This window comes from Podarcis tiliguerta, assembly GCF_965153285.1.
Source record: "Podarcis tiliguerta genome assembly, chromosome: 11".
NCBI lineage: Eukaryota > Metazoa > Chordata > Lepidosauria > Squamata > Lacertidae > Podarcis > Podarcis tiliguerta.
In genome coordinates, this window is record NC_139544.1 from 33812837 (window position 1) to 33882003 (window position 69167).

Below are 69167 nucleotides of genomic sequence, written 5' to 3' on the forward strand. Positions count from 1 at the left end.
ATTCTCCCATTTAATAAGAATAATGATGTGCCTGATTTTCATCTTGTCTTTATTTGTTTGTTGTATTTAAATCCTACCTTTTTCTTCAAGGAGCTCAAGGGGGCGTACTTGGTCTCCTCAGCCCTCAATGAACCCCCAAAACAACCCAGCGAGGTTGGGCTGAGAGGCAGCGACGGGCCCAAGTTCACTCAGCAAGCTTCATGGCTAAGTGGGGGTTTGAATCCTGATCTTCCAGGTCCTACACACAGAATTGTAAGAAAAGGTCTTCAACCTTCTCGGTAGTGGCGCTCTCCCTGTGGAATTCCCTCCCTTCAGATGTCTAGAAGATAAAGAATTACACAACTTTAAGAAGACATCTGAAGGCAGCCTTGTATAGGGAGGTTTTTAAGACTTGATGTTTTTATTATGTCTTTAGATATGCTGTAAGCTGCCCGCAGGTGGCGCTGTGGGTAAAACCTCAGTGCCTAGGACTTGCTGATCGTCAGGTCGGCGGTTCGAATCCCCGCAGCAGGGTGAGCTCCCGTCGTTCGGTCCCAGCTCCTGCCCACCTAGCAGTTCGAAAGCACCCCTAAGTGCAAGTAGATAAACAGGTACTGCTTTATAGCAGGAAGGTAACGGCGTTTCCATGCGCTGTGCTGGTGCTGGCTCGCCAGAGCAGCTTCGTCACGCTGGCCACATGACCCGGAAGTATCTCTGGACAGCGCTGGCCCCCGGCCTCTTAAGCGAGATGAGCACGCAACCCCAGAGTCGGACACGACTGGCCCATACGGGCAGGGGTACCTTTATCTTTACCTTTACCTTTAAGCTGCTCAGGGTGGTTGGGGAAACCCAGCCAGATGGGCGGGGTATAAATATTATTATTATATTATATTATATTATATTATTACATTATATTATATTGTATTGTATTGTATTGTATTGTATTGTATTGTATTGTATTATATTATTATTACCATCTGAAATGCAAGTGTGAGCTTACAATACCTGCTTCGGCTCTGGATCAGGCTTGCAACAGGCCACCGCACAGTTAATACAAGGCTGCATTCAGTGTTGGAGACAGTGCCCAGCGTTTACATTGTTCAGACACAGAGTATTTTATTTTCTCTATGCAATGGTATTACTTGGGTACATGGCTGTCTGGAGAAACCCTAGTGTGAGTTGGCTATTTTACCTGGGGACACCCACAGCAATTTCTGTCATTGCTGCACGCATCACAAAGTTAATTTGCTCATCCGGCTTAGCTGCTGATCAAATGTCAAAGGATGAGCTTGTCCGAGGCATGTGGCTGAATGCACATCCTAGATCAACTGTCCTGCATGTAAGCAGATGCTACACAGGAAGTTCCCTCTGTATCCAGCACTGTGGCTTGGTTGCCCTTCCTGGACAGCCCCAAAGAGATGTTAATCTCTTCCAAGATTTGACCACACAGATCAGCATCCGTGTGGTCAAAGGGCCACCCAGGAAGGGACACCACTAAGTGCCCAAGAATCTCCAGGTAGGTGTGAGGAAAACACCAGCCTGAAATCAGCGTAGATGGTTGTAAATCTGATGGTCCCGTGGTCTGACTCAGGTTAAGACAACTTCCTATGTTCCTAACAGTTCCACACAGTGATCCTGGCTGAGCTCTGGTTCTTCTTTTCGTTCCCTCGGTCAGAAGATTGGGGCTGGCACAGCTTTGTTAATCATCTGTTTGGAACTGCTTATGCACATTGACTGCAAATTGCACAGCATTGACTGTGTACACAGCAAACAAACACCTATAACCATGGGACTACGAGTGGCCAGAATCAGCTGCTAAATCTTCTTTAGAAGCTTAGAAGATTCATTGAAGGGACAGCAACTCTCTCACAGTGGTATCAAAGAAAAAACACAACTTAAATGAACTCAAGCTTACTTTAATGCCACAATATGAAATCTGAATATGTGCGCGCTAAATGTTCCACATCTTTTACAAACACCTGACTCCACCTTCCTCAGTCTATGACGGCCTCTGTAACTGGGGTAGTATTAGACATCTGTCCTCAGCACACTAGGAAGAAAGACCTATGCGTTTCTCTGAAATTTGTGTTTTGGTAGCACATTTTCACATGCAACTACAGCTGAGAAACTTCCAGGTTTGTGCGAATAAGGTTGAGGTCCTACAAACCTAAGACTTATTTTGAGTAAAAATGCACAAGAATGTGCTGCACATGCTCCATGCTCAAAGCTAAATGTAACAAGGAAACAGCCATCCATATGTCACATGGGTCATTCAAAACATGATGTATGGGTTTTTCAACATAAAGGTCAAGCATCTTGACCAATTATAATATGCAGATGGCATGACATTTACTTGGACATTTTCATGGACTTCATCGAATGAAATAGGTTAAACATTTAATGTGTACTTCGAAGAAAAACATTGCATCACATCTATCTAGAGAGCTAAGCAAAAGACACTAATTGTGATACTGTTCTGCATCCCAAGATTAGTGTTTAAAGTTGTCTTCTATCAAAGATGAATAATTTTTAAAGGGACTAGCAAAGATAACAAAAAGAAGGGAGCATACTGACATTTCAAATAAACTTCACAGCAAATGTATTTGACATCAGCTGCTTTCTTGCCTTGCCAAGATGGATTTGAATTTCTTCTTACATTAATTAGGACATAACACATGGTGGAAAGTAAACCCAAACCAGTCAGCTCAAATGCTCAGATAGAATAAATGAAAGGCACAAAGAGCTTGTGTTGTATCCATGAAGTCAGCTCCTTAGCGCTAAGATGAGGAATCTCCTGGGCAGTGGGTCAGATCCTTGCCTCCCCACACCTGGAGGGCCAAATTCGGCAGGCGGACCATCATAGTGATGTCAGGTGATGCTGCATTTTTAAGCCCCGACTGTCAGGACATTTCAAAGCATACTGTGGGGCTGTTTGAAAGCCCTTTTGCAAACAGTTCCACATGGCTAATTAAACCTTAAAGGGCAGTCTGGGGCTGCTTGCAAAAGGGCTTTCAAATAGCCTGTGCTGCTCTTTGAACCTCTGCTTATTTGACTGTGTGTGCCAGTTTCCGACAGGGAAAGCACTGATCGCAAGCTTATGTCCTTGTGATAGTGGAGCAGCTTCACTGAGTACAACCCCTTCTCTTTATCAGTGAGTGTATTGATAGCTGATGTAGGTGCCTTTTTCTATTGGCGGGGGATGGGGTGTGACCCTCCACCTTCCTTTGGTCCTGTTTCTTTTTATTCTCTTTTAGACGTTACAGTCTTTTTGTCCTATGCCATGCCCCTCAGCAACCATATTCCAAATGTGTGCATTGGCCCAAAACAGTTGGCAACCCCTGACCATTAGGTCCAGTCGTGGCCGACTCTGGGGTTGCGGCGCTCATCTCGCTTTATTGGCCGAGGGAGCCGGCGTGCAGCTTCTGGGTCATGTGGCCAGCATGACTAAGCCGCTTCTGGCGAACCAGAGCAGCACACGGAAACGTCGTTTACTTTCCTGCCAAAGCAGTACCTATTTATCTACTTGCAGTTTGACGTGCTTTCGAACTGCTAGGTTGGCAGGAGCAGGGACCAAGCAACGGGAGCTCACCCTAGGCTCTGTGGTTTAACCCACAGCGCCACCCGCATCTCTGATTGTGTCAGTAGAGAGAAAGAAATGCAGACATTTGAGAAAATGTCAGAGAAAGTGATGACTGCTGCTGGTACTCTTGCATGTGTTTAGCATGTCCTGGACTGTCTTGTGATGTCAGCACAACTTCACTGGCACAGGAGACTAGCAGCTGATAGGATTATGTTTTGGTTCCAACTGCACTGATGTTAATTGATCAGCTTAAATCTATTTGGGCCTCGCTGCCTTGCAATTCACTCTGATGGTGCTTTATTTGCAGCAGTTTCAGAGCGTTCTACCAAACAGACAATAATCATCAGCCTCGCCACCACTACAGAGGCCATGATTTGTTTCAGTCATTTCCTCTATTTTATCTAAGCATTCCAGCATTTTCCCCAGGAAATTCTTTCCTATTCATTTTGAGTGTCTTTCAGGGAAGCCAGCAACATGAAAGTTCTGAAAAATGTTGTCTTATTTTGACATCATAATCAGATGTTTCCCCTTTCTTGCAAGCTACAGAAGAAGCAGTCCTACAGTCCTTGGTGCAAAATATGAGCTATTAAAGATGTGAGTGAGCACTAAGCTAAAATATGAAATTTTAATTCAGCCGAGGTGTGTGTATGCGATTGCGTTTTATTCCTGTCATCTCAAATCTAAAACAGGAGGCTTATTTTTAATTCTGGATAGGGTTAGGGTTAGGCATTGCCAAATGCATCATCAAAGGACAAGTGAACAAACAAAAAAGATGCACAAAATCTGCATGTGCTAATTTATACGTATAGATGCACATTTAGGGGCACTGATGGTGTTTTGTGGCTGTATTTTTCAACGTGTCATTGGCACATTAGGCTGTACCGTCCATGTATCATTCCCCTTTATTAGTTGTCCTGGGATGTTCCCCATTGCTACTACATTATTGCTATCTGCAGACGCACTCCTGTGTTATAGTGCAATAAAAGTGGGACAACCCCTAGCAGTCCCGGAAACACTCCAGAACTTTTGTGGTATGAATACTTACAAGATTTAAGCAGGAAGCTATAGGACATGTGCTGATTGAAAGAAAGCTGGATGTCTGTCCTGAAACATTTGCAGGAACAAACAATATTGAACGAGGGACCAATGTATTACTACTCCAATGCCATCATGAGCATGAACAATCATGAATGCACAAAATGAAGGACTCTGGAGGGGCCCCTTAGAATTACTATAATGTAAATACAGTCCCAATGTGATTAAGAGTCTCATGCTCTACCGACAGAGCTATCCACAGGATTGAAATCAGATGAATTTAAAATTTAAAGAAGAAACAATGTGCCCTGTGCTTACAGCAGTCTTATGAGTAGACAGAAATTAGATTAGTTCCAGCTCACAAATCTGGAATACAACCTGATGAAGTGAAATCTTAGCTGGCAGATATATGAAAAGGGGAAAAGTGGTAGCCGAATAGCAATGAGATGCAAAAATTACAGCTAGTAATACTTAGAACTGCAGTGTATATTAAATAGGCACAACCTTTGCAGCAGCAGATTGGCAATCATTGACTCTGCAATGCACATGTAGTAGTAAGGCAGACAACCATTCACAAGGGACAACCATTCAGAAATATCCTGTTATAGGTAAGCTGATTAGCAGTGAATGGTTAAGATTCTAAGAAGTAGCTCCTGCAATGTTACAAAAGCCAATGAGAGATGTGCTACAGAAAACTAATAGCAGAGCATTGAGTCCTATTGCAATAGAAATACATGAGTGCATCATGTTCCTGAAAATATTTTGCCTATTCAAGGTCTCAGATTGACAGGTGCAGATAGCCAATCAAGAACAAGATAGATAAATAAATCATGGCAACTGTCTGGGACTTCGTGTCTTCTGGATCTTCCTAGTGTTAAAAGATGTATTTTAGCATTAGAGTTCTACAAGGCTGCTGTAATGCAATAAAGGACTAGAGTGTATACCTTCTTCACATCATGGAACATCTGTTGCTAAACTGGCATTTCTTTCATATATATATATATATGAAGATATATAGTATACAATAATATACACGTAATTGTTGCCTAGTTCCAAACAGAAGGAGGAGGAAGTTTGTACATCAGAAAAATTGCTTCCTATTGCAGCATGAATAACCCAACTGGTAGCAAATTGGCTGTTTGCCACTCAAAATTCAACTGCTGCTGAACTGCGTCCCACTTGTTCTCTGTTCGAGAGCTGATGCTATCTAGCCATAACTCCAGCACAACTGTTTATAGGCTGCCATCTGTTCAGCTCTGGATCAAAAAGGACAGAACAAGGCAGACGTTTGTCGGACAGCTTTTATCTTCCATTATCTGGCAGCCAGTAAGTCATTTGGGTTCAAGGGTCCCGAGACACCTTTGCTGCATGCATCCAGCTCCATAGCCAACAAGGCAACTGTGCATTGACAATCACTTTTTCACCTACCCTGAATATGAGGGATGCTGAAACTTTCTCATGCTAAAGGCTATATGCTGCAGTGAGGAAGGAGCTGCGCTTGGAAGCAGTCAAGGTGTGGATAAGAGGAACCAGGAAGCTGGCTCGTATTAAGCCAGACTGTTTGGCTGGCAGGGCCAGCCCACCCATGAGGCAAAGTGAAGAGACTGCCTCAGATGCCAGGATCCAGAGAGGCAACAGATCCAGCCTCCAAGAAATGTGTTGCCCACTGCTGCCACTGCAGTGGCAACAACAGCTGTGGCACATTCCTTGAAGGTCAGACCTGCCACCTCCTTGGCAGCCCATTTCCAGCATCCCCCCTCTACAGCGGCCACTTGATGACTAGGAGGTGCTGCTGGTCTCCTCCCACCCTTATTCCCAGTGTAGATCTTCACTCACACCTTCTTCCCCAGCCGGTGGAGGCGCCATTTTGTGGTTTGCCTCAGGAGCCAAATTCACATGGCCCAGCCCTGATTTCTGGATCTCAGACATGGTTGTTTCACTGCATCCGCTACCAAATTCTATTGCCAGGCTTAGAACCTGGAATCTTCTGCCTGCAAAGCTCTGCCACTGACTTGCCACCTTCCCTGCATGGAATGGGTGCCCTAATCCTCTGTCTCCAGGCCGAGTAAACAAAAAAAGCTTAAAAAACACTGGGAGTTATCCTGATCCAGAAACAGCCAGTAGCAGATAGCATGGGGGAGGGGGGTTGCTCACCTGACCTCCAGCTGAACACATTTCTGCTGCTTCCCAAACTAAGCCTTTCCTAATGATTTGTTAATTAGTTTATTTCTTTTATGTTGTGGTTGTGATGTTCTCCTATGTAAGCCGCTTTGCGACTCATGTGAATGCAATGGGGCATAGAAATATATAGTAATGAATAAAAATGAATAAAATAATTGATGTATATTGTGCTCTAGGAAGCCTAGTTTGGTCAAAATTGAGTACACACTTCCATAGTTAACGCTAAATACATTCGTTCTGGTAAATGAGCCACCATAGCCACTAGAGGGCCATGAAAATTTGTGTCATGGGATTTTTAGACTCATCTACCCATGTACTAAGGGACGTGGGTGGCGCTGTGGGTTAAACCACAGAGCCTAGGACTTGCCGATCAGAAGGTCGGCGGTTCGAATCCCCATGACAGAGTGAGCTCCCGTTGCTCAGTCCCAGCTCCTGCCAACCTAGCAGTTCGAAAGCACGTCAAAGTGCAAGTAGATAAATAGGTTCTGCTCCAGCGAGAAGGTAAACGGCGTTTCTGTGCGCTGCTCTGGTTCACCAGAAGTGGCTTAGTCATGCTGGCCACATGACCTGGAAGCTGTACGCTGGCTCCCTCGGCCAATAAAGTGAGATGAGCGCCGCAACCCCAGAGTCAGCCACGACTGGCCCTAATGGTCAGGGTCCCTTTACCTTTACCTTTACCCATGTACTATCTGAAACCCAAGGGACACATTGGTTGCCAGAGGTGACATATATTGGCATTATTTTCAGCTCTCATACCGCACTAATAACCCTTAAGCCCTTAGTCTGCTGACCAACAAATGAGCCCAGAACCTGCTTCCCCCCTTTGTCTCTCCAGTCCCCCAGACTACTTGGATTGAGAACCGAGGGCTCTCTTTGGCAGGGCTGGACAGAAGATATTTCTTGACAAATCTGAAGAGGCACCTTAAAAATAATTCTTACAGGGAAATATATTGCCTTTCAATAAATATTCAGGAACAAGAATCAGAGCAGGCTGCATTCAAGTTGCTTAAGCTTAACCAACGGTTAGACCCTGGCTTGGGTAGGACCATGCACAAGCCTATATGTTTCTACTCAGAAGTAATTCTCACTGTGCTCAGTGGGGCTTACTTCCATCTAAGTGAGCATAGGGTTGCTTCCCTCCTAGTTAGTGCCCACATTTTCTTTACATAGCAATACATCTGCCTAGGAATGTAGATGGAGCCTGGGTGGAGTTATTTTTCAAAACTGAACCCGAGATGTACGTGAGCACTAAGACTGTTGATGTTGGCAGCTGAATACTTGTATGTTTGCAACGCGCAGCTGGAGATCTCTGCTGGTCCATTTCCAGCTATGAGAAGGTGTTTGATCGTGGTCTCAAAGAACAACCATACAGATAAATTATAAACTGAAAAGAAAAACTCTTCCTTGGGACTGAGTGTTTTCATCCCATCATTGTTACACACTAGAAGTCTAAGGCGTGAAAAATGTTTGCACCCTTTTTTTTTTTAAGGCAAAGATCCAACAAGCTCCTGAGGCTCTGCACATAAGTAATAAGCTAGCTATAGCAGAGGGTAGTATCCTCCTCCACTGCCTTATGTAGCAGTATTGGAGAAGCATTTGTGTCAGTACTTCCCACCCTACCCCAGATGGATCTCACTAGCTCTCACTAGGCTGGCTAGCTGGGTCTGATAAGAGTCCAACAGTAACTGGAAGTCCACAAGCTGGTCACCCTTGATATACGTGTTTGCAGTGGAGAACAATTGCTGCTCTTCAAACCCACACTGAGACCATGCATGCATGCGCACAGCACAGCTGTGTGGAAGCTACAGAGAACTGGCTCTAGTCAGTGAGGGACAGGCTGTGATCTCCTGTGTATGCCACCTTGAATTCCATGAGAAAAAGTGGCATTTAAAACTGGTGTTATTTAATTAATTAACCAGCAGGATTTATATGCTGCTTAATCATCAATTAATTTGTAATTACTATTTTTCATCCATGGGGCAAAGGCAGATAGTGCTGGTTGCATATCGCACTAGAAGTAACTCACCTGTCCCCTACGGGGGATTGAACATGCAGCCTTGGCATCATCAACACCATGCTCTATCCAACTGAACTATCCAGAGGGGACACATTTCCCAAAAGTGTGGATGAAAGAAGAAGATACTGATTTACATCGCATTTGCATTTGTTGATCTATATGGCCATCTGCTATAAACAGCAATGCATCATGGAAAAAGACTGACCAGGTGATCTGAACAGCTGTCCTGCCTGATGTCTCCCTCTATCATTCTGTAAAATAAATCTCCCAGTGTTAAAGTAGTTGAGAAAGAGGGATTGTGCTTCTCTATCCTTTTCTCTACACTCATTATCCTAAAGATCTTACGCAGCCCAGTTCTGTACATGTGGTGTGTTCATGAGGATCTTTCTATAGCAGTGGGTTAGATTTCAGGCCATTTCTATTAGTCCTTTATGGGACTAACTTAGGTCTGTTAATTTCAGCATGTCTACTCTGTGTAGAACTTAGCTGGACACAAGCCGATGATTCAAGGTGGACCCAGTTCAAGTGTCAACAAAAATGACACTAGTAAATCATGAGAAAAGGGGATCAAGTGCCTTTTCCCCTCAAAATTTGTTGTTGCCTTTAAGAAAGAGGAAACACCAAGAGCCACTGATACTGAGCCACATGGGAGTGCGCTGGTCACTCCCAGCTATCAAAGACACAGAGCTTCCTCCACATGCTGAATGAGTTTACAGTGTTCACAAAACATACAATCAAAGCCTTCCCCCATTCATGTTGTTCCCTGAAATGAACTATGCACAGAGCTACAATGGCTAACCTTTGCCTCACAAATGTGGAGAGGCTGAGTGTGTTTCGTCACGTGTGTTCAGATCATTGTTTAGATCAGAACCGTTTTCTTTTCACGGCGGATTGTTCAGAGCCCCAGCCAGGCTTTGTTGCTCTGTAGAGATATAAGCAAGTACTTTAACTTTGACACTGTAAATTATCTCCAGACAGAACTTGGAGGGCGGGTTCCAGTGAAAAGCCAGGGCTGCATCCTGGGGACATACATAATAACATAAGGAGAGCCTGTTGTGGATCAGGCCAGTTCTTGGGGGCACCAGAGTGGGGGGCATGTGGCCAGCCAAACAACTATTTTTCTGCTGCCACCACTGGGCCAGTGACCATCTAGTCCAAATTCCTGTTCCCACAGTGGCCAGCAAGATAACTATGAGAAGTCTGCACAACATGAGCACAACAGCACTGTCCAATCCTGAGGTTTTTAGCCACTGCAATTCAGAAACATACTACCTCCAACATTAGAGGATTAACATCTACTTCAGTGTTAGTTGCTACTGATAGCTGTATCCTCCAAGAACTTGTCTAATTCTCTTTTAAAGCCAACCATGTTGGTAGCCACCACTGCCTCTTCATACCCTCCAACGCGATGTGGCCCAAATTCAGGACACCATCCTCCAGATCTGAAATTCTGAGTGGGTCATGCTGAGATCGCAGACCTGGGAAAAGTGCTTTGGGGGACATAGCAAAAATGTGTGTTTGGGGGCACAGAGTAAGATTGCAGACTCGGGGCAAGATCTCAGTCTGAAATCACACGAGAGCAAGGCATCCAAAATGGCTGCCATGTGCTCACAGGAAAAAAACAGGATTTCCTGTTTTTTTTCTGGGGCAGTTGATAGGTATTCCTCTTTTGCAGGTGAGGCCTGGTGAACAGGCACTTCTCATGCCCATTAAGCTATTTGGCCCCATGCAAGTCAATGGACATATACAGCCCTCTGGCATCTCTATTTGGTGCACCTTCTGCCTTTGCAGGTTTCAGTAGACAAGCAGAGCTGCCAGAGCCCCACACTAGCTACTTGGCTTTGGATCAGTGGGGCCTCATAGTCACCAGCTTCTTAGTCAGTGTTGAAGAATGGCTTTCTCCTAGGACAGAGATAGTGAATGTAGTGCCCTCCAAACATTGTGGACTACAACTCACATCACCCCTGACTGTTGGCTATGCTGACTAGAGCTAATAGGACTAGTATTTCAGAACATCTGAGGGGCACAATGTTAGCTACCCCTGCCATAGGTTAAGACCTGGAAACAGATGATGAAGCTTATGTCCCCTAATCAGGCCTCCACTTCCTGTTTCTTCTGAGGAAACAGTGAGTACTTTCTGAGGAAAGTGAGTACCTCTTTAATGAGGGACTCACTATACCCCCCCTCACACCAAGTGTTCCTTGGGATGTTTGGCCAGAGCATTAACTACAAGTAAATCTACTCACAGGGGAAAAGAGCTGAGTATGCTATGGGAAGCAGCTTGCAGCCAGTGGTTCCAGCTTGGCATTTCACAAAAGGGTTGCCAACTTATTTGGCCGGCCTCTGCTCCTGTGTGTTCCTCTGTTCGCTAATGTAGTGCATTATGTACATTGCTTTCTTTAATATCTTCATTTTTGTGAACACTTTCCTCTCATATAAGCATTTTTGTAACCACTGATTGGCTGAAGAACTGCATCGCATTATTCAGATGTGTGAATTTTGAAGGTTGGCTGTGTTTCGATTCACATATTGTTTGGGAAAGTATGAATTTGATAGATTCCACTTTTAATGTGTGCTGAATGGAATTTCTCCGACACCCGTAAAGGCAATTAATGCATAAATAATCCCTGCTCTTGTAAGGAGCAACACAAACATTTAGCAGAGCAAGGAGAGCCAAACTTGAGTTTCCCCTTCTTTCATTCAGGATAAGGTACACAGGGAGATAACCACAAAGCTTGTGTTATTCTCACTCGCCCTTTCCCTTCCAAAGCTATATCGTTGGCATTTGACATTTCCTAAACAGGAATAGAATTGTACAATCCATCATCTTTAGCTTATGAAGTTGAAGTGCACCATCGTTTTGAGAGGTTCCTTCTCTTCCTCAGGCCTCACACTGGTTCCCCCATTGTGAGGTGTAAACACCCTTACAGCTGTCATGTGGCTGGGCCTATATAATTCTGTTCTTTTCAATTGCACACTGCCATGCAAGCTCTTTGCAAATTTATTTACTGATTTTGGGTGCTAGGTGTGTCAACCTGCTCCTTGGCTTAATTCCAGGTACCTATACCAGTCTTCTAGCGGGACGCGGGTGGCATTGTGGGTTAAAGCCTCAGCGCCTAGGGCTTGCCGATCGAAAGGTCGGCGGTTCGAATCCCCGCGGTGGGGTGCGCTCCCGTTGTTCGGTCCCAGCGCCTGCCAACCTAGCAGTTCGAAAGCACTCTCGGGTGCAAGTAGATAAATAGGGACCGCTTACTAGCGGGAAGGTAAACAGCGTTTCCGTGTGCGGCTCTGGCTCGCCAGAGCAGCGATGTCACACTGGCCACGTGACCCGGAAGTGTCTCCGGACAGCGCTGGCCCCCGGCCTCTTGAGTGAGATGGGCGCACGACCCTAGAGTCTGTCAAGACTGGCCCGTACGGGCAGGGGTACCTTTACCTTTTATACCAGTCCTCCCCTCAAAGCAGGGTGCCTATTTGCAACTGCATTTACTTGGGAACCTTGGAGAAGGGTTGTAGTTCGGTATTAGAGCTTATGCCTTGTTTGCAGAAGATGCCAGGTTCAATCCCTGCCCCCTCCAGGTAGAGTTGGGAGAGACTCTGCCAGCCAGTGGAAATAGTATTGAGGTAGATGGAATGAATTTAAGGCAGATTCCTATGTTCATGATGTTCTTTGTTGACGAGGTTCTGACTTTTTGTGTGACAAAAACAGGGCCCTCATTGCAACCAAGTAACTGTAACAGTTATGGTGTAGGCAGTTGATTTGCTGATTGTCCACCTATGCCCATCCTATATATTTGTAAATAAATTCATATATTTTAAAAAAATACCCGCCAAAAGAACACATAACCAGGTAAGTGCTGCTCCTGGAACATCTCCCAACTGGGAAAGTAGGGAGCAGCATGTGACAATATAACCATGAGAAACGTGGACCAGTTGTTTTATCAGGAGAGAGACAATAGAAATTGCTGGGAGGGCTTGATGCAAACTACAGCAGCACCTTTGATATATATTTATTTGTTTGTTTTAAATTAACAAAATATATTTGACATGTAACATTTCATATGAGCTACTGGCTATCAAGAAATATACTGGAATTTGGGTTGGATCCCACTTGTCAGGTGTTGTTTAAAACACACACACACAAATCAATGCACAGATACAAGAATACATGCTGTTAATGCTGTTATTTCCTATTCAGCTAAGCAAACGCAACGTGTTATTGTACACCTGGCAAGACTTTATTAAATACTCTCCTTGGCATAATAAATACTATATTTTAAATTGCACTTTTCAGATTTGCACCATCTACAGCAGGGATGATGGACCGGTGGCCCTCCAGATGTTTGGAGCTCCCACCTTATCTGAACTCATCTGACCATCGGACATGAAGGCTGGGGCTGAGGGGACCTGGATGCAGGTTCCCTACCCATGATCAGCAGCCAAATGCAGCAACACTATGGAAACAGGAAGATGCAAAGAAACTGGAACCAGCACAATGGTCTCGAGAAGAGAAGAGAAGAGAAGAGAAGAGAAGAGAAGAGAAGAGAAGAGAAGAGGCTGCAACAGACTGAGACAAATAACTTAGAAATAACATGTTGAGGAGAGCAGGGGAGCAAGGGACAAAATTATAACCAGAGTAAATTCATAATGAAATTAATTGGGACCTGCCTGATCTTTTATCCCATAATGGGATATCCTAAAAAATGTTGATATACTTCAAATAATCAGAAGTCTGCCTTTGTATTGCATAGCGGTTTACAGTGGACCCAGGTGATCTTTATTTTTTACCAGTCTCCAAGTGCATCTGAACTCTCCTGAGTCAGCTGTTCTAAGGCCAAACCCATTTGTTAATTGATCATCATGTTACTGATACCCTTTGTTGTCCTAGCCACATCCTTTCATCATGAGCTATGATCAATATTTCCTTTGAGTTTTCCACTTGTCTGCTCTATTCTGCTGTACCTTGCAGAATCCTACTTAGCTTCCCAGAATCTCTGTCTTATGTACCGCCTGCTCTTAGGTAAAGCATTCTGAATTTGCTGAGCACTTCAGATGTTTCTCTAAGGCCATATCTACACTACTGACTTCTGTTGGTTTCACACCACCATGGCTTCCCATGAAGAATGCTAAACGGTACGGTAGATCTGTAGCAGTGTTGCTGTGAGGGAATGCAAAGCCACTCACAGGTCTGCAAGCTGAAATGCCCATTGACCATAAAAACTTAAGAAGAATCTAGTCCAGCATCCTGTTTTCACAGTGGCCAAACAGATGCCCAAGGAATTGCTCAAGCAGAACTTGAGTCCTGTAAGGTACACCTGACAGTTAAAACACCATAAAGTTAGAGCAAAAATATGGAATAGCCAATATCTTTAAGTAAATAAAACAACCACAAATGGTTACAGCACATCCAGGAGAACATTCAAATCATGATGCCTCATATGCAATCTATTCCACTATTCCAGGACTTGTTCATTTCACTCTGCTGCATGCATGGAAAAGGTCAGAATGTTGGGGGAAATTATGGGAAAGAAGCTTATAGACTAGATTGCAATATATGACATCATTGTATCTATGACATTATTGTATAAAAATAGGGACAAGTGAATGACGGATGAAAATTGCCTTAAATTATTTATGCTTATTCTCTTTTTCATCATTTGCCAGTCTTGTTAGATTACAGCTCATGGTAATGAAAACTATGAAGGAACTTCTCTTTCCCAGCACTAGGTTTACATGTGTCCTTTTAGATACCCAGAAAAACAGTTTGCTTTTCCATTTTCCTTTCCAGCAGCTCCTTCAAACTCTTGTTCCTGTGTTGAAAATACAAGTAGTCAGAGAGAGACTGAGTGAGTCTATTATTCTCAAAGTGGCTAAAGCCCATATGCCTCCCTTCATTATTTGCAAAGTCTCTTTCTCCTCGGCTCTGGTTCGCGTTGTTCTCTTTCCTCTCCTCACATTTCGAATCCAGGATTTTCTCTTTCTCATCACAATAGGACTCTCTGAAGTCTTTCACCTTGAGTCCTGATTGGCTGGAAAGATCATGCTTGCTGTTGCTGTGGTACATGGCAGGGCTCTGCGGCTCCACCCCATAGCAGTTGTCTTCCTCTTCCTCGTGACATGAGCTTCCTTTGGCACTTTCCCCATCAGAGTGAAATGAAAGTCCTTTCCCTTGGCTTTTTTGGGAAAGGTCAAAGGGTTCTTCCTGTTCCAGGCTCCTTGAGGCATCTGTTTGTGAGGTTCTTATTCGTTCCCTTCCATGTCCTATAAAAGGGTTTTTTTAATTAAAAAAAAGATGATTGTGTTAGCAAATATATTTGCAGCCCTACACCCATTTTATAATCAAAATAACTCAGAGCTGTGATTCTAGGATGAATATTTCAGCTTGTGTCCCTTTGTTTCTATCTGTTTATCTTGCAAATAATGGAAGGGGAGGTAAGGGGGCTTCCTGCTGATCTGCTTGGCATCCCTAGCACAGAGGAAACAGCATCTGTCCCAGCAGTACTCAGTACCAGCTTAAACTGCCATGGAAAAGGCCCCGTTTCATGACATATGAAAGCACAGCAGTGGTGTCATGGTTGCATTGGTTGTGGAACACCTTTAATTTTCTGTTCAACAAGCAATTCCCAAAGGTGTTCTTTAAATTTGCAATGTGAACATCTTACCAATGTGAAGAGGGAAAGTGGGATTTAGGTCTCCTCCCCATTAAAAAAAATTAAGTCTTAATATTTTGGATTATTAAGTCTGAAATCCCATGGGTTGGGCTGAAGCAGCCTAATTGTATGATTTGTGGGGAGGGGAGAATCAGTAATGTGATATTTGTAACCTGTTCTGCCATAGTTCTGCATGTTTAGGGAAGCTTTTAATGTTTAACAGATCATTGTATTTTAATACTTTGTTGGAAGCCACCCAGGGTGGCTGGGGAGACCCAGCCAGATGGGCGGGGTATAAATAAAATATAAAAATAAATTATTATTATTATTATTATTATTACTACTACTACTACTACTACTGCTACTACACTGGCAGGAGTGCTGGAGTGGCTCCACTGCTGTGACTACACAGTCTTTGCCTTGTTGCCACTCTACACCATCCAGATAAGCAGCAGCATATTGGGAGGGTGGCTCCATAGCACCATCCTGGCCACTCCTGAGTCCGACTCCTAAAGTTATTGGACAGCCTTAATCAGAACATCCATTTAGACATCCACCTTCATTACACAGGTAGGCAAATCTACAAAGCAGACTGAGCTCTAACATTTGGGAGTCAATTTAGACCATTCAGTTTTATCGGTCAAATCCAGCTACCTCAGCCAAACATTGCGGTGTGGTGTCAATAATACTAGCAGCTTGATTTTATAGCTGCAGCAATTCACGGAGCCACAGCATAAATACAGTAGCATCCTTTGCATGGCGAGTGGGTGAAAATCCATGTTGCTTTCCTTCACATAAAATGCAAGATATATTTTTAAAAGTTTACAACGCAATATTGGCATCAAGCCTGCTGTGGTCCTGAACCGAAGAGATGACAATGCAGAGCCTGACTTGCAATAATTTACTACAATACCAGACAACCCTTTAAAGGCCATCTCAACACCTGAAAAACCAGAGCAGGTTATGTGATGAACTCTGACCCTTCATTGCTTCCGGGTCATGCAGTCTTCTTTTATCTGTGCAGCAACAGGACACAACTGGGTCTGTCTTTCTTCCTTAGACTTGGCTAGCCATTCTCTTATTTAGCAAGGTCTGCTTCAATTAGGTTTACACAGACACGCAAACTGCCTTTTAGATGCTACTGTATAAGTAGTTTGGAATTGTTAAAGCTAATGCAAAAATCAGCCTAGTTTGCTGGTCATTTACCTTGAGACCGAAATCCTCTTTCCATCACTCCGTGTTTGACTTTCATGTGTCTGGTGAGGTTCCCCTTCAAGGTGAATTTGCTGGGACAGTAGAGACATTTGAACGGCTTGCTGTCTGAATGCAAGTGCATGTGCCCCATTAAATTATGCATTCGATTAAATTCCTTTCCGCACAGCTGTCAAAAGACCAATGACAATCAAAGTGATTTATTCTGCAGATACACAGGGATCATTTTATTTTCTTGAGATAGAACCCCTTGCTGCAGAGACAGCTTCTTGAGAGTTCCACAGCTTATCATAGACTGTGCTTACAGGGGAAATCCGTATAGTTTCTTCTTCCTAAAAACCACCAGGAGAACAATCCCATCCCTCCCTTAAAGCTGGGTTTATGGATGCAGTGGCGTAGCGTGGGTTGTCAGCACCCGGGGCAAGGCAAGTAATTTGCGCCCCCTAACCCTAACCCCCAGATGTTGCGCCCAGTGCGGCCGGCCCCCCCTGCACCCCCCACGCTATGCCACTGTATGGATGAATAGGCCCCACATCACTGTAAGGCTATGTACATTTAAAACACTTTCAAAGCACATTTTCTCCCCTCAAAGAACTCTGGGTGCTGTAGTTTGTTAAGGGTTGCTGGCAGTTGTAAGTGTGAGGGGTAGACTACAGTGCCCACAGTTCTCAGAGCGAAGGAATGTATTTCAATTGTGTTTTAAATGTATAGTGTGTACACAGCCCAAGTCTAACACAAAGAACTGAGGTGGGGTGGGGTAGCATATAGATTTGATAAATAAATGAGAAAATAAATAAAACTTGATTTAACCAGGCACCCAGTTTATGGAAGTAATTCTGTAACAGGCCAAAATTCAGCTATAGCTGCTGGATAGCTCCAGCCATTGCTTCTGGATAGCAGGGCTGACCCTAACATGAGGCGGACTGAGTCAGCTGCCTCAGGTGCCAGATGTCGTGGGGTGGGGAGTGGTGGCAAGATTTTAAAGGATCGAGCCCCTATTCATGTTACCACTGTGAAATTAAGATTTGACTGCTGACCCAGTCATCTTCGGAATATGGAATGGGGCGCCATCTTGTCCTCTGCGTCAGGCAGCAAAGTGCCTTGGGACATCCCTGTAGGGGCTAATGGCCTTCCATGCTCACTCACTGAGGATGAGGCTGAAAGTTGCACAGGAGCTACTGGAAGTGCACCTAAGTACGGTAACTAAGATTTTAAAACCGCATCACAAAAAATGCAAAATACGAATATAACAAGCAAGTGTTTTAAAGCAAACGCTGCTAATCTAGCTATGGCTACTTGAGGGAAGACCTAGGTTTGCTGCAGTGCAGTGTTTTAAATGGCCTCTGGGACTGTGGGGAATTTTGTAGATTCAGTCAGATATACAGACAGGGCTTAATCCTCAGAGCAGGGCTGCCTCTTTCCAGGAGATGGCATATGAAACTGAGATGAATGTGGCCAGAATCAGGACCCCTATTGTCAAGGGAAAGAATGTCTGGAATGCTGCAGGGAAATAAAACAGATGAAGAGGAAGGTTATGTATTTCCTCTTCAGGCATCACGACGCCTCCATTTCTTCATTAATCCTAGATTTGGTCATGCTTCTGTATGCGGTGGTGACCCAGAGCAGCCCCACCCAAAGTCATTCTTTCGCCATCTATCAAGCATTTTTCTAGGAGTCCTTAACAGTGTCTTTGCTCTCTTGGGCATGCAGTTATGTGTTGTGAAGCAAAACATTATGGCAGAAAATCTCTCTATAGATTGTTGGGCATAGGAAACTGAAAGTATTCATATTCATTTTAGTTAAATTGTTGTTGTTTTTTGGAGGAGGAAGCTAGTTTTTGTAAGGACTGGCAACAGCTCCCACCAAGTCTTGCTGGAGAGAAAATGTGTTTGACAACATGCAGATGGCCTCCTCCTCTTCCTTGTTGGCAGGAGGAGTGGGTGGGGTTAAAAATGCACAGGAGCAAAATGAGATTTTGATCAGTTCGGATTATGTAGGTGATCCATGTGGTGAATGAGAAAAAAGGGTCGCTTCTGCTTAAAGTTACACACATACACACAGAGAGAGTGCACATTGACGCTGTAACATATACATACATGTATATCATATGTCTGTAGTCAGAGAACTAAAATTACACGAACCAAAATGTAGCATCGGTTACATGGCCAGAATTCATGTTATGAAACAAACAATGAAAATTTAAAAAACAGTTATGGAATCTTATGCAGGTGAAGCATGCAGAGATGAAAGGGCATAAAAACTAGGAAAGAGAAAGAGCTATGATGGGCACCCATCATCTGCAAAAATGGGGGGGGGGGGTTTGACAAAAGTGAGACAAAGCCACTTCTGCCCTTCAGAGGAGGTGGAGTTGCGGGCTTCACGGCCCCACCATGCACGCGGTGGCTAGAACCCGGCTGCGTCACCTCCTGGCCAGCCAATCGGCTGGCTCTGGGGGTGTGGCCTGCCTTATTTAAAGCAGGATGCGGCCGGGGATCTCCCTCTTTGCTCTTGTTAGGACAACACCGTCATTTCATTGCTGCCTTTGATTTTCTTTACTACCACAGTGGATGCACCACTGTGTGTGTAATTCATTGCCAGACACTGGATTGGATGGCTTTAAATTTGTGGAGGACAGGTCTATCACAAACGAGTAATTATCATAGTTGCCACGTTCTAGTTCTTTTTCTTTAGGATTAGACAGTCAAATATGATGTATGTCCACACTGCGTAACTCAAGACACATTTACAGCTATGTTAGTTGTGTCTGCCACCAGTGCTGGTTGGTTATTTACCAGGAACTGAGGTTGTGCAGTACCATGTTGAATACGATTATGTAGTTAGGAATGAGTGGGTAGAAGTAGCTTTTACACCCCAGGGTGAGGAGCCTGCTCTGGTATAGAACTGGGCTCTTCTCAGTTCAGAGATGGAGGTGAAGTATCTGATGATCCAATGGGTGTAAGGGCATGACTCCATTAGTGGGGAGAGTATCTGACATGTGTTTGCTTGGCTGCAATCATTTGTATGTGGATTGTAATATTCTTGGCGTACAAGTGGCTCATCTAAGGCTGGTTGGTTGGCAGACATAATGCATGAGGTAGCGAATGACTGAAGTGGTTGCATGGAATGGACAGCAAGTAAGATGGATGGAGTGGTTGTATGAACAATGTGTATTTTGTTGGTTGAACGTTTACATTATACTGCCTCAGAATGCTTTCTGACTTATATAGAGAAAAATTGTTTCATTCCCCCACCCCCACCACTGGTAAATAATTTGACATGGGTTTTGTTGCACTTCTTATGCATGTGTGTGTGTGTGTGTGTTTATCTATTGTAAACCACCTTGAAATCTCCCAAGGAAGTGCATACAATATTACAACCTTAATATAAGATAGCTACAGACTTGCTCAATGGATTTTTGGAATTTTTAGGAAACTGTAACAAAGGACTGCAGCTTTGCAAAATATAGAAGCACCTAACTTAGCACCAGGTTACAGTGATTGAATGTAACTCATTTTCAAGGTGGAAAGCTCAAGTCTTTGGCAGCATTGACAAAAGGAGTGAGTCAATGGCAAAGGATTTTATAATATTATCATGTGATTCAGAGCTGCTTCAGTGGCAGCCTTGTATTAGCAAAACTGCAAGTAGGGATGAGCAAATTGGTCAATTTCAATTTCTTTCAGTTTCTCATTTTTCCAATCTTAATTTCCGCATCAGTTTGTGCAACTTTTATATTAAAATACCTCCTCCTGAAAATTCATAAGCATATTAGCACAAATTTCTCCTAAGATTAACATTTTCTACATAATTTTGCCAAACATGCACATTTTCAAAAGCAATTTCCCCTAATAAAATACATTATATGTTATTTTTTGGCATTATTTGTATTCAACATGTGCAAATGAGCACACATTGCTGGGCCGGAAAACTGCACAGTAAAATCTGGGGAAGTGCAAATTTCAAAAAGTGACTGGGTTTCAGTTCACACCTTGTTTTGTAAGGTGTGAATTGGGAAAGTTTGCCTTTTTAAGCATGAACTGGATCCAATGTCTTCCCCATCCTTTAGTAAAGGTAAAGGTTAAGGGACTCCTGACAGTCAAGTCCAGTCGCGAATGACTCTGGGGTTGCGGCACTCATCTCGCTTTACAAGCCGAGGGAGCCGGCGTTTGTCTGCAGACAGTTTTTCCAGGTCATGTGGCTGGCATGACTAAGCCACTTCTGGCGAAACAGAGCAGCACATGGAAACACCGTTTACCTTCCCGCCAGAGTGGTACCTATTTATCTACTTGCACTTTGACGTGTTTTCGAACTGCTAGATTGGCAGGAGCAGGGACCGAGCAACCGGGACTCACCCTGTCGCAGGGATTCGAACTGCCGACCTTTTGATTGGCAAGCCCAAGGCTCAGTGGTTTAGACCACAACACCACCTTTACTCGGAAGCAAAAGCTATAAGGAGTTTTATTTTATAATAAAGAAATGAGCCATCTAGATTGACTTGCCCCAAAAGACAGTGGACAGCAGTGCTTCTGAGAGAGAAACAGCTCTGTGGCTGAGGAAACATGAGTGGCAAAGACTTCCTTCTACCCTCAAGCCACGTATGGGTTCTGTGTGGCCATGATTAGCTCTGTAGGAAAGACGGGTGTTTTCTTTTTCCCTGAGAAACAAGGCCAAGAAAACGCAGCCTGCCATGAGGCAGAAAGGCCACTGCTGTGTTGCCCTTCCTTTGTAGCCTTTTTTCTTTCTTTCCTTCTTCTTTTTTTTTTTTAAAGAAGGTTTAATAAGAAGGGTGTTCCTTTCCTGAAAGTAAGAGAGAGAGAGAGCAGGAGAAAGACTGTAAACTGTCCAAAAGGGCCGTGAGAAAACAGGAAGCTCTGAAAAGTACAAGAGAAAGCAAGATGAAATCTATTTGCAGGCCATTCCCTGGGGACATGCAGGCCATTGTTAAGCAAGCGGTTCGTACAGCTATATCCTTCCTTCTGCGGAGGAGGAGCTGGTTGCCAAAACAGCGGCTATCTGGTCATTGCCTTAACTCACTGAATGCCAGCCAAAGAAGCTTAATGGAGCTCAAACTCCTTAGGAGGTTCTTAAAGTCCAGGAGAGGAAGAGCCCCGAAAAGCTGATCAGCCTGATTCTCCGCTCCTTTGTTTTCCTTCTGATTTATTTGTTTAGCCATTCCTTTGTTTTATCACTTTATAAGCTGCCTGTCTGGAACAGGATGCTCAGGATTTATCATGAACCCAGTGCTGGGAATACAAGTGGCGTATTAACTTATGCCCTGATAAATGGGCATGTTTTAGAGAAAAGGTGACATGATGGACGTTCATTAAAAAATATGCGCAAAAGGTTTTCTCCTTTCAGAACGCCAGAACTCGTGGACATCCAATGAAGATGAATGCTTGAAGATTCAGGACAGATAAAAGAAAGTATTTCTTCCCGGGGCGCAGGTTAAACTGTGGAACTCACGCCTGCAGGAAGCAGAGATGACCTCCAATTTGGATGACTTTAGAGCAGTGTTCCCCAACCTTGGGCCTCCAGCTGTTTTTGGACTACAATTCCTATCATCCTTGACCACTGGTCTTGCTAGCGAGGGATGATAGGAGTTGTAGTCCAAGAACAGCTGGAGGCCCAAGGTTGGGGAACACTGCTTTAGAGAAGGATTAGACAGATTCATGAGGAGAAGGCTATTGATTATTACTAGCCACAATGACTATGTTTTTCCTCCATAGGTGAAGGTAAAGGGACCCCTGACTATTAGGTCCAGTCGTGGCTGACTCTAGGCTTGCGGCACTCATCTCGCTTTATTGGCCGAGGGAGCCGGTGTACAGTTTCTGGGTCATGTGGCCAGCAAGACTAAGCCACTTCTGGCAAACCACAGCACAGAAATGCCGTTTACCTTCCCGCCGGAATGGTACCTATTTATCTACTTGCACTTTGACGTGCTTTCGAACTGCTAGGTTGGCAGGAGCAGGGACCGAGCAATGGGAGCTTACCCCGTCGCGGGGATTTGAACCGCCAACCTTCTGATTGGCAAGTCCTAGGCTCTGTGGTTTAACCCACAGTGCCACCCGCGTCCCTTTTTCCTCCATAGATCAAGGCATTAATGCTTCGGAATACCAGTTCCTGGAAACAACAGGAGGGGAGAGTGCTCTTATCCTTGGGTTCTGCTTACAGGTTTCCCGCAGGCATCTGGTTGTCCATTGTGGGAAGAAGGTGCTGGCCTAGAAGGGCCTGATCTGACAGGCTCTTCTTACATTCTTATGGTGCAGGGAAGGGGTGTGTGGGGCACTTCAGATGTTATTGGATTACAACTCTAATCCTTATTCATCACTGACCATGCTGGCTGGGTCTAGGAATGTACAGATCTATTCAAATTCCAGTTTCTTTCACTTTCCCAGTCTAAAATTCAGCTTGGCAGTTTTCTGCATAGGGTTGCATTTATTTATTTTAAGTCCTCAAAAAAATTCACCACCATTTAAGTGTGCATTTCCCTTAATATACGCATTTTCCTGTGCAATTTTGCCCAGTAAGTTTACATCATATAATGCATTTCTGTATGTTGTTTTCACAAATATATGTATTTTTACACTCGCTTTCTCTTAATATATACTTTCACTACATAGACACTGCATCACTTCCCAAATGGCTCCAGACTGTGGATCATGCAGAAGTTGTGAGTGCCTCTTCCATCACACAACAGAAAGAACACATTCTAGCTGAGCCCTAGAGCAATATAGTCTATGCATATACACTGGTCTGGGTGGGGCTGATGGGGGATATAATCCAAAATATCTAGGCACCTGGTTGGCAAAGGCTGCCATAAGCAAATAATATAGGTTGAAGTGGGAGTGTACTTAGAGGGAATTGCCAACTAAGGGGGCAGCTGAGCAATGGAGATAAAGTGCAGGATTGCACCAGTGTGTTCTTCTCCTGCAACTCATAGCAAAGCTTTGGCTAGTCTCATGAAGCAGCAGATACCCAATTCTGGGAGTTTATTTTTTATGACCCTGCAGTGCAGATTAAGTGGGAGTTTAACTAATTTCCTTTATCCTGTTTGAAATATGATAACACCCTATCCAATCTTGTTAATAGACACCCAGCCTTGAGGTTTGAGCATCATTTGTATTGGGTTCTGATAAAAAAACAAAAAAACCTTCCGCACGCATGGATTGATTCATGTGTTTAGCCAGTATATCAAATTGTTAAGCATCCTTGACCTCCCTTTGGGATGAAATGTGCTATGCAAATGTCAGATATATTTATCATCAGCAGACGAGCAATTATACTAAGTGCTGTGAAAGTGCAATCTCGAGATGAGGAATAAAACTGAAAGGAAATAAAAAAAGGATCAAGCCTAACAGTTGAGCGTCAAAGCTTCCTCATTTGAACGAAGGGCATGAGAAGCAAACAGGAACACAACTAAGCCAGCGTTCCAAAAGTGGCAAAACATTAAAAAGCAGCATGGAGGTATTCTGTTGTTTGTTATACCCCATTCACATGCTCTTTGCCTAAATGTGGCATAATCTGGCCATTGGGGAACGCTCCTAGTCCAGCCCCTGGCATCAAACACACTTCCAGGCTCTGGCTCCAGATATCCACATGTTAGCAGACTCTTCTGCACAAAAATAAAAAAGAGCTTCCATGCAAACATCAGAAGCATTTGGGACATTATAACCTATCCCATTGTCTGGGAAAAGTGAAAAGTCTTCACTTGCCATCAAAAAGACAGTATGTACACCAGAACACACATTCAGCTGAAAACTGGCTGTCTTTTTGCTTTCTGTCTCTCTTAAACAGTATTCACACCAACAATGTGGAACAAATTCTAAGGTTCTTTTAGTATTTATTGTCTGTGAAAACGCTATTAAGATTTAGGAACGGCCCATTTATGGTGATGAATAATACCACAGGTTGTCTTAAGAGCTGTCAAGAATTAGTCTCTTCTCAAATATGCAAATATCCCTCTTTTTAAGGGACTAAGTGTTCAGTTAGGTTTAATGAAGCAGACTTGGGCAGCACGAAAGGGTGGCAAAGCTATTGAATTTATTATTATGCCTTTACACACAGAGAAGCATCTTGGGCTCAGTGATGGAAGGAAGGAAGGAAGGACATAGATGTAATGAAATGAAATGAAAACAAAACACAATGTAGATTTCATACGGTTATTTGATAAGTTGTTTGGCTTTATGTGTTCCACTTTGCGAGTAACTACTATTGTTTTTGTTATGTATTTTGTGTTTTTATCTTGTGTTTTTGTGTTGTGAACCACCTGAGATCTTTGGATGAAGGGCGGCGTACAAAAAAATAAAAACAATACAATCGCTTGCCAGTTTTCACCTAGTTGAATCACCATGGAAGCTACGGGAATTCAGTCAAGCGTTCTACCTACAGACATTATATTATTTTACAACTTTGCTATTTACTGCACAAGGCGTTCCTATTTTTATTCACCATGCCTTCTACTGGACTGGCTTCTACTTGGGTGCCATTCCATTTGACTGGGTTGTCTGTCTTTGAAGGACTCACCTTACATTTGAAGGGCTTGACATCTGAGTGGACAATCATATGGGCTTTGAGCGTCTGTTTCTGCACGAAGCTCTTGAAGCACAAATGGCACTGGTAGGCCCTGATGTTGGTGTGAATTAATACGTGCCTCTTCATATTAGCGAGTAGCGTGAACTCTCGGCCACAGATCCCACACTTGTGCTCCTTCACACCCTTGAAAAACAGAACAGCAAGGAAACTGAAACATATAGCTATTTTAAGACCTGCACAGCAATTCCCGATTTCTCACTTTAGTGGGAATGACCATCTGCCACATCCTTTCCTTGTCTTTTCATTACATGTGTTGTTGCACTTCAACTCCCATCAGCCCCAGCTAGCACAGCCAATGGTCAGGATGGTAGGAGTTGTAGTTTGCCATCCCTGGTTCAAATGCAGGTACATTTAGCAGCTCGCCAATAAGGTACCTATAGCCCACCAGTTGGGAATTGTTAAGTATAATTGTTTAACTGACACTGAAATGGAGAATGCCTATGTGTGTTGCTGAAAGGGTTTAAGTGGAAAATTCAATTGATGCTAAAGAAAAGCAAGAAGAGCTCTATGAGCTGCTTCACGAGTTGACAATTGCTCTCTAGTAGCTATGATGAGGTGTTAAATTTAGATCACATGGGAGGCTATTGAATTGCAAATCTGCCATCTTGGAAGGGGGGTAGCTAGAATCTTTGTTCCCAGGCTCCGTGGAGTAAGAATGTGTGAATGGCTCTCCAGGAGCACACAGCCTCAGGCTGTAATGGAGGCGGGAATGGAGGAGAGACAAAGGTTTGATCTCAATCCTGTTTAAAGCTATTTTTAAGAAGAGACGGAACCTATGCTTGAATAAGCATATATTTTATGGAACTGTTTGGGTGTATCTTTGATGTTTTTATTCTGTTTTGAAGAATGTTCTGCAAGTAAAGTTTTGAATAATATTGAATGGCTCTGGACGATGTTTCGCTCCAAAAAGAACCAGTTGTAGGGCGGTGGAGGGTTTTTTTTGGCTGTTTTATTTTCATGGTACAGAAGATAAATGTTGATAAAACAATTGTTTCAACAGTAAACAACAAGTAACTTGTCCTGAGCCATTTTTTAGGCATTCGGCCGCTTCAAGCTGCACAATATTAATATCTGTGACAGGAATCACTGACACTGACTTACCTTATGAGTCAAGGAGTGCTGCTTGAGGTGATGGGGCTGAACAAACTCCATGCCGCATTCGGTGCAGATGTACGGGCGGATGTCCTTGTGCTTCATCATGTGATTCTGCAGCTGGCTTGGGTACTGGAAGGTCTTATCACACTCTGTGCAGCTGTACTGTATAGGGCCTCGATGGGTGGTCAGGTGCCTCTTCAGCTGAGCCAAGGTCGGGAAGTCAAGGCCGCACTCAATGCAAATATTCTCCCGGCCGCTCTCATGCTTGGACTCGTGGGCTTTCAACTCGCTGGGGTAGGCAAAACCTCTCCCGCAGATCCTGCAGCTGTAAGGCTTGACGTCGCTGTGCTGCATCATGTGTCTCTTCAGGTGGCTGGTTTGGGTGAAGGCCTTGTGGCACACTTGGCATTTGTGAGGCCGGGTGCCCTGGTGGGTGAGCATGTGGGTGTGCAAATGGCTTAGCTGCTTGAAAAGCTTGCCGCAGCGAGAGCAAGCGTGTGGCTTGATGCCGCTATGCCCCAGAATGTGGGTGACCAGGTTGTATTTGGACGTGTAGGACTTGTCGCACATGGGACACTGCCAGCGCTTTTGTTCCCCTCCCACATCGACGTAATAGCTGTCATCGATCTGAATGTTGACATCCACCCTCTCCACCTTTTGTTTACTTTCAGCTTGTTCCCCTAACTCCGTCCTCCTGGAGAAGGGAGGCTCCGGAGGCCTTTTCAGTGGGAAAGGGCTCCTGAAATGAAAATCTGGGGGCATAAGAAATGGAAACATCATAGAAGGGTGAACTTTAGGGTAGTACGGATAGGGCACCTGCAGAAATGGGGCAGGTCCAGGCCAGAGCACATTAGGCTTGATGGGCTCTTCCTTGATAGGCTGTGCTCCAAAGTGTTCCAGAGTTCTGTAGAACTGAAAGCCAATGTTGCACAGGTCAATCATGTGGGCATTGTAGTTTGGCTGTGTGTGGTGGTGCTGGAATATTAAAGGGAGGTCAGGAGAACCTGCAGTGGGGATGTCTTCAGACCTGTGCGACGGGGAGGTGGGCTCTCCTGGTGAGATGGCAGAGGGCATTTTCGTGGGCATGCTTTTACGCTTGCGAGATCCCCCTTCTAAGGAGCCCTGGAAGTTCTGCAGTTCTGCAGGGGAAGGGCCATATCCAAACTGGGCAAGCTGTGCTCTGAATTCTTCATTGAGGGGCGAAGCTACGTCTGACTTCACAACAGGGTCCAAGCAGTGGGGAAAGGGAAGGGTTTGTATGCCATCCATATTGCAGGGAACTTCTTCTTTCTTCATCGCATTTAATTCCTCTTGCATACTCTAGCTTCCTTTAAATAAAAAGTAAAGGTTTTTAAATTCACTCTTGTTCTCGTTCGTTACATCATATTTAACTTTAATGATTGGTGCCTTTTGGTGTTCAAGTAGAAGCCCCAGAGTTCCAATTTGAATGGTGGGAGTTCGCTCTAGAGTGCCCTGAACATGCAGAAATGTATTTCTTTCAAGCATTGAGCAGCACCCATATCCAGTCCAGTGCACATCTGCACTGAGGGGGGGGGGGAGTTTTTCTGACTTTTTTCTTCCTGTTCTGCCCATGAGCCAAGAAGATGACAGTCCAGCCAGACCTTAAAATTCTAACTGGCTGGACTCCCAGGAAAATAGGCAGTTTGGTTGGCCATGCTAGCAGAAGGAGGAATAAAGCACCCTGGAAGACTTCTACACTCATTGTTAGTTTGCAACTCTGTGGTAGAGCTCACACTTTGTATGCAGAAGGTCCTGGGTTCAATCCCTAGCATTGTCAGGTAGGGCTAGGAAAGAGTCCTCTCTAGGATTCTGGAGAGCTGCTGACACTCATTATATACAATACTCAGCCTGATGGACTCGGTATAAGGCAGCTTTCTATGTGTCTGTGACCTGATTCTGCCTGGTCCCAGGAGGCAGTCTTGCTGGTGCTGAATCAACACCCGCAGTGCCCTGATTTGAAGCCATCTGATATGTCCTTCAATGTCTGGGTTCTGCTGTTCTTTGTCCAGCAATTTAAATCAAGCCTGGAGTGTGCATTAGCTCTTTGCCCTAATGTACAATGTCCATTGAAGAAATGTGCATTTAGCATAAGAATCAATACTGCAGGATTTGTACTTACATTAATTCATCTCCTTTGTGCCAAATCTGCTTTAAATGCATCTGCACAGGCTCCAGGAGGCATTTGTGTCTAAGGAATAGAAAGAGAACAATCATTCTTTAAACTGTGTTATAGTTGTGACAGTCGTTTTATGCTCGACGTTCTGTTACTGTTTTATGGTGCAAAGACGGAAGCAATAATAAAATTGTCTCAGGACACGGTGTGCTCTCTTGTTTCTCCCCCCACCCCCACCCCCAATACTTGTAAAAAGGTTTTGAAGAAAGACATAAGGCACAATGCTACAGTAGCTGTATGTTTTTTGTTGGACTGTGAAATGCAAATGAGTGCTACACGTTCCCTTCTCAGATGTTCCACCCTATATATCAGGGTGGGGGTGTGCTAGCCTTTTTCTTCCTCAGGCCCGCATGCAAGGTTGTGGCCAACCCTCCAGGGGCCACATCCCAGCAGTGGTGGTGGCAGCCAAAATTGCCATGTATGCACTGCACTCATCACAGGCCACGCATGCAAACTCACAACAACACTCTGGTCAGGGCAGAAAGGTGAAGCTCTCCCTCCCCAAACTCTGTCATCACAAAGCTTCTCAGCTTTACCTACACCTGCTGTTTACATTTTTCAAAGCGCATGTTATCTGCATTCACACAATTAATGCCATGTCTAGTTTGGCTCAGAGATCTTTGATAGAGACCTTGCTTCACAGACCCTGGAGAGCAAGGCTTTCTTAGTCATGGGCACCAAATTATTTTGATCATTCTGTGGTTTCACGATTATTAGATACTGTATGTGTTTTGGACTACAACTCCCATAATCCCCGAAGACTGGTTCTAGCGGTATAGATGGGAATGTTGTCTCTCGACTTCATTGATACCATTTATAACATGAGCTTTTATCATGCCTTCCACCCCCTTCTTGGCCTCCATCCAAACTAAAGTCTCTGATGCTTTAGTCTTAAGGAAGCTGTTCTAGCTGCTCAGTTATTTGGCTTGCAGTTTTGCTGGCCCACTTCTTTTCTTTATGGTATTAATCCTGAGTATTTTGGCTACCCTTTAGTTCTCTGGGAATGAGGCTGATTCCCTTTTTGATTGGCTTATCAACCACTTCTGTTTACTGTATTTTTCTCACTTGGGCAAGAAATTCACTTTTAAAAGGAAAAATTATTCCCCTTCATGACTCTTTTCACACTGTTACTTAACCACACCAGCACCCTCTTAAACATATTCATACTTTTCTGATCTATGACATATGTTTTGTCTGAGTCATGATTATAATGGTTTTAAACAACCTCCAAGATTCCTGAAATAATTTGACACTCCTCTAACGCTTTCCAACTTCTTTTTGAGAAATCCCCTCACTGTTATGAAATTTCCTCTTCTTGGTAAAATAGGGCTGCCATATGTCCAGATTTTCCTGGACATTACCAGGATTTCAAAGGTGGATTTGACGTCCAAAGGCTCAATAAATTTGTGGTTTGTCTAAAAGAAGCTCAACAACTTTCCGGTTTTCCTAAAAACAGCTCAACAATTTTAGTGGTTTCCTTTAAAAAGCTCCTTTTTACTTTTTGAGATATGGTAAAAAAATAAAAGATAGTGTTGAATTTTCTAGACAATTTCCCACTCATTCATATATATTGAAATTGAAAGTGTTGTGGTCACTTTCCCAAAGCGGTTTGCTAACACTGACACCTTTAACCAAATTCTGGACACGGCTAAATATTAAAACAAGTATAGCATCTTCTCAAGTGTCAGTGACATTCAGGCCTAAAGTGGTTATTCAGAAGTAGATCTCTTACATTCAATGCAGTTTACTACTAAAAAGTACTAGAGTTTTCCCCTTTGTATCTACGTCTTCATCTGGCTATACATTTATCTAATCAACATTAGGATGACTGAAGTCATTCATTTTCAGTTTTCAGTCCCCCCACATTCCTTTTTTTCCATCTCTGCATCAGCTTTTTTTGGTCTGCTATTTCTACGCACAAAAAGTTATGTGATGTGCAGCACAATCCTAAGCCCCCTTACTATACTGGTATAAGCCCTAATTAGCACATTTTAAAAATCTGTTTCTCTAACAAGATATATATACCACTTCATCATCATCATCATCATCATCATCATCATAACAACAACAACCTCTAAGCAATTTACATAAAATGGTATATTTTTTTAAAGAATAGCAATATAAACATACTTTAAACAATAAAATTATCAAACTATAGATAAAAATCAACATATTTGAAAAACAAATTGGACACAATAAAACTGCATGTCTGTGTAAAAAGGTAAAGGGACCCCTGACCATTAGGTCCAGTCGTGACCAACTCTGGGGTTGCGGCGCTCATCTCACTTTATTGGCTGAGGGAGCCGGCGTACAGCTTCCGGGTCATGTGGCCAGCATGACTAAGCCGCTTCTGGCGAACCAGAGCAGCGAACGGAAATGCCGTTTACCTTCCCACTGAAGCGGTACCTATTTATCTACTTGCACTTTGCATGTCTATGTAGCCTTGCCTAAACAAAATAGTTTTTAGCAGTATTGAAAAGAAGGCAACGATGGAGCCAATAGTTCAGTGGAAATTATGTTGGAGCAAACGTGCTTAGAACTACATTGTTAGTTTTTTGGCATCTTGAGCAGCAGCATTGCCAGTGCAACCTCCTTTCTGTAAGTTTATATCTAGGGACGACTGTATCCCATTGATTCTCACAATCTGACCAAGTTTCTGAAATGCTCACTATATCTACACTAACAATTTCTAAGGGAGGTACGGTAGTTGTATTAGTCTCCAAAACACACGTGGATGCCAACTTTGTCTCCATTTCTACTTGAGGAGCAATATTGCAGGACCGAAAAAAGCCATTCACATCAGAGGGTTCTTTCAGCTGCTTAATTGCCAATGTCATCATTTGCCAACAATGCCCTTCTATATTTTACACAGGACAAAATGAGCACCTATATGACATCAGCGGCATGCCCAATACATTGTTTCTATAAAAAGCATCTGAAGTCTTATTTTTATTCATTCCCATTGCTTTAGTCTTTCAAAGCCACCATGCTATGTCGAGGTTCTAAATCCCCAGAGCTGCAGAATGGTTAGAACCACCCGGCTGCCCTAGAGAGACCGGAACGTCACTGTGAGGTTATATTTGGCAACATGCCAATATCATAAGGTCACTGAGCAGAATCCTGGGAACCACAGAGAAATATACTCTTTCAGATTAAAATAAACTTGGAAGTGGAGACCAAGCAAAACGTAAAATGAACAAATTGCACCTGCGGAAATTAGACTTCCACCTGATTAAATCAGCGTCTCTGTAAGGACCTTGGTATAGACTTCTAATCCTACATGAAAACCTCTAGGTGCCAATTAGGGACAGATTAATAGGTCAGTTTTGGTTTCTCTCTGGTTGTTTTTCCACATTTAGTTTTAGCTCTCCACATTTCCACATAAATTTGCAGCATTTTAGTGCACTTTTTTCCCAAGGCTCACATCTTTGTATGCAATTTTACCCAAAACAGACATTTTGGCAGGCTATTTCTTTGCGGTCTTCCCCTGCTGCCCCCTCCCCAAATATGCATTTTTGTACAGAGGTAGCCAGCGACGAGGGCAGCAGCGCTTTCCTGACCTCCCAGTACCGGCGTTGCTGTGTCTTACTCTGAGGGAGAAGGGCAAGGTAGGGAGGTTACCAGAGATGCTTTGGTGGGAGCACCAGGCTGGTTCCACAGATTCATTCACACCATGAAAACTTCCCCATTGCTTCACCCCTTTCCCTCTCCTTGGTGGCATAGTCTCAATTACATCAGTGCCCGGGGTTGGGGGGCAGCTGAGCACCACCTCTCTACCAGCTACTCCTTTGAAGGATAGCGGCAGTACTTTGGTTCGGGTGTTGTTCCAGGGAGAGCGGACAAGGTAAGTTTGCGTCATTTACTTATTAAAATATTGATAAAGTGTGCTTTCATACCAAATATCCCAAGGCGGTATGCAGATGAAAAGCACAGCATTGCAACAAAGATAATAAAAACATAAAATTCATCTGTAGGAACTGCTTGTCAAAGAATCACGGGGGGTTTGGTGGGAGGGGGAACTTATCTGAACAATACAGTTTTAAGAAGATGTCAGACCTCTGATGGCAAGGACCTCCATTTTGTCAACCCCAGCCTCAGCCCTGGTCAAGGCTTGCAGACCCTGTATTGCAATGTGAACTGAATTTCTCCTCATTTCTAGCCCCAGTGCATCCAGGTTGTGCACATAACCCCTTGGTAGTAGATCAATAATAATAATAATAAATTTTATTTATACCCTGCCCTCCCCAGCCAGAGCCAGGCTAATACCAATAAAATCACAGTAAAAACATAATAGGGGGAAAGGGGGGGAAACCAATTTAAAATTCAAGTTAAAATGCAATTTAAAATGCAGCCTTATTTTAAAGTAGCTGATAAATCAAGACCATTAGGGGAGGGAAACATAAGGGTCAGACCAAGTCCAAACCAAAGGCCAGGTGGAACAGCTCTGTCTTGCAGGCCCTGCGGAAAGATGTCAAGTCCTGCAGGGCCCTAGTCTCTTGTGACAGAGCGTTCCACCACGTCAGGGCCAATGCTGAAAAGGCCCTGGCCTTAGTTGAAACCAATCTAACCTCCTTGAGGCTCAGGACCTCCAAAGTGTTGTTATTTGTGGACCTTAAGGTCCTCCGCGGGGCATACCAGAAGAGGCGGTCCCGTAGGTACGTGGATCCTAGGCCGCATAGGGCTTTAAAGGTCAAAACCAGCACCTTAAACCTGACCCTGTACTCCACCGGGAGCCAGTACCTGCAGCGATTGCCACCAGCCTGGGTGGCTTGAAAAGAGCATTGGACCAATTCATAGAGGACAAGGCTATCGGTGGCTTCTAGCCAGGATTTCTCTGTTCCTTGTCCACTGTCAGTGGCATTATGGCTCTGAATACCAGTTGCCATTAACCACAGGAAAGGAGAGTGCTCTTGCTATAATGTCCTGCTTGCAGGCTTCCCAACAGCAGCTGGCTGGCCACTGTGAGAACAGGATGCTAGACTAGATGGGCCATCGGGCTGATCCAGCAGGTTTGTCTTAGGTTCTTGTTATCTCATCAAATGGCCATCGCCCTTTGGAATGGTGTTGTGCATGGATGGGAGTTTGCTTTCACTTTGCTGTACATGAGCAACTTTAAACCAGCACCAACATCTGTTATAGAACTGAACAAAGTTAGAGAGTCGGCTCTACTTTCATGGTACAGATGATTAGATGAAAAAGTAGCTGAACTCTCTGTGTGTGGGAGGTGTGCAGATAACCCAGGATCTTTAAATTGTAGGCTGTTATTTCCCACAGAGGGAAGTGCCAAACTTGCGGGAGGAGAAACAATCCTTTCCTACAGAGATATAAAATTACAAGAAAAGACGATTTGCCTCTGATGGCATCCACAGATGAGGCAGCCTTGTACAGAACAGGGTCATCATTTTGCCCAATCCTATCTCTGGTGACAGCAACTCCCCTGAGTCCTTCTCAGCGCTCCTTCCTTTAACTGGAAAGGCCAAAGAATGAACGTGGTATTTTCTGCATGCCAAGCATGTGCTCTGGCCTATTCTCAAGATAGCAACACTCCCACAGCGCACTGAAAAAAGATGTCACAGGCAAAGCAAGTCTCTGACAAAGTGAAATGGCTACTGAGGGCCAAACTAGAAAGGAAAGAGGAGTTCTGAGATTTGTTGCAGAAGGGCAAAGTGATGGGGGTCAGTGGTACAGTGCAAAAAGAGGGGGGGGGTTGCCTTTAGCCCCACATCAGTTCCTTGGTGTATGTAAATGGCTCCCATGAAACAGCCGTTAATTTCAGAGTTTAAAAGACACAGATTCCCATATTAATACAGTGGTACCTCGGGTTAAGTACTTAATTCATTCCGGAGGTCCGTTCTTAACCTGAGGTACCACTTTAGCTAATGGGGCCTCCTACTGACGCCACGCTGCTGCTGCACGATTTCTGTTCTCATCCTGAAGCAAAGTTCTTAACCCGAGGTACTATTTCTGGGTTAGCAGAGTCTGTAACCTGAAGCGTATGTAACCTGAAGCATATGTAACCCGAGGTACCACTGAACCTGTTTGTTTTCTCTTTCATTGTAAGAGCAGTTTGGGGGATGTGTAATCTGTAGTAGAAAATCAGCATGGGAGGCAAAGGTATAATCAGTCCAAATCAGGGGCATATATAATTTTTTGGGGAGGGGGGAAGCCCTCCAAAAAGACAAAGAAGTCTTTGGCAATACCAAATTTGGCCCTAAGTGTCTTTTGTATAGCCACAGATCAGCAGTCCAATTAATCTAGGGGTGGTTAATCTGCAGCCTGCCAGACATTGCTGGACTACAAGCCCCATCACCCCAGATCATTGGCGTTTCTGGCTGTGGCTGATGGGAGTTGGAGTCTAACAACTTATTTATTTATTTTATTTTTGTCCCGCCTTTTCCCCAGTGCAGGACCCAAGATGGCTCAAAGCATAAATTATAACACATACAACTAAAAGCACACAATAGATATAAACATTTTTTAAAATGAAATAAGTAACCCATATGGAGGGCTGTAGGTTCCCCACTCCTGAAGTCATCTGCGTATTTGATTGGAACTGATTGGTGTTAACTGTTTATTTATTGCTATTTACAAACTGCTTTTAATTCAAAATCACAACATGGCAGGGGGAGAGCAGTGAAATAAAGGCAAGGGATGTTGTAAATCTGCGTTGCATTGTTATTATTATTAGTAGTAATATTTAAAGCAAGTTTGCATGACTACTTATCAAGTTCTGCAAATAAATTGAAATGCACTGCTGGGTCATGAACTAGGTAATGAGTGCTTTAGGGTCAGCCAAAATGCATAGTGCTTGAACACTGGAAGCAGAAGTCATTGCCTCCCATACAACAACGGATTAATGCTTTGCACTCCCTGTCCTTCCCTGAGCTGGCAAAGTATCAGCGTGACCACAAAGAGGAGAAATGCGAGAACATCTGGCCAGCGTTCCTTGAGACTTTTGTGTTGTGGTTAGCAGTCTGGTATACATTTGAATTAACAATTTATACGGTCACATTAGCTCCTGTTCCCCTTTCCTATTTTGACTCTCCAGATTTTCACATCAGTGGGTGGTTTTTGTTGTTGTTAAGTCCTCGTGAAAATTAATCAGCATTTTAGCGTGAATTTCTAATATACATTTCTGAGCGCAATTTTGCCTAATATACACATTTCGGTATGCAATTTTGTCTGCGTATACATGGAAAAGCAGTTTCCCTTACTGTGTGTGTTTCCTTAATCGTGCCATTTTTCACTGTGTGTTTCTGTGCACAATCATGTCTGTTTGTGCATGTTGCTTGGCTGGAAAAAGGCATTGCAAAATTCAGAGAAGTGTGAATTTTGAACTGCAAGAACATTATCAGAAGAGTCCTGCTGGACGAGGCCCTTTTGTCCCAGTGGCCAGCCAGGTGTTTGAGGGAAATCTACAAGTGGGGGCCGAGCACAAAGCACACTCTTCTCTTGTGGTTTCCAGCAACCCTTTTTTAAAGCCATCCAAGTTGGGGGCCATCATTGCCTCCTGTGGGAGCAATAGTTTAACTATACAGTGGTACCTCAGGTTAAGCACTTAATTCATTCCGGAGGTCCATTCTTAACCTGAAACTGTTCTTAACCTGAAGCACCACTTTAGCTAATGGGGCCTCCTGCTGCTGCCACGCCGCCGGAGTCCGATTTCTGTTCTTATCCTGAAGCAAAGTTCTTAACCTGAAGCACTATTTCTGAGCGGAGTCTGTAACCTGAAGCATATGTAACCTGAAGCGTATGTAACCCGAGGTACCACTGTACACTGCATAAAGAAGTACTTTCTTTTATCTGTCCCGAATCTGACCCAACATTCAGCTTCATCGGAAGTTCATGAGGTCTAGTGTTGTGAGAGATGCATTTTCTGTGTCCATGTTCCCTATGCCACGCACAATTTTATAATCTTACTCGCCTTCCCTCTAAAGTAAAAAGTCCCAAACACTGTGTTTCAGTTTGCATATTGTTTTGGGAAATGAAAATTAGAAAAGTTCGAGTTTAATGCGACCTGAATTGAATTTCTCCTCCACCCCTCTTCTGCCCCATTGCCATTTGAAGAACAGGAGTTCCTGTTGATCTCATTTGTTTCTTAGTCTTTGCCACACAGGTTGAGAATCTCTCCTCTGTTTGTTGCCATTCTGGTCATATGTAAAATGCCACTTGGAGTATAACACATCTGCCATTCACATATTCAGCCTACAGGGAATTAATTCTGAAGCTGTGACTCAACCCCCTCCTGCCTCTGTTCTCTCTATCCTTCTATTGCTGACATTTCCATGGAGATTTTAAGCCCCCCTGAACCAAGTGCAGAGGCGACGGCAACTTTAGCATATCTTTCCCATGAAGCAAAGGGAAGCACAGCCTAATCAGAATAATTTTATAGCTCATCTCAAATATTTTCACCAAATGCCTTAGGAGTTGTTATCACATTAGGAAAAGCTATCTGAGTGACACAAGATCAAGCACATCAAGTTCTTCCAGAAATAAAGTCTGCATACAGGAACATTACAGAAATCAATTTTTAAATATAGGTGTCAAGGATATCCGCACATCACATCTGGGACATCCTTCATAAAAGATGCTGACTATGTATTTAGGGATGCATATTCTGTCCCAAAGAATTGTAATTCACAAAGCACTTAAGTGGGTGGACTTGGCTTTAAGCCTGCAATTATAGTCAATTGGAGTATTTCACCTTTTAAAATCATGAGTATTCCCGGTTTAAAAGTTTGGAGATTAGACACTTTTCAATTTCAATTTCATAATTTCTTATTTAAGGTATTTGCAGCCCACTTTTCAGTTTAAAACAAAGCTCTCAGTTAATATCAAACTAATAATTTCAACCTTAAAATAACAATTAGTTAGCAATTTAGTTATCAATGGTCTTACAGTCTGATGTTCACATGATGCCCGCAAAACAGGTCAATTATAATAAGAACTGGTCTATTCGGGTCTATAGCAGAGCTGGACTGAAAGGTTTTATATTTCATAAGTTGCTGAGTGTCCAAATGTTGGTGTAAAAATGCAACCATTTGAAGTTTGAAACCAGCATTTGACATTCAAATGTTGTCTTTTGTATTGGTGAAATCAATGATATCAATATAAAATTTGCTAAGGCTGCAAATCCTATGACCCTTGAAAGGGTATCCCAGGGGCCTTTGGGTGTTTCATTTCTTTTCTTTTTTATAATGTTTTATTCTTTTTACATAATTTTATACATTTTAACTTTAACCATTTCAAAACATTAAAATAAAAGGTTATTTCAAACCTTCGGACCTCCCTCTCTCCCTCCATGGGTTATATATATGTATATATTCTGCATCTTTTACCATTATCTATCTGTTATATTTCCATAGTTACCATAGTTCATTTCATATTACAAGTGTCATTGTATCCCTGCCAATGATTTTAACTGTTTACAGTGGTATTTAAAATATGTTAAAAATTTATTCGTCTTTTAGAAATACTTGATCTTCCTGGTTTCTAATCTTTCCCGTCAGTCTCGCCATCTCTGCATACTCCATCAGTTTACTCTGCCATTTTTCTCTGGTCAGCACTTCTTCCTCCTTTCATCCATTGGGTGTTTTAGGTCTCCCTCTCTGAGGATGGTCTGACATCAGAAAGGGATATCCAAGACTACTTCCTACCACCATGGAAACCTCCGCAGCCTTGACCTTACGGATGTCAGAGTTCCAACACCGCTAAAGACAAAGGGGCAGAATGTGTCATGACCCCAGAATCAAGCAGTGACCAGGATACTGAGAGAGTCTACAGGGTCACCCACTAAGGAGGCAGACCATGTTTCTGGCCCCAAGCCTAAAACTTATGGGACCACTGAACCAGAAACTGGCAGGAAGGAGCCCACTGAGCCACATCCCAAAGCACCAGGGCCTTCAGAATTAGAGCTAGGACCTTCAGGGTGTCTTCGCCTGTGCCTCTCACAGTACCTCACCAGTCCAACAGCACAAAAAGCACACCGTGTTGCAGAACATGGAGCTTAGGAGAACTGCCTACCTTCTGGTCAGAGGGCTGGCTCTTAAAGAAACTCTAGACCTCTAAAAGGGAACAGAGGTGGACTGGAGGCAGACGCTCAAAAGACTTAAGTTCACTTGTTGGAACAAGTTTCTCACTAGGAGCTCTCCTTAGTGCTGAAACAACTAACTTGCCCTGCCTTGTGCGCTCCTTTGGGAGACCAACACATGACGCTGTGTTGAGGGTGGATCAGGAATGTGTTGGAGTGGATTTAAAGGAGGAATAAATCTACAGGGTCCACAACTTTCTCAGTCACTCAATGCCCCCTCCCAAAAATCTATATGGGAGTACATAATATTGAACACAATATTGAATCATACGGAACACAATCAGTACAAGTTTTTTTACGTTGCTCAGAAGTAAGCCCTTCTGTGTTTAGCAAGGCTTACTCTCAGGTAAATGAGTTTAGGATATCCAGAGGGTGGGACTTAAATGTGCTGACCTCCAGATGTTGAATGACAACTCTCATTATGCCCAGCCAACACAGCCAAGGGTTAATGGGAGTTGGAATTCAACAACATCTGAAGGATACCACACAAGTTATGCCATTGTCTAGTTCAGTGTTCTTCAACTTTGAGTCCAAATGTTGTACTACAATTCCCACCATCGCTTCCCTATATGTTCCTATATCCTTGCTTGGCCTTTGGGCTTGTCCCTCAGTCCTGCCTCCTGGCTTTGTTCTCAACTTGTTCTTTGGGCTTTTGGTTCCCAGTTGGTGACTCATCCCAGTCCAGACAGTGGAACAGCAGCAAAAGAAGCAGTGCTGTGGTGAGCTGCTCACATAGCAGTTTTTATGTTTGTTTGTTTGTTTGTTACATTTCTAACCCCTCTGTTCTACCCAAACGAGCTCAGGGTGGCACCAAAGGAGCACTGCTTTAAAGTTTGCATTTCCTTTACTGTTTTGATTAATGGTGTTGGAACTGGAAGCCAGTAGAAAGCTGCTCAAGTTGCCCATGACTTTGAATGAGTTGGAAATAGCAGCAAAGTACACACACAGAGATATGCACAAGGAAAGGCTGGCTGACATCTCACTTCTCTATTGGAAATTACCTTCAGGTGCTGATTTGGACTACAGAATGAGGCATTTTCCCAACAAGAACCACTTCCTATCTTCATTCAGTTCCCATCCACATTACTAAAGTGGAACTGAAGATGTGACAACCCTTTTAAGGGTTGTTGAAGGACACAAGTAAGAAAGACTCAGGATGACTTCAGCAAGGCAGCAATCACGTCCATCCGAAACAATCACATAGAGCAGTACAATTTAGGAAGCGTTCACCATGCCAGACCAAGTGTGCATGGGCCAGGGATTTTTGGCTGCTTCTAGCAACAATTTAGTCACACAAAGGTGTTTGTGGTTCATCTCAAAGGGCAAGATGGAACGTAAAGGATGCTGACACAATATTCACAAAACGCTATGCTATAGAACAAAAGAACATTACCCTCTCATCTCTGACCCTCCTTCTCTCCCCCCAAACTGAATGCAATCTAGAATGATAGTGTCTCATATAAAATGTAAACCAGCTGTGAAAAAGACTCTATAAATAAAAAATGAATGTGCTATATGTACTTTCCCCTGTTTGCTTGTTTTATGACACAGGAAAATCTCTAATTAAACTAATTTTTTAAAAAATGGACTCACAATATTGAATGCACAGCTCCTGTTGGATATGAGCATCTGAGCCTAAAGGTAAAGGTAAAGGGACCCCTGACCGTTAGGTCCAGTCGTGACCGACTCTGGGGTTGCGGCGCTCATCTCACTTTATTGGCCGAGGGAGCTGGCGTACAGCTTCCGGGTCATGTGGCCAGCATGACAAAGCCGCTTCTGGCAAACCAGAGCAGCGCATGGAAACGCCGTTTACCTTCCCACCAGAGCGGTACCTATTTATCTACTTGCACTTTGACGTGCTTTCAAACTGCTAGGTTGGCAGGAGCAGGGACCGAGCAATGGGAGCTCACCCCATCACAAGGATTTGAACTGCCGACCTTCTGATTGGCAAGCCCTAGGCTCTGTGGTTTAGACCACAGCGCCACCCGCATCACTAACAGGGACTCCCCGCAAGACCTGAGTGATCAAGCAAGTATATAAAGCATTAGGCAGTCCCTGAACCTTTCAAACACTAAATCCATTTGAAAACTGCTATGAATTAAGCAACAAGTTGAGACAACAGATCTTTAGAAAGCTTTCCAGGCTGACTGTGCAACGTTTCTGTCCCTTTTTGCTATTCAGCATCGTTTTAGGTTTTCTACTTTTATTGCTTGCTCTTTTTAATGCTTATCATTTTATTGTTGATTTCTTTTTACTTTAATCCCTTGTTTTATATTGTTGGGTCCTTACAGGTGCAGTGTTGGGGTGTAAATGTTTTAAATCAGGAAATGAACGATCTGCCTAGAAATTGTCCATATTCTGCACGGACATCTACATGGCTGTTTCCTCTCAAACAACAGCTACTCTGATTTTATTTGGCACTAAATCTTCCACTCCAGTTTCAGAAGATTCCCCCCCCCCCCCCGGAATGAAATATTCACAATCTCTGCAAGAATCTACAAGCTAACGTGAAATATTTAATAAATCATTTGATATAAAAATATTTTTAAAATATTAAACATTTTGAATATTAAATGCAATATAACAATACCAGCAAGAACACATTGTCTCATAAAACACAACACCAGTATAACCTCTAAAGTAATGGGGCTACACATTTTGGAAAACTCTTAATATACTTATATATATATATCTTCCAGTATCCATACCTAAGCAATGATATGCAATATGTTGTTGTTCTTCTTCTCCCTCTCACTTTTCCTTCTTTTTTACTAGAAGGAACAAATAAGCCCATTAACCAACCAACCAAGTAGTCTTATGAACCTTTAAAATGAATTCACGGGGGGGGGGGGGGCTGTTAAATGCCAGCGGATTACTCAGAAGGTAAACCAAAGATCTAGCATGAAACCTGCATTTCTTTGACACTGGTTCTGTGACTCTCAGGGTGTTTCCAGATGGGGCTTTCATACTGTAAACAGGTCACTAGCAACAGAGTATTTCATTTTGTTTGTGTGTTTTTTAATTATCAGGATTTCCCCAGAAAGGGTATGTCTGAATTTTGAAATTTTTCATTAGGTCAACCTGTTCTTAACTTCCAGCTTTTTATCAATAGTTTTAATGTATATTTTATATTTTATGTAAATCACTTGCATTGTTTATGATTAAGTGGTGTACAGCTTCTGTTAAATAAAAATTAAATGGGGACTGGCATTTCCCCTGACAATGCCATATGACACTACAAAAACACTTGGACTTATGTGGATCACTGATCCCTCCCCCCCAATAAAAAATACCCTATCTGCAAACACACACACACACACACACACACACCCCAATCCTGTCTGCTTGGCTGCAGTGAGAAACAGACTATATGGACCTTTGATCTGATCCAGCATGGAATCATTTATACCAGAAATGGGGAACCTGTAGCCCTTCAGATGTAGGTCCCATCCCTTGCCACAGCTCCTCCCAATCTCCCTTACCAGAGGCCATTCAGGCTGGGGCTGATGGGAACTGGAGTCCACCAACATCTCAAGGGGATTGTTCTAGAATCTAGATAATACTTGGGGTCCTTTCCAACTCTACAATTCTATGATTCTATGATTTGTTTCCCTTTCCTGGTTTATACCATAAACCTTAACTACAAGGCAGAGGTAATTACTTGCTCTACTTCAGCGCAACACTGACCCAATTCTTCACGAGGAAAGGCACTGACATGGAAATTCTTAGCCAGAAAACTATTATGCCATTATGTGGTATGCTTCTAAATACCAGTCACAAACATGAGAGTGCTATTGTGTTCAGGTCCTGATTGTGGGATTCCCATAAGCATCTGGTTGGCCACAAAACGCTGGACTAGACAGGCCTTTGATCTGGACATTATTATGTTCTTAAGCTGTTTGCTTTGAGGTGTTCGCTATGAGGAAAACAAATTCACAGAATTCTCTGCAAGGGGAGAGGATGGGCCTCTGCTCCCTTACCACCACTGCCTTGTGCTTGACAGACCACACTAACCATGGCCTTTTGTGGCACTGCCATGCCACAACAGGCCAGCAAACAGCTGCTCCCTTTGGGAAATGGTTTCCACTTTGGGGATGAAGGGCTGTAGCACAGTGGTAGACAATCTACTTTCCATGCAGAAGGTTCTAGGGGTTCAGCCTCTGACAACTCCAGGTAGGGCTGAGAAAGGCCCTCTTCTGAAACTCTGAAGGGCTACTACCAGTGAGTGTAGACATCACTGAAGTTAGGCAGACCAAGGGTTTGATTCATTATATGGAAGTTTTCTATAGTATTCCAATGTTGCACTAACTATTGACACAAAAGCAGTGATGGGCTTGTGAGTCACAGCATTGGAGCTAAGCCCCCCGAGAGATTTTCCCACTTTTTGAAGCATTCAAGGAGGCTTACAATTTCATGACCCAACTGCCTCAAAAAATGGAGACACAAAAGAGCCCCAAGTCAAATAAAAAGGCATTGATCTAAGACTGCAAAATGGTGGAACTTTAAGGGCTGCTGAACTTCCCATACAAATCAGTGCAGAGGAGTGAGTCTCCCTTTAGCAGTATAGCTATTTTGGTAATATCTAATGCTGTTGTTATCTAATATATCAGGTAATGTGTTTTGGACCACAACTCCCATCAGTCCCAGTCAGCACGACTGTGCTAGCTGAATCTGGTGGAAGGCATAGCTGGAAACATCTGGAAAACACTGGGTTGAGGATAGCTGTATTCATCATCATAGTCTGGTTAGCTTTGAACAACATCACATTCTTCCATTAAGAAAAGACTCAGTGCTAGATCTCTGGGGCAAATCTTCACCAAACATATAGCACCACCCTATGCATGTTTATTTGTAAGTGTGCTGCTGAGTTCAGTGGGGTGCACTCCACACTAAGTGTATATAGGATTACAGCCGTAATGAAAACACAGCTCTACCCTACAACAGGCCCCTTACCTGGACTTTGTGTATCATATGAACAATTCATACTCATATTTTAAACACCTTCATTGCATCATCTCCCATAAATTCAGCCTTCTCTATTAAGTCACATTTTTACTGCACCTAAGCTTCTTACCATGTAATCGGTAGCTGAAAAATACCTCTAACAAGATCCTGGTATGGCACAATTAATGACTGAGCCTACAAAATCACGACTTGAAGCCTTTATAATGCAATCCTATACATTATAGGATTGAGTCCTGTTGAGTTGAATAGGGTTTACTGCTAGGCTAATGGAATGCAGCCTTAAAACTCTAATTTCCTTGAGAGAAATATTACCATGGATCAAGATATTGCCTTTTTTTAAAGACAAACACAACCGCTTGCAATTGTTTTTGTACATAACAGAGTTCCAGAAATCCCTGCTTACGATGCAGTTCAGCAGGTTCACTGGTATGGTACACTCTCAAGAGTGAAGACACATGAGATGTGAAGAATTAACATGTGAAATGTGAAATAGTGTTCCCATATTATATCCTCTGCTTTATCACAGAAGTAGTAGGGATCAAAAGACCATTCAGTTCTTCACACGTCAGCCACAAGAAAAAAGCCGATGCGCTCCCATCAGATGTCAAAGAAATAAACAACTACCTGACTTTTAGGAGACATCTGAAGGCAGCCCTGTTTAGGAAAGTTTTTAATGTTTGAAGTTTTATTCTGTTTTTAATGCTCCGTTGAAAGCAACCCAGAGTGGCTGGGGAAACCCAGCCAGATGGGCGGGGTATAAATAAATTAATAATAATAATAATAATAATAATAATAATAATAATAATAATGCCCCAGATGTTGTGAGCAGGTGAATCAAGGCATACTACAATTCTAGGCAAGGCAACCCTACCCCTGCTCATTCCAGATATATTCACAATGCACACATATACTGTGCACACTTGACTCATGGTTAGGTTTCTACTATAACCAAAATATAACAAGCCAGTTCCTGAGCCTGTGTAACAGCTACCTACTACAAGACTCCCAAAAGGAACTAGGGAATTAAATTCCATGCCTCCAAAACTTTTCTACTTTCCCACTATTTGGGGCACAAAAAAGCAAGAACAACAAGAACAACAACTTGTGGTTTCAGAGCAGTGAAACAGTTATATGATTTAGATTTTTCTAGAACAGATGTTTGCAGTACTAAAGGACACTGGTGCTGCTATGGGGGCAAGCAATCCCTTATAAAGAATGCAGATGTAACTAGTGACAGAGGAGGAATTCAATTAAGTTTCCATTTAAAGCCCAATGTATCAAATCCACACTTTAAAAAAAATTATGTGAACCAAAGCACAGCTATCCTTCAAAATTCGCAATTAACAGAACGTTCTGATGCCGTTCTCCAACCAGCTGGTGTTTACATAAACGCACGCATTAGGGAAGAGTGTGCACAAAAATGAAAGCTCTTAGTGAAAATAGCATGTAAAAATACATTATATTAGAAAAATGTTGTAAAAAAAGAAGTATGTAATAGTAAAAACTGCATATAAAAATATGTCTAGTAGGAGAAATTCACACTAAAATGCAGATGAATTTTCATGAGAATTCTTTTTTTATTTAAAAAAGTCACAACTTGCTGCAAATGTAGAAAACTGAATTTAAGAGAGGGAAACTGAGAAACTTGAAGAGAAGAACTGAAATTGACAGATCCTTTCATCTCTGGTCATAACATTCTGTAGTCAAGATGCTCATTTTGTTTTATGTGGCTGGGAGATAGGAATAAACCTTTAAAATAAGAGAATCTGGCTATGTTAAAATACACCGAGAAACTTTTAACAGTTCCCTTTCTGCTGAAATTATCCATCTTCCTGTCTCTTAGATCTCTGATCCCTTGCTTCAGTAAATGGAAAACTGGAGCGTAGTCCAGCCCAAAGCAGCATTTTCATGTGATATCTCCTGAATTTATTAAAGTTTCACATTGCTACCTTCAGTACATTGGGAAGTTTAACTTACCAGCTGCTGACACTGCTCTGGTGGCCCAAGTTCTGTACCTGCTTCCTAATTGGCAGCCTCTGTCGCTTCTTGAGTAGGGAACTGTGGTTGATTTAGAAAATAAGGAGGGACAGTGTTTCAAATGACTTAAGAAAGAGAACAGGAACAATCACTTCGTTCTGGGGTTGTTGGTTTTGTTTTTTTTCATTTTCTTCTCTCAGATGAGTTCTGTACCTTCAGAAAGAAGGAAGGAAGGGAGGGGAGAGGAAGTCAACAGCCCTTTAGCTTTCCTGCAAAAAAAATAAGGAAACGGCAGATAGCCATCTCATTTTCTCTCAAACAAAATGGTTGGAAAAATAAATATCACTAAAACCAAAAGAAATTCCTCAAGTATTATATCTTTATGATGGATTTTCGTAGGGTGTAATTTATAACTCGATGGGTGGAATGCGATCAAAACAAACACAATGTTCCAAAACGTAGAGCCTTGCCTTTGGGGAGTAAGATGCCCATATCCAGAAGCATTTTAACAGCCCTAGCCAGAAGAATACAGGCAGGGAAAATATACAAGGCAATTCAAAGACGGGGGAAAGATCTCGGTGTACACAAATAAAACTAATAGCCTCAATAGAACGTTTGTTAAAGAATAAATGTACATAAAGAAAGAAAATGGGTTCAGGCTTTTTGTGTGCTTTTGATGAGGCGATAATATAAATCTGAAGTGTAATCATAAGCATGTTTATTCAGTAAGAAAGTCATATATATATATATATATATATATATGAATGAGAGAAAATTGCTGCTTGCCACAAGCACTATCCCAAAAGATCATTTATTGCAATAGTGATCATTGTGCTCTTGCCAGGAGGGGCAGATCTGTTGCCCCTGTGTTGAGGGATGGTTACTACAGGAGTTCTTCTGACACATGAACGTGGCTTGAGCAAAGATAGGAATTATTTGTGGCACCTCTCATAGCATGTGTGGCGGATCATTCCCTTCTGTTTTGAGCCTGAATCAGTTGCTGCCACAGGAGTAGCCAAACTAAGCCTCCTGGTGTATATATTGCTCTAGGACAGGTATAGGCAACCTATGGCTCGGGGGCGAGATGCAGCCCAATCGCCTTCTCAATCCATCCCACGGACGGTCCAGGAATCAGTGTGTTTTTACATGAGTAGAATGTGTCTTTTTATTTAGAATGCACCTATGGGTTATTTGTGGGGCATAGGAATTCGTACATTTTTTTTCCAAAATATAGTCCGGCTCACCACATGTTCTGAGGGACGGTGGACTGGCCCACGGCTGAAAAAAGGTTGCTGCCCCCTGCTCTAGGATGCTTAGTTTGGTCAGAATCAGAGTATATACACTTCCACAGTTAATGCTAAATACATTACTTCTGGTCAGTGCTTTTTTGGTGGGGGGGTACGCATACTCCTAAACATTTTGTGAATCTTCGTACTTTTGTCCATTTACAGTATTTATTTTTCCCGATTTGAACTATAAAATGGTGGTACAAAATGAGAGTACCCCTAAACATTTTTTTTAGGGGGGAAAGTGCTGCTTCTGGTAAATGAGCCATCATAGGCACTAGAAGGCCATGAAAATTTGTGTCCTGGGCTTTTTAGACTTGTCTACCCATGTACTCTCTGAAACCAAATGGGTGCACTGGTTGCCAGGTGTGACATTTTTTCCAGCTCTTCTACCCCACTATTCCCCTCCTCCGCAGATCTCTGTCTCTCCCCATCCCAACCATTAGTCAGGATTTTGTGGCTACTGAACACGCTCAATCCCATTGAGCTGTTTGGGGGATTCACCCACTAAGGGGGATTCACATACATACTTCTGGAGTTCCCCTAGGCTTGCTGACATCTCTCCTCTGTGGGTGAATGACATAAGCAATGACACTCAAGCTTAAGCATTAGAAATAGCATGAATTGTGCTTCTTCTGGTTTTGTTTTCTAATGGAGGAATCACACAATTGCCAGCCTTCAGCATGGAGTGATACAGCCCAGGATCAGTTTAACGATGTGATAAGGCCTATGCTTCTCCGTTAGAAAACATATCTGAAGGTGGTCAGGAGGACCACTGGTATCTACAAGAAAATGAAACCATTAGAATCTTCCCCCTTCTCCAGTCATTTTCATGGATGAAAATGTGCTGCATTCCCACTGCTCTAAAGAAAGGCTCTTTTATATGCATGTGGCGTAGCAAATGAACACATGCCAAGCTTCAAAGTAGTTATCAGCATCAGGAGTTGAAAAGGGGCATCAGCCAGAATAATTACGTAGGTGAAAACAAGAGCAGAGTCCTTCAGTCTGCAGCATTTCCTCAAAACACACAAAAGAAAAGAAGTTAAAAGAGGATAGTTTTGAAGCATAGTTTGCTTAGACTAGCTTTGTTTAATGGAAGAGCATTTTGTTGAAGCTCACAGTAAGGGTGCTTGTGTGTAGAACTCGTTCCCATAAACAGATCAGATGGGTTTGGGAAATTCATTACTATGAATACTGTGGACAAATATAAAGAGCATTTCAGATAGGTCTAATATTAATACCTAGTAGGGAAAATTAATGCACACTGATTTATCCTTCTATCACCTGTTCAACTGACAGTGTACCTCCATGTCCCTTGTAAAAATAGGGTGTGGAAATATGTATTGGGTTGAGATAACCAGTTTAATAGTATTACCATGCCAGAGAAACATCTATGTCTGTGAGAGCTTGCAAAAGCACAGGGCTTTCAGAAAACTAGCATATCAGGGAGGATATCAGTATTCCTACCCTCCCCCATATTTTCTATAGGCAGACAGGGATTGTGGCTGTATCAGAATATCACAGGCATCTTCTCAGATCAGCCAAAAAGGGGAGCTTCTCGTGCAAATTTAAAACAGAAGCAGGAAATGTCCCTTTTGTGATTTGTAGGATCATACTGAAGGGGGCATTAAAGCTATGGTTTTCCCAGTAGTGATGTATGGAAGTGAGAGCTGAACCATAAAGAAGGCTGATCGCCGAAGAATTGATGCTTTTGAATTATGGTGCTGGAGGAGACTCTTGAGAGTCCCATGGACTGCAAGAAGATCAAACCTCTCCATTCTGAAGGAAATCAGCCCTGAGTGCTCACTGGAAGGACAAATCCTGAAGCTGAGGCTCCAATACTTTGGCCACCTCATAAGAAGAGAAGACTCCCTGGAAAAGACCCTGATGTTGGGAAAGATGGAGGGCACAAGGAGAAGGGGACGACAGAGGACGAGATGGTTGGACAGTGTTCTCGAAGCTACCAGCATGAGTTTGACCAAACTGCGGGAGGCAGTGGAAGACAGGAGTGCCTGGCGTGCTCTGGTCCATGGGGTCACGAAGAGTCAGACTCGACTAAACGACTAAACAACAACAACAACTGAAGGGGGCAATCTGCCCTTGAAGTTGATTTGGAGTTATGACCGTCTGTGGTCTGTGATCTGACTGGCTGGAATCCTCCATGTGGGCAGTCTAGGAAACAGCCCTCAGCCAGTTGCCAGTCTCCCCTTCTTGAGTAAAGAATTACACTGCTCAGGACCACAATACCTCAAGGGCCGTCTCTCCCCATACAAACTGACTGGGACCCTGCAATCGTCATCTGAGGCCACACTGAGAGCCAGTGTGGTGTAGTGGTTGAGAGCGGTAGTCTTGTAATCTGGGGAACCGGGTTCGCGTCTCCGCTCCTCCACATGCAGCTGCTGGGTGACCTTGGGCCAGTCACACTTCCTTGAAGTCTCTCAGCCCCACTCACCTCACAGAGTGTTTGCTGTGGGGGAGGAAGGGAAAGGAGAATGTTAGCTGCTTTGAGACTCCTTAAAGGGAGTGAAAGGCAGGATATCAAATCCAAACTCTTCTTCCTCTTCTTCTTCCTTCGTGTGCCTCCTCCACAAGTGATCTGGAGGGTGGCAACACAAAAACAGAGCTTTTCTGTGGTGGTTCCTCACTTGTGGAATGCTCTCTTCAGTGAGGCTCATCTGACGCCTTCGTTACTTATCTTTAGGCGCCAGGCAAAAACATTCCTCTTCTCTCAGGCCTTTGGCAAATTGAACAATCTGTGGCCTTTTAAACGATGTGTGGGGTATTGTTTTTGTTTGCTATTATGGTATTTATTTATTTTTTATGTTGTAAACCGCACTGTGATCTTCGAATGAAGGGTGGTACAGAAATAATAATAATAATAATAATAATAATAATAATAATAATAATGACTTCAGTGACATCGTGATATAGTTGTGACTGATTGGCTAAATAGTATCATGGATGATGGGGATGTGGGTGGCGCTGTGGGTTAAACCACAGAGCCTAGGACTTGCCAATCAGAAGGTTGGCGGTTCGAATCCCCACGTCGGGGTGAGCTCCCGTTGCTCGGTCCCTGCTCCTGCCAACCTAGCAGTTCGAAAGCACATCAAAGTGCAAGTAGATAAATAGGTACCACTCTGGTGGGAAGGTAAACAGCGTTTCCATGCACTGCTCTGCTATGCCAGAAGCGGCTTAGTCATGCTGGCCACATGACCCGGAAGCTGTACCGTCGGCCAGTAAAGCGAGATGAGTGCCACAACCCAGAGTCGGTCACGACTGGACCTAATGGTCAGGGCTCCCTTTACCTTTACTTTATCATGGATGATGAGATCGTCAGACAAGGCATGATTAGCGTTGCCCTTGCAGAATATGATCAATCACGCAGATCAGCTGTTTGGCAAGGAGAGGAAGCAGAAGAGAGCAAATTGTCAATGTTCTGAAAGTCTAAGTGAGTAGATTGGGAAGCAAAACACACATTTCAACCATCATTTACCTCATCCAGGTAGGGAACAGAGGCTCAGGAGGCTGCTTCCATGTCACTTTCCCCCTACATTGCTTCTTAGCGAAAACAAGTTATCTTGCTCATTTCCATGAACGCAGGGCACTGAATAAACACACGAGCTCTTTTTCAAAATTCTGCTGCAAAAAAAGCCAGCATTCCGACTCCTACAGTGAGTCATAAATCATAATGTGCAATATATTATTTTAATTCTACTGGGATGCAAACACTAACAATGAGGCATTGTGGGCTGTGTGCAAGAACTGCGCACAAAGCTCTGGCTCCCAAAACCAGTGCTCTGGGAAGTGCTCAATATTTAATTACCCTTCGCAAGAAGGGAAGCGCAGAGGAAGGTGAGGCAAAAAAATATGCTGAGGAATAAGAAAGGAAGGAGGGGGTCATATATCATGTAACCTGAAGAGCAGTGGGCAAATCTGTCAGATAGATCAGGCTCGCAGCAGTTCCGCTAGGTCAGCTTGCAATTTTGAGCATGTGGGAGGGCAAGTAGGAAGCAAGACCTAATCAGGGCTCTTGAGCCTTGAGTCTAAATTTAATTGGCCCTGCTACAGAGTGAGAAAACACCCCCAACAAAACAAAACAAAAACCAGGCTAATTACAGGATAATAGATCAATCAATTATAGTGCATTTTATTATAAGCACTTTTTTAAAAAAGTAGTGATACAAATGTACTTTAAAATGTAGCATGTTGCAATAATAATAATAATAATAATAATAATAATAATAATAATAATAATATTTTATTATTTATACCCTGCTCATCTGGCTGGGTTGCCTCAGTCATTCTGGACGGCTTCCAACACATAAAAGGATAATAAAACATCAGACATTAAAAACTTCACAAAACAGGGCTGCCTTCAGGTCTCTTCTAAAAGTCAGATAGATGTTTATTTCCTTGACATCTGACGGGAGGGCGTTCCACAAGGTGGGTGCCACTGCCAAGAAGGCCCTCTGCCTAGTTCCCCATAATTTTGTTTCTCGCAGTGACGGAACTGCCAAAAGGCCCTTGGAGTTGGTTCTCAGTGTCTGAGCTGAACGATTACACTATAGTTTCTAATGCAAAATATGTCAAAATCATAAATATATTAGGAAGGTGAAATTGGCTTCTAGTGAAGTTCTAGTTGATGATGAGCAATGCTCTTTAGAACAGAGAACTGGGATAGGGGGTCATAACATATATGCAGCTGTCATTTACCTGTGAAGTTCCTCATCCAGGTAGGAATGCTCACCCCAAAGCCTGCCTCCATATGCCCATTAGGCCCATTATGAGTTAGAGATACTTATCCCAACAGGATAGATAAGTCATCAGAGGGGTCAAAGCTTTGACAGGTCTCCTTGGATATTCCACAATGAGATACTGCTGTGCCTACCACAAGAGACATCAGAAGGGCAGTAGTTTGAATCCCTGTGATGGGGTGAGCTCCCGTTGCTCTGTCCCTGCTCCTGCTAACCTAGCAGTTCAAAAGCACCTCAAAGTGCAAGTAGATAAATAGGTACTGCTCCAGCGGGGAGGTAAACAGCGTTTCTGTGCGCTGCTCTGGTTCGCCAGAAGCGGCTTAGTCATGCTGGCCACATGACCTGGAAGCTGTACGCCGGCTCCCTCGGCCAATAAAGTGAGATGAATGCCACAACCCCAGAGTCAGCCACGACTGGACCTAACAGTCAGGGGTCCTTTTACCTTACCTTTACTCCTACTAGACACATTGCAAAATTTGGAAAACTGCAAAATTTGAAGGATGGCTGTGTTTCAGTTTGCATATTGTTCCATAAAGTGTGAATTAAGTAAGTGCACCTTTAAATATGAACCGAATCAAAACCCATACTCAAGAATCTTCTCCTGAATCTTCTTCTTCAGAGAGAATGACTATCAAACCAGTTTAAGGCTGTGGTGTAAGTAGGGCTATAATGGGACCATAATTTTGCTGCTAGGCTGACCTATCACAGTCACTACCATTGAGAACACCACACTGGCACATGTTCTGGGAAATGCAAATGGCACTTGAGCTATTTGCACTTTCCGAGAGGCTCAGCACGGTGTCTTGCATCCTAATGGACTTATGCCAGACATCCACTTACTTACACCTAGACTCTGGAGGTATGTGGAGGGTTGGGGCTAAGCTTGTTATGGATGCATCTTACGAAAACCCTTCACACTTTCAAGGAGAGGAGGCAGACAGCCGATGAAGACGTATATTTATGGTTCCTTTCATGCAGAATGTTCAGACTATGATTTTATTTTATTTTTTTTACAGGGAGGAGGCAGACAGTTCACTGCAGTCTGCACCGAAGGATTCTCATCTCAGGGGCCTAAGGAATAGAATTATGCATTAGCAACACTTCACAACGCTGTACTGGGGAGGCAGAAGTGAAAAGTTAACATTCATTCTGAAAGTGCAGGAGAAAATATAGGTCAGCCCAGCAGAGCGTAAATAACCAGGCTGGAATCTGATTAAGACTTAGCCACATATTCTTTCCCAAAAGCACCACTGGATCGCTGACTCGTGCATCCTTTCCCATGTAGGTTTTGGTATTCCCCATGTTTGTCATTTTCATTCAGATTTATAGCCTACACTGGCTGGGTGTGTTTGATTTAAAAGTAGAGCTCTTCTGCTTTGTATTCCATATTAGTAATAGAGAGAAGTGAGTCGTCCAAGAATAAGAAGTGCCCTTAGCATTATTTGCAGAAATGACGGTAGCATCTCATATAAGAAGACAGCGCTTCCCAAGGTTGATCATATGAGGTCACCATGTGTTAATTCAAGGACAGAGTGCCATCTATTGACTTTAAGCTTAGCCAACACCTGGAAGAATCCTACAAAGAGCATCATCCTAATAAAGCCTCAGTTTGCGATAATAAAGAAGTCCTAAAGGTTGATCATGATTGTTGCTGGTGGAGCAATCCAAACTATAAGGAGCAAGAGCATTTCATGCTGGTGTTAATTATGCTGGTGTAATTTACTCAATTCCAAACCCCTTTCAGGAACGAACCCAAGCTCAAGCCTAGCAGAGGGGAAACAGGTCTTGAAAATAGGGCTCGATTTGCACCACCAATTTTGCTGGTTTACTAGGTCATGCGATGGATGGAGCTGAATAGAATTTGGAACAGTGGAAGTCTCTCCTGCCTCACTTGAGCCCCTCCCCCCAGAACACCCCCTTTTCATTATTTACCCTAACCTTGGCTCAGCCAGGGCTTAGCAGGCTGAGTTCCAACATGACCTGACATATTCATCCCAAATAATGAAGCACATTGCCTCTGTCCATCTAGTGTAATCTTTCTAGTGCAGTGCACCGATGTAACATGACGTCATGATGTCATGTTATGTCGTGAGTGCCATTGGGCACCCATAATCTGGAGCCCAAGTCGGCACCCCTGATACCACCCAAATAAAGGCCCATCTGATGGCCCTCTAGTATTAGCTGACGTTAGGCCTGTGTTGAAAATGTCTCACTTGGAACTGCCTTCATTCTGACCAATGTCCAACAGCTGTCTGGGCTAAAGGAGCTGCATGATTCCTATGCAAACCCCCAAAGATGAAGGCTGGGGATGCCCATGAACCAGGCAAAGGGCCTTCTCAGTAGTGGCACCCACCCTGTGGAATGCCCACCCATCAGATGCTAAGGAGAAGAGTAACTGTATAACATTTAGGAAACATCTGAAGGCAGCCCTGTTTAGAGAAGCTTTTAACAGTTAATGTTTTACTATGTTTTTATATGTGCTGGAAGCCGCCCAGAGTGGCTGGAGCAACCCAATCAGATGTGCGGGCTACAAATAATAAATTATCATCATCAGCTTACTGGGAAACGTACCATTTTTCTAGCCAAGGCTCCAAAACTTTTTTCAGGGGTCTAACATAGACTACACAGATCTCCCAGCTAAGTTAGCCACTTTGAGCTTTTTATGAGGAAAGGTGGGGGTACAAATGTTTTAAAGAAATAAAATGTTGAGCATGAACTTAGTTGCAGGCATCCGTGAATGTTGTAGCTTCAAAGCTAGGAATTCCTCAGCTGTGAAACAGCCTTTAAACTGTTGAGTTTGGGCATAGTTTGCCTTTTCTTTCAACAGAGTTCTACATGCTAATTGAAACAAGAGCGATAGCCCTGTTTATCGCACTTTCTTCCTGGTCCCCAGTGAGTTCATGATGTCAGTGGTTATCTAAACGTGACACCTAGTGTTCAGCTGTGGTGGCAGTAATTAAAAAGAAATCCTTGGGAAAGTTCAATGCGCTGCGTTTCAAATCATTTCCAAAGCGTGGTACCGTGATAAGGTTATCTTGACTACAATGTAAGTTAAATTTTCTGTTCTCCCACGGATGGGATGTCATGAAATGACTTCTTTCTTAAAGTAGGAAACAAAATGAAGGAAACAAATGTGACAAGGGAGACGATTGCAGATTTTTAAAGTTTGCCGCCAACGAAATCCTCAATAAAATAATAATAATACAGTGGTACCTCGGGTTACATACGCTTCAGGTTACATACGCTTCAGGTTACAGACTCCGCTAACCCTGAAATAGTACCTCGGATTAAGAACTTTGCTTCAGGATGAGAACAGAAATTGGGCTCCGGCAGCGTGGCAGCAGCAAGAGGCCCCATTAGCTAAAGTGGTGCTTCAGGTTAAGAACAGTTTCAGGTTAAGAACAGACCTCCAGAACAAATTAAGTACTTAACCCGAGGTAATTACGAATTGAGAGGGGGCAGGGGATCTTCTCAGGTGCCAAGGAGGTATGAGGCATCTACCCATTCCAGGCTTTCTCACCTCTTCCAAAATTCCCTGTGAGGCTGCTAAGCCATTAGGAGGAGCCTGCAAGGCTGCAGCATCTCACCAGCACTTCCTTCCCCCAGCTGCATCCCCCTTCACTCTAAATGCCAGTCAGGCTACTGGTGCATAAGTGGCTGGTGAGCCAGCTTCTTCCTCCATATCTGTCCTCCCAGAGAGGTGCTTAAGCATGTCTTTGGACAGCTGTCTAGCAGCCCTGGGTGAGCAGAGGATTCATTGAGCTCTGTGTTTGCTAAGATAATTTAAATATTAACAGTTGCACTTTCAGTAGCCTGGTGCTGCTTCCCAAATGCCTCCTGTGCCTTTGCTGGAGGAATGAGATTAAAAAACCTAAATAAATAATAGAGCTTTCTATATTTACACATCAGTGAGCTGGTGGCCCTATAGGTGTTCCCACCCCCGTGCTGAGCAGTGGCAGAGGCTCAAGAAGGAGCAGTGACTGTGCTAATGCCCTGGAATGGGAAGAGGATCGCTTGTGGACTTCTTTGACTCCTCTGTCCAGGAATGAATCCCGGCCACGTAGCCAAATAATCTCAGGCATACAGAATTAAGGCTTAACTCCTGGCTTACATAAGCGGTTGCTTTAGGGAAACAAAGATTTTAGATCGGAAAGCCAGCTGCATAGCAAGGACAACTGCTTCTTCATCAGAGAAGCCTCTTTCATCGGGGCTATTAATATACGCAGCTTCAAATGTGCCACACAGGAACCTGGGTTCGTTCAAGTGCTCCTGTATCTGTATTACACTGCATGCAAAGGAGAGACTGTGATCTCGTTCGGCGTCAACATTGGCCTGGGTTGGTATGTGCATATTAGCCACTTAAAATGCAGTGAGGTAGTTTTCCCCAACTGCATTTCAACTTGCTTTTTAACATCACTGTACACACCAGAGAGTGGACAGGGATGCCTTTGCCCATTACCTGATTTGTTTTCATCACACCAAATTCCTGTTCAAGGAAACAGTCGACTGAGCATACACAACAGCTTTCCCAAAAGAACACGCCTCATCAGATGAAATCTGGAAAACACACCAAACAACAGTATTTTTTGAAAAACTATAAATAGCAGTGCATCACACTGTGACTCCAACATACTGAGTCCCAAAACCAGGATACACGTATTACAGGCCATACTCCCATGCAAATCCCATGCAAGATCACAGAACCCAAAAGATGCACTTTTTGGGGGAGCTGTGCTCTTACAGCGCCCAAAAATGCATGTTTTGGGGAGCAGCATGAGATCGTGATGCAAGGTCTTGGTGCAAAATCATGCAAGATCATGGCACTCAAAATGGCTACTGAACTCTTGCAGGAAAAAGCAGGCTGTACCATTTTCCCAGGTCACTTGCAGAGTACGGTATTATGGGTAATGTTGTATGCCCTCTGCTTCAAACACCAGCAGCAGAAGCACAGAAGAAGAAGAAGAAGAAGAAGAAGAAGAAGAAGAAGAAGAAGAAGAGGAGGAGTTTGGATTTGATATCCCGCTTTATCACTACCCGAAGGAGTCTCAAAGCAGCTAACATTCTCCTTTCCCTTCCTCCCCCACAACAAACACTCTGTGAGGTGAGTGGGGCTGAGAGACTTCAGAGAAGTGTGACTGACCCAAGGTCACCCAGCAGCTGCATGTGGAGGAGCTGAGGCGCGAACCTGGTTCACCAGATTATGAGTCTACCTCTCTTAACCACTACACCACACTGGCCAGAGTAAAAAGTCTAAGTGCAGCCCAGCCTTCCCACCACACCTGCTTTCTGTTACACTGGGGAAAACCTGCTGCAGACCTGCCAGGGAACTCTATATAAGCCTGTTATATAAACCTTTGAGGGTGCTACCAGATTACCTGTTTAGTGTGCATTCCTCCTGATTTGTTTGCAGAGAGGCTAAATGATGCTGCATCAAGCAAGTGTCATCCCACACTTCCCAGTGCATTTTTCCATCACTTTCCTTATTGCAAGAAAGTAATAGTTCAGTGGGAGAAGCAGAGTTGTTGTGCAAGGCCTCCTACTGAACTATTATAGCACAACCCAAATTTGCCAGCATGAGATTGAACCCCACTTCAGAATATCTGTGGCCTGGATGTACCCTTAGCTACGAGTACCTTTGTGGAGCCTGAATTCTGTGTAGTCGAAGTTCTACAGACAACATGGCAGGGTGCCAGGATACATGCAGGAATCCCAGATACTACCCCCTGCTCAGAGCTTGGGGTGCATGCAACAATATATTCAGGCACATGTAGCTCCATCTATTCAGGCCTTGATGCATATCCCAGAGAAGGGAATTGCACAGTTGTACAGGAGAAAGCATATGGGCACAACCCTTATTGTTATCAAAACGACCTTGACGGATTAGAGAACTGGGCCAAAACAAACAAGATGAATTTTAACAGGGAGAAATGTAAAGTATTGCACTTGGGCAAAAAAAATGAGAGGCACAAATACAAGATGGGTGACACCTGGCTTGAGAGCAGTACATGTGAAAAGGATCTGGGAGTCTTGGTTGACCACAAACTTGACATGAGCCAACAGTGTGACGCGGCAGCTAAAAAAGCCAATGCAATTCTGGGCTGCATCAATAGGAGTATAGCATCTAGATCAAGGGAAGTTATAGTGCCACTGTATTCTGCTCTGGTCAGACCTCACCTGGAGTACTGTGTCCAGTTCTGGGCACCACAGTTCAAGAAGGACACTGACAAACTGGAACGTGTCCAGAGGAGGGCAACCAAAATGGTCAAAGGCCTGGAAACGATGCCTTATGAGGATCGGCTAAGGGAGCTGGGCATGTTTAGCCTGGAGAAGAGGAGGTTAAGGGGTGATATGATAGCCATGTTCAAATATATAAAAGGATGTCACATAGAGGAGGGAGAAAGGTTGTTTTCTGCTGCTCCAGAGAAGCGGACACGGAGCAATGGATCCAAACTACAAGAAAGAAGATTCCACCTAAACATTAGGAAGAACTTCCTGACAGTAAGAGCTGTTCGACAGTGGAATTTGCTGCCAAGGAGTGTGGTGGAGTCTCCTTCTTTGGAGGTCTTTAAGCAGAGGCTTGACAACCATATGTCAGGAGTGCTCTGATGGTGTTTCCTGCTTGGCAGGGGGTTGGACTCGATGGCCCTTGTGGTCTCTTCCAACTCTATGATTCTATGATTCTATGATTCTATGTTAAATAAACAACCTGACTGCCAGGGCAAGGCTGCAGTGATGAGCTTGCACTGTGAGAAGATTGCCATGCACGGGGTTATATCAACTTCCGAGGAGTGATTAAAGGTCACCAGACATCATTCAGAGATGGAAGTATTAGACACAGAGTTTCTCAGTCGCAGCACCTGAAAGGAGCCAGGCCAGTCCTGGTGATTCTTCAGGTCTACAACAGGATGACACAACCAGTACAAAAAGTTCATCACCTATACGCCAATTGTCCTCTGTTTATTTGCATGCCACATTCTCACAAAGGTGTGCTCAAAGTGTCTCACAACATATCCAACGAACAATATCAATTCAAAAAATGTATTGGAAATAATCTTAGGTCACATCCATGCCTCACATTTAAAAGCACATTAACAGCCGTGGCTTCCCTCAAACAATCATGGGGACTGTAGTCTATCCCTCACAGAGCAACAATTCCTAGCACCCTTTACAAACATTGATTTCTATTGTTTAATGTAGCTATCCTGAGAAGATTCTCACTCCCAACCTTCTTGAAATCCCAGTGACTTCCATTTCCACAGAACGTCTGGAAACCCCCGTTCACTGTTGTTATACAGAGATATATCAGAGGTAGCTTCCATGTCTGTTTGCTGGGTTTTTCCTTTACCTACTCCTAAGTGTTGAGGAGAGAGAATGCATTCCAAGAGAGAATGCAGAGGACAGAGGGCTTCATAGGCTCACTGTTAGACTCAGTGGGTATTGATGAACCTTCCATGTACCTTTGAAAATACAGTGGTGCCCCGCAAGACGAATGCCTCGCAAGACGGAAAACCCGCTAGACGAAAGGGTTTTCCGTTTTGGAGGTGCTTCGCAGGACGAATTTGCTATGGGCTTGCTTCGCAAGACGAAAATGCCTTGCGATTCCTGGGGTTTTTTCCCCTCCCCCCCTTTTCCCCAAGCCCCTAAGCTGCTTAACAGCTCTTCGCTAAGCCGCTTAACAGCTGATCGCTGAGACGCTTAACAGCTGATCTAAGCCACTTATCAGCTGATCTAAGCCGCTAATAGCCTTTTAGCAGCTAATCCGCTAATCCCTTAAGCCTTTAATAGCCACTAATAGCCTTTTAGCAGCTAATCCACTAATCCCTTAAGCCTTTAATAGCCGCTAATAGCCGCTAAACCGCTAATAGCGCTAATAGTGCTAATCCGCTAATGGGCTTGCTTCGCAAGACGAAAAAAACCGCAAGACGAAGAGACTCGCGGAACGGATTCTTTTCGTCTTGCGAGGCACCACTGTATTAAGGAGAAATGGAGGTGATAAAAACACTGAAAAGCAATTTTCCCAGCTGACAGTCACCCCGCCTTCCCATTGCCATGCTGCACCTGTCTGTAACTCCCATTTTGCAGCTTAGGTTGGAGTGATGAAAGATTTCATCTATGCAGACAGTATTATATAGTATATAGTGGACTGAGGAGACCTGTGGGTTCAAATTCCCACATAAGCCATGAAGCTAGCTCGTTACTCAAAGGACAGCGATCTTAGCCTAACCTTCCTCACAGGGTTGTTGTGAGGATAAAAATAAAGAGTGTGTGAAACCAGGCACACTGCCTTGATCTCCTTGTAGGAAGTGTGGGGTATAAATTCGGTCATTAACTATTATTGGTAATATATAATTTTAGATCAGCACCAGACCCATTCACTGGGGCCCAGAAGAAACTTAGTGAGTCATCCCGCATGTTGAATATTAACAGAGGCGGAGCTAGCTGCTCTGGCACCTAGAGCGGCACACATTCTGTGCACCCGGGGGCGGGGCTAGCTGCCTGTGGGGTGGGGCTAGCCACCCATGGGGCAGGGCTAGATGCCCACAGAGTGGGCCTAGCTGCCCGCAGGGGTGGGGCGAGAGTCCCAAGGGCGTGGCACCCTGATGTCACCCCCCCCATGGATGACACACGAGTCAAACTGCACCTACCACCCCCCTTTCCTCCACCAGTGAGTATTAATAGTCTCACCAGAGACTTAGAAATAAAGAAAGGAAAGTTTAAAATCTGTAAGTCATCACTGACATCTCATAAGAAGAAAAAGCCATGGAAAAAGAATTGGTAACAATTTAGTTTGCATTTTGGGGGCTGCTGCTCATATATTCTGGACAACTTTCTTGGGTATCTTATTCTGCTCTGCATGTATTCACTCATCTTTAAATTATGTATGGCAGAATATTCATGGTCCATTAAAGTGTCATTCTTATCTCTCTCTCTTTAAAGGAAGAGTTTCTTCATCAGTGCTTTGGGATGCAAGGATGACTTCTTCTATTTTAAACATGTCACAAAATGACTGCGTGGCAAATGGTGCGATCAAACTTTGAGCTGTGAAGCCATCACTACGGCTGATGCATTCAAACCTCTGCATAGTAACAGTTGTTCATCACAGCTATATGCAAAACGTGCATTATTTTCATTACCACTAGGGAAAACAAATCTTAATCATTTGGAGGTACCTTGTATAATACAAGCGGATTCCATCAAGAAACAACCTTAATAAATTAATGAAACTGGTAGGCAGCTGTACCGCCTTCTGAATAATAATGTGTATAGTTCGTTTCATTTATCGTTATGTGCCTTGGTGAAATGCTTTTCATTACTGTTTGCATGAGTCATCTAGTTGAGTAGAACATTTGGTTCCTTAAAATCATCTCCCCTGCCTCCACATTTTTAAGGCTGAGACATAAAATTATATGGAAACAGCGCAATAAAGTGAGGCTGGTATGACTGGGGGGAAACACGCAGAGGAACCTGATGGAAGTCCAAACTTGGTTTTGTGCTCCAGGGCTTTCCTCCTTCAAGGGCCAATGTGCCTAAGAAGGCTAAAGCATTTCACAATTTAGTTCCCAAGACGCAGAGGACCAGAGCCTTATGGTAGCTTAGCAACCATCTGCTTATTCATGAGCAGATATTATAGCGACACAGAAGCATCCACTAAGGAAGGTGATGCTTGATTCACAGCAACATCATTCCAGGTGGTTGTTTGCTTTACCTGGAAACCTCTTATTCACTGCCAACTCCCAGCTGTTGCTTCTCCGCAGCTCAAACCAGGCAAACCATTTACAGGCTCTCTCAGGTGGATGTGATTTTAGACCCATTCCAAGGGACTGTTTTAGATGGAGAAATCTCTTCAGCCCAAGGCCTGCTTTCCCTTCCCAGCAACCTTCCGAGGATCATGTGCTGGTGCTGGGCAAGAAAACACTGGGTGGAGCAATTCGTATGAATTCTACCTTTGTTCAGTAACCTAGTTTCTACAGCCACACAGCTCTCTGTCCTCCATCCAGGCATTTGAGAAGTATCAGAATTCAAGGACACACAGACCACACACAAACTTCTGTTGTTGGAATCCATCAGTCCCGAAGGACATTGGAGTGCGCCTCCAGGAGTGAAGTCAAACAGCTGCATTAGCAGCACTGAAGTGACCTCTCTGGGGTACAAATCTGGGCAGTGCGTATGGAGGTCCTGGGCTGCCCAGGCAACAAGATGTGGTCCAAAGAAAAGCAGAGCAATACGTTTGGCACCAGCTTGGCTGCAGGAGTTGCACTAGAAGGAGGTGTAAAAGGCGCCATCCAAACTCCAGATTTGACTTGTGTAGGGCATACTCCTTAGCCTTTTCTTCTCCCAAAAATATCCCTCAAGGCAACAGAGGTTTAGGGTCATTTTCCTTCTCCTGGATGGGATACCTTTCCAAGTTGATGAGCCCCATCTGCCTCTCACTTCCCCCTACAGTGGTACCTCGGGTTACAGACGCTTCAGGTTACAGACTCCACTAACCCAGGAATAGTACCTCGGGTTAAGAACTTTGCTTCAGGACGAGAACAGAAATCGCACGGTGGCAGCGGGAGGCCCCATTAGCTAAAATGGTGTCTCAGGTTAAGAACAGTTTCAGGTTAAGAACGGACCTCCGGAACGAATTAAGTTCTTAAGCAGAGGTACGACTGTATAGCATATGCAGAAACCACCTTCTTGACCGTTTGACCCACTATTGGTCTCACCCACTCAATCTGCCAGAGCCTATCTTCACATACAGGGGAAGTCCCTAACTTATAGAGGGTTTGAGACCCATTGGTATAGCCAGCCAATCAAAGCCGTTTCCAGGAATGTGGCCACTGTCACCTGCTGACAGCTTCTAGGAGCCACAAGTAAGTGCTGAGTGCAAGGTGGGGCCAAAATGGACAAACTACCCCATGACGTGTGTCCATCCCCCCACACCAGAGGTACTCCTCCTCCCCCAACACCCCAACACAGAGACATAAAAACCCTCAAAGAGGACGAAAAGCAGGGCCAGCGAGAAATGTGGTCTGGGAAAAGTGGGTGTGGCTGGGGAGAGTCTTAAGAGCCAGTTGAAAAGGTCTTGAGGGCCATATTTGGCCCTTGGTTCTGAGGCTTCCCCTCCTTGGCTTGGATAAAAAGAAGCCTCCTGGCGCATTATACCCTTTCAATAATCAAGCCAAACCAAACGAAAAGGAAAAACAGCGAAAATCGTCAAAATTGTCCTGAAAATCTTAAAAGATGAAATCCCACATGGATAGCTGACGGCATGCAACAGTGCTGTAGTGGAATTTCTATAGTGATAAGGAGATTTTCCCCTCCTACTCATGCATTTACTTCTGAAAAAGGGACAATTACATACAGGCAAATTTGAAAGGAAAGAACACCTACACAAAACGAAGTACATTTTGTTGGCTAAGTTCCCTGAAGTGAGAATAAAGCCTTGGAGAAATCTGGACTCCTTCACAACAGTGAGAAAAGCAGTTCTCTCAGGCAACCCCTGTGTCTGTTGGGCTCCGAGCGCAATCAGGTTTAGTAAAAAGGGGAAAGCCAACCTCTGCAAAAGAAAGAGTGCTCCCTTTCATAATTCATCTTCTCCTTGCAGATTAACTGGTAGCATTAGGACTATAGGAGATCTAGCACCAAGCAAACTGGGCGTTAATGTCATCCTTAAGTAATGATGCTGAAAGGATAGGTTCAGAGATTGTATGACCCAGCAGCACTTCAGCTGACTTGCATAAAACACAATAGTCCTGATCTTCTGAATGAACTCTAATTCCACACCATTTTTTCCTTGGCTCTATTATTATTATTATTATTATTATTATTATTATTATTATTATTATTAAACGGCTTCCAACATAATATAAAAACACAGTGAAACACCAAACATTTAAAACTTCCTGATATAGGGCTGCCTTCGTATGTCTTTTAAAAGTCACATAGTTGTTTGACATCAGGCAGGAGGACATTCCACAGGGAAGGAGCCACTACCGAGAAGGCCCTCTGCCTGGTTCCCTGTAATGTCACTTCCTGAGGGAACCTCCAGAAGACCCTTGCAGCTAGACCTCAACATCTGGGTTGAACAATGGGGGTTACTGCCTACTAACATCATCATCATTTTAAAAAATGTACTCACCATTCACCATCAGCCTAGGACAGCTGAAAACAATTGAAAATTGAAAACAGTTTTAACAGATTGTGCTGTCAGAGCAGGAGTTTGGGGAAGAAGTCCAGGGTCCTCCTAGCAGAATTATCAGGAAGACACACACACAAATATACCCCTCCCCCCAAAAAAAATCCCTGTGGAAGGGCTGGTTTGTAACATTTTAAAGTTCAGGAATACACTTTACCATCTAAAGACTGGGGCCCCTGTAAGCTTATTAAGTTCAGAGTCTAACATCACCTACCTACTCCACTGCTCTTTAAGTTTCTTTCCCTGTTTTGCATAGCTTCTACCAATACTAGTGTTATAGAGGAGAAGAGGCCATGTAAGAAGTATAGTCCTGTAATCCTGTGGCATTTCTTTGCAAAGCCCAAATGCATATAAGCAGTGCTTTTTTCTGGGAGGAACGCAGGGGTACGCATACCCCTAAACATTTTGTGAATTTTTGTGCTTTTGTCCATTTACTGTATTTATTTTTCCTGATTTGAACTATAAAATGGTAATTTTCTTGAGTCCAAATGAGAGTACCCCTAAACATTTTTTTAGGGGGGGAACCACTGCATAGAAGATACAAAAGGAGTGACTCATCCACAACAGCAGTCCTGGCTGATGGTGCTGTCTAGCTATGTTAATGTAATGCCTGCAGTGAGAAAGAAACCCAGAGTCCTGATTTAGTCCAAATGGAAAAGAATCAAATTTGCTGATGAATCTTAGTTCCATTGTGAGTCAAAAAGAAGGCATTCATTAGTTCAAATCCATTAGTTATGCAGTTCCACAACCCAGGTAGAATTTTACATGTTCTCAGCCCTCTTGCAAACTGACAAAGGAGCCCTAAGGAAGGATAGTGTTAGGGTGTGATTTATTTTATAGCAGTGATTTCTGCATTGCAGGGGGCTGGACTAGATTACTCCAACTCTATAATTCTACAATTCTATGATAGTCCTATTTATTTATTCAACTCTACAATTCTACAATTCTATGATAGACCTATCATCCATCTATCTATCTATCTATCTAGCTAGCTAGCTAGCTAGCTATCTAGCTATCTATCTCTATCTATCTATCTATCTATCTATCTATCTATCTATCTATCTAATCTCTCTCTCTCTCTCTATCTATCATCTATCTATATATCATCTCTCTATCTATCCTATATAAACGGCCTTATTGTCAGTCATTTTAATTTAGGATACAAAAAAACCTCATGCGCTTACAATATTTTCTGGTTGCATTTTTAGCAGCAACCAGTGACCCTAGAAGTAAACATTTTGCAGAAATAATTCCCCTACTTGGAAATGCCTCTTTCCCGTGTTTATACAACAATCAGCACTGTTCAGTTCCATGATCAAAATGTGGACTTTGGGAGCTACCATAATATAAATATTTACTGAGGTCTCCATTCTACATCAGTTAGGCAGGCTGGACTTTTCTAAAATTCAAAGGAAGTGAACCTTTTATGCAAGGTCACGTTTTGGTGCTCTGGTGTTGAAGCTCCCTTGGCCTTCATTGGTCCAGTGAGATCATTTGCTTGAGCAACTTTTATTTAGCTTGCATAGGAGAAGCTGCTGTTTGGTTTTTGAATCCAACATATTTACAGGTCATCTTACTTCCCCCCCCCCCAGCCTTACGGCTAGGTCCAAAGTTTGTCTAGCAAGCCCTGAACTACCTTTGCCGCATTCCACTTGCATGAGTTTTGCATTTGCTCTACAATCTATACGGTGCTTTCTAACAATTCCATGTGCAGCCATTTATATCTGCCACTAGGCGCAAACCTTCTTCTCTGTTCATGAATTGTAGCATTCCAGACAAAGTTTTAGATCCAGCAAGAGGGATGTTACATAACCATCTGGGGGATAGTGAAACATCGGCTCTGGATCCATTCCAGTCCGGCTTCCGCGCTGGTCATGGGACCGAGACGGCTCTGGTCGCCCTAACAGATTATCTCCGCAGGCAGCTGGATCGAGGCGGGTCAGGGCTGCTGATTCTTCTAGACCTGTCAGCAGCCTTCGACATGGTCGATCATGAACTCCTGGACCACCGCCTTGCCGATGTGGGGATCCAGGGCACAGTCCTTCAATGGCTGCGCTCGTTTCTCTCTGGTCGGGGACAGAGGGTGGCGCTTGGGGGGGAATTGTCATCCCGCCACTCCTTGGTGTGTGGAGTGCCCCAGGGTGCGATACACTCCCCAATGCTTTTTAACATCTTTATGCGCCCCCTCGCCCAGCTTGTCCTGAGTTTTGGGCTGGGCTGCCATCAGTATGCTGATGACACCCAACTCTATCTGTTGGGATCCTGACTCGGCCCCAGACACATTGATCAGATGCTTGGAAGCTGTGGCTGGATGGTTACGTGGGAGCCGGTTGAAGTTAAATCCTTCGAAGACAGAGGTCCTCTGGCTGGGACGGGACGATATGGGATTGAGGGGGCAACTCCCATCTCTTGCGGGGGTGCAATTAGTGCCAGCACCGTCCGTTAAGAGTTTGGGTGTAATCTTCAATACCTCCCTCTCCATGGAGGCGCAGATTGCAGCTATAACAAAGGCGGCATTTTTTCATCTCCGCCAAGCTAAGCAGTTGGCTCCTTACCTCTCTCGCCCTGACCTAGCCACTGTGATCCACGCGACGGTCACCTCCAGACTGGATTATTGTAACTCGCTCTACGTGGGGCTGCCCTTGAGACTGACCCAGAAACTCCAGCGGGTGCAGAATGCCGCGGCGAGACTCCTTACGGGGTCTTCGCTGCGAGATCACATTCACCCCGTGCTATACCAGCTGCACTGGCTCCCGGTGGTGTACAGGATCAGGTTTAAGGTGCTGGTTTTAACCTTCAAAGCCCTATAGGGCCTAGGACCCTCGTACCTACGGGACTGCCTCTCCTGGTATGCCCCACAGAGGAACTTACGGTCCTCAAATAAAAACATAGAGGTTAGGCTGGCCTCAACTAGAGCCAGGGCTTTTTCGGCTGCGGCTCCAACCTGGTGGAACGCTCTGTCACAAGAGACAAGGGCCCTGCAGGGCTTGACATCTTTCCACAGGGCCTGCAAGACAGAGCTCTTCCACCAGGCCTTTGGTCAGGGTGCAGCCTGACTCCCTCCTTTGGCAATATTTACAAAACTTTAGTTTATGGTTGCCATCAATTTTGATTTTAATTAATTTTATAATGTTTTATAATGCTGCACTATTTTAGTGTTGTTAGCCGCCCTGAGCCCGGCTTTGGCTGGGGAGGGCGGGATATAAATAAAATCTATTATTATTATTATTATTATTATTATTATTATTATTATTATTGAGTGCCATTTCCACTGAATACTCAATTCATTGAATAGTACAGCATACACTGAGGTTGCAACTTGATGCATTTTGAAATGATGTGTTGGAATTTCGCCACATTGGAGCATCTTTCCATACCGAATTTGTGAAGGAAAAACCAACAAGGAAAACCTTGTAGGAAGAGGGGTGATTTTTAGCCCTTTCTTGTTCCATTTGGTGCACATATAAAACTTTTATGATTATACAGTAGTGAGTGTCAGATTGCAATGGGAGTTTGTCAAAATTCTGTTATGAGATTGCTGTGTGATTATGGTGTGTGGCGTTATCACCAGGGCTGAATCACAGTGTGACAAATGAAATTTAGGAGTGTAGGATCAGTGGTTCATGTTTCCTCAATGGTTGGGAAATACCAGGGATTCTCTTGAGTGACTTGAACAGGAAATACTATGGAAAGGCAACTCATCACACACACACACACACACACACACACACACAGAGAGAGAGAGAGAGGGGGGGGAGGGAGGGAGAGACGGAGGGTCTTTTTGTGGTGGCAGCCTCATATATATGGAACTTCCTCCCAAGGGACGTAACATCTGATTCTTTCAGTGTTGGCTTTTAAACAGGCCTTAAAAGCAGTTCAGACAAAGCAGGATTTTAATTAGGGATTTGCCTGTCGAAAATGGTGTCCGGGAGGAATTTCGGAAAAGCAACTTAACAACTTTGTCAAAAAAAAGCTCCAGATTTTCACTTTTTGAAATATGGCAACCCTAGTGACAATGCTGAAGTGTAGTCCACTGTTTGTTTTCCTGGCGTGTCGTGAACGTCATTGTCGTGCCAATATTTACAAACCAACAATGCTGAAAGACATCACTCATTCAAATGTAAGTTGGAAAACACTAGTGTTGCAATTCATTAAATGCTGGAGAAGGTCATGGGAGCCTAGGAAAGAACTGAGAGTATAAGTGATGGGTGGGAGGACAGCAGATCCACTCTTTGAGAACAAAGTAAGTTTAGGAATGAAATACAAATTTCCTAGGTGCCAAGTCTACTTAGGCCTTGCCACTGACAGTCCCAGATCTGCCTAGAATGATAGATCTGATCTCTGGTTATAGTTATATTTGTCTGTTTGTTTGGAGTATGTATTTGGAGTTTGACCCCCTCCCCTAAAAAAATCCTGCCAACACTCAGGGTCAGCAATTTGAACTACTCTCAGAAATAGTGAAATTGATTAAAAAAAAAAATGTGTAATGTAGTTCCAGTGATCTCTTAGTGTTCACCAGCCCTAAATATTCCTCTGTGACAGAAATTCTTCCTACTAATTCCATGTTTAATTAATTGACACAGTGGCTAATTTTAGAAGCCACACGCATGTCAGCTGTTTGATCATGGATAAAGAATACAATCAGTGTAAGGGATATCAGTAATGAGTGCCCCATGAATCCCTCAGACATTTCGAATGAAACAGCAAAAAGAAAAAAAGTCTGAACTTTCATAAACGAAGTTTACACTTTTAGTGATCCCTAAGAACTTTTGAAGGCCATACAGATTAACTGTGGTTTAAAAAAAAAAAAGCAAGCAGTAGATTTGACTTCAAATGTGAAATAAAACATTGAAATTACTCTGGAATAGTATTTCTGGAAACAAATGAAAATTTAATTTCACTTCTCTGCACTTTTGGCTCCAGTGATCAATGGCCCTTACAGCAGCTTAGCCAGGGTAGTGATCTGGAATGGTTCCAGTGTTGGGAATTATATACTAATGGAGCTGCATCAGGTTTCAAAGTTACATTTAGCTTTCATGGACTGAGATTGGATGTCCTGGCTCCTTACTGAATCTCATTTCAATGAGCTGTAACAGTTATTAAAGCCTTGGGCATGTCTGCTTTGGCTCCTGCCTGAAGCATGTCCAGTGTCCATGCTATCCAGAATAGGTGCACCTGTCGAAAGTAGTCAAAATCCACTCTAGTGGATTTTACACTTTGGTAATACCAGGCAGAAAAATGAGTTTCAAATGCCAGGCTGATTGTGTTAGTTATTTTGCATTCATGTTTTAACCTTTATTTCCCCCCAACTTGGTTGTTTTTAAGGTTACACGAGGTTGTGCAAAAGTGATTGAGTTCGCCCTTACGTACATTGCACATCTCACA

General features: G+C 43.5%; 1 protein-coding gene and 1 long non-coding RNA gene across 3 annotated transcripts; one reads left to right on the forward strand and one right to left on the reverse strand.

Moving 5' to 3' along the window:
• Nucleotides 1–12783: 12783 nt before the first annotated feature.
• ZNF366 (zinc finger protein 366) lies at nt 12784–45720 on the reverse strand. 2 transcript variants are annotated; one of them, XM_083403949.1, is made up of 6 exons: nt 45562–45720; nt 28476–28544; nt 26342–27663; nt 25172–25363; nt 16646–16820; nt 12784–15050 (listed from the first exon to the last, which is right to left on the reverse strand). In XM_083403949.1, the coding sequence occupies exons 3-6, from the start codon at nt 27650–27652 to the stop codon at nt 14533–14535; spliced, it is 2196 nt and encodes a 731-aa protein (XP_083260075.1). In that variant the 5' UTR covers nt 27653–27663; nt 28476–28544; nt 45562–45720; the 3' UTR covers nt 12784–14532. The 2 variants fall into 2 exon arrangements, with proteins under 2 accessions (XP_083260075.1, XP_083260076.1); XM_083403950.1 differs by lacking the exon at nt 45562–45720 and adding an exon at nt 38006–38073.
• LOC310660120 lies at nt 38262–40139 on the forward strand. The gene is made up of 2 exons (XR_014503212.1): nt 38262–38558; nt 39627–40139. It is a non-coding gene; the product is annotated as an uncharacterized lncRNA (long non-coding RNA).
• Nucleotides 45721–69167: the final 23447 nt, after the last annotated feature.

Bases quoted from the DNA above. Each gene is read 5' to 3' on its own strand.
- ZNF366 (XM_083403949.1), bottom strand. From the start codon at position 27,652: ATGCAAGAGGAATTAAATGCGATGAAGAAAGAAGAAGTTCCCTGCAAT. The intron at 16,821-25,171 runs GTGAGTCCTTCA...GTCTTTTGACAG, and splicing joins TCAAGCCCTTCAAATGTAAG to CTGTGCGGAAAGGAATTTAA. The intron at 15,051-16,645 runs GTAAATGACCAG...ACCCTTTTATAG, and splicing joins AAGAGGATTTCGGTCTCAAG to GACATGGAAGGGAACGAATA.